Source organism: Macrobrachium rosenbergii, chromosome 16 (genome assembly GCF_040412425.1).
Source record: "Macrobrachium rosenbergii isolate ZJJX-2024 chromosome 16, ASM4041242v1, whole genome shotgun sequence".
Lineage (NCBI taxonomy): Eukaryota > Metazoa > Arthropoda > Malacostraca > Decapoda > Palaemonidae > Macrobrachium > Macrobrachium rosenbergii.
This window is the reverse complement of record NC_089756.1, coordinates 16,742,567-16,814,655: the sequence shown is the minus strand read 5'-3', so window position 1 is coordinate 16,814,655 and position 72,089 is coordinate 16,742,567. Positions and strand designations below refer to the sequence as shown.

The window sequence follows — 72,089 nt, the reverse complement described above, 5'->3', positions numbered from 1 at the left end:
CGGTAATTAGGTAAGCAGTTTTGGTTAATTACCTGGTATGTGTGAAGTCCTTGAACTTTTTTTTTATCAAGTAGTCAGTTGTATGAAATCATTTACCGTTACTGCTTGATAATAGGATGGGAATAGCTCTTCTATTTAGAAACATTTTGTGTTTTATTAAAATATAAAAAGGGACCTTTATCTAGGACTAATATTTCTTTGGGGTCATTATCTTTATGATATTTACAGTCTTTTGTTTGTGTTTTTACGGTAATCCCCAACGGGCTTGTACTATCACGCCACAAAGGTGGATACATACCGGGTTAAAACCCCTGGGGGTCACTATCTAGTAAAGATCCTGTAAAAGCATTGAGATAATTTTGATATAGTCGTTTATAAGAAATTAGCTGTCAGAAAAAAATAAAGGTTTGATCCCACATACAGACGATTCACATAAAACTGGGGAAGTTTTTATTAGTTTCATTCGTTGCCACGGTAACTTATTTTCCACGTGCCTTGTATTCGTGAACTTTGTAAAAAATTAATAAAAAAAATAATTCAAAAACAAATTCAATATGCGATGTGTTTTCAAAAACCACAATTTTTTCGTTAGCATTTAAAAAGCAAATAAACACACACACAGTATCTCTTAGCATACTTATTTTAAAAGAAATCCCGTGAAGCAATCTGAGATATGAAGTGCCAGGGAAAATTTGAAATTTCGGTCGTTTTATTATAGTTCATCCTCCCTATAAATTTGGTGACTTAAAATGCAGCGAACTTTAAGTTTTTTTATACCATTCCAAAAGGAAGGTGCTTTAACTAGGAGAGAGGCAGATTAATTTTCCAAAAATGGCACTTTTGGTGATGCGCCAAGCCTTACCAAAATCAGTCAAATATTTTAGAATGTTATTATGAAATATTGGGCAAGTGATTCAAACATTTCAGTTGGCTTTATTGCTCCACAAAAATAAGCTTACAACATTCCATCTGCATAATAACACTGTATTCGTTAAGTTTGTGATGTACATGACCTATTAAACAATATATTTCTAAATTAGTCTTATAAAGAAGAAACTCGTTGTATAAGAATTATACAATATAGCTCCTGCACTTTCCATCAACTGTAAACTGGCTTTACAACACAATTCATACCTCAGATTTCTATATGAATATCAAGAGACAGATTAGATAATTATAAGAAATAAGGAAAAAAACTTTTTTTCCACCTGATAGTACTTACCACGCACGCGGTAGCATTAGCCATAATTATCGCTGGTGGCGTAGAAGTACTTTATAGAATAACTTCTTTAATTTTGAGCTTCACTGCTTTACCTAAGAAAATGGAATAAGTAGATGCCATTAGCTTGAGGTATTCGTTTCTGTATACTTGATACAAGTAGCAGATTATTACATAGCTTTACGTTAGAATACATAGTGTATATCGCGTAAGCAATCGGCAAGCAGTTGAGTTTTTACAAAGGCAAAAGACATTCTGTTGTAAGAGATTTGGTATGTTTGTGAAAAATAGAAATTATTTGATGATAATTGGTTAGGTCATGGGTGAAGCCTACTTTTATAACGAAAATGGTTTTATTTTTTTACGGTGATTCTTTTCTATAACTGAAATTACGAAAACATCCTTTCACTAGCTTTTGATTCATTAAATTTTCTACGCTATTGACGAATTTTCCGGATTCGCCGTGCTCATTCCAAAAATTTAATTTCTAATAAGAACCAATAGCAATAAAACTTGTCTTTTCAGATCTTCGTTTCTTATACTCGTGTTTTATTTATTTATTTTCCATTTTTTGTCCCAGGTGAAAAAAAATAAACACTGCTTTTCATTTCCAAATTTCTCGCTTTAGCACAGTCTTTGTTGTTTTTAGCCGAACACAACCAACCAGCTGAATATCTGTTCAAAACACTATTTCAAAACACTACAAGTTTTTTTCATTAAGGATCGTTTTAATTGATTTTGTATGTTTTACTCAAATGAAAACTGAAACACCAGAGCCACTGAACACTCTTTAAGGGAACTTATCTACCACTTGCAAGCCGAGAAGCAACACCCATCTGATGGCACTCCCTCGCCCTCTCATCAAATTTGGCCCCTCCCTGAACCTTTTTTTTTCGGCCCACTTCTGCACCTTGACACTTCGTGATCCTAGCTTGTTTAGTGTACTTCTCTCTCTCTCTCTCTCTCTCTCTCTCTCTCTCTCTCTCTCTCTCTCTCTCTCTCTCTCTCTCTCTCTCTCTCTCTCTCTGCTATATCCTTACCAACACACATTGTGTTCAACATGCTTTTGTATTGTGTTTTAGGTGTAAATTGAAGAGGAATCTCTTTTAATGTAATGTGATGTAGAGGTTTTTGTACATTGATTTCATTCATTTGTAATTTTTTCTCTTAGTTAATTGTTTATTTCAAGTTCGTGTTCCGTTTGAGTCTTGCGTGTCATTTCAATGTCATTTTTCATTGCTTTGCATGTATATGTATTTTTTATTATCGTACATTACTTACTTACTTCTCCAGAAAAACATACCATTTTCTGTGGTTTAAATGAATTGAATGAAAATTCATGTACGTCAGTAGTGTAGATTTTCTGCAAATTGCAACCGGAATCAATTCAGCTCGCAAGAGACTAAGAAATAAGATGGAAAGAGTAGCATGGAAAAGGCGAGAATGAGGACCAACACAGCATTCTTTCGGAAACACGACCACGGCGGATAGCCGTCATGAACCTGGGACCCAGCGTGACCACACCCATGTCACCTAATCCTATTATGTCGAGGCATGCAACAGGTCGATGGGGTGGAGGAGGAGGTGATGGTGGAGGAGGCGGGGGAGGAGGTAGTGGTGGAGGAGGCGGGGGAGGAAGTAGTGGTGGAGGAGGAGGAGGTGGTGGTGGAGGAGGAGGGTGAGGTGGTGGAGGAGGAGGAGGAGATGGTGGTGGAGGAGGAATAATGGGGAGTGGGGGAGGGATTGGGTTTGTCGAGGGAAACTGACCCTTATGGACACTTCACATAACGAAGTTTTTCGTCTGGTGCGGAGGTGCCGTAATGTAATGCGGAATCGGCATCCACGCCAACGACCCCAATATTCTCGACTCCGTCTTATTCAGCGTTTCATCCTCAAAGCTCGACTGCCTCGATTTGCTCGCGTTTGCTCCTTTGTTGCCCCAGATGAACGTATTTTGCTCAATTTGGTCAATTCGCCTCATTTGCAAGTACTCGCCAAACCCTTCCCCGGCCCCCCATTCTCCAGCTCTCATCAGAACATGTTCATTACTAAGCGTGTTTTTTATAAAAAAAAATTAATAATTGCAAAATCTTTTACTCAGTCTATGAAGAGTAGAATAAGTCATTTTGGAGGGGGACGGGATGTTACAAACTTTTTTTTTTGGGGGGGGGCCTTTTGACTTTTACTCTAGAACCCATTCTTTATTTGTACCTGAATCTGTTTTATAAATTTTGGTCAGAAAAGACCTTTTAGTAAATTGGCTTACCATTTCTTGTCGTTCATGTTATTGCATGCGTCGATTCAATGAAAAACTGTACGGCCTTTCATTATTTCTGAATGAAGAAAGAAATCAAATACTTCATTTAGCGTTAAAAAAAAAACTCCTTGGTCTTCAGCAGGAAGAACGTGTCCTCCAAAAGATAAAGGAAGAAAGATATCTAAAAATAATTTCTTCCTTCTCTGTGCCTTGACGCGACTCGTTCTTAATTTTTTTCTCGATCGTCTTCTCCGGAGTTCGATTTTAATTAATGTCATTTCTGTCATGAGCCTTCTGTGCCCAGACTTCAAATCAAAGTTCCCGGTATGAGTGAACGAAATGTAGTGCTTCTCGACTCAAAAGCAACATTCTCTCTCTCTCTCTCTCTCTCTCTCTCTCTCTCTCTCTCTCTCTCTCTCTCTCTCTCTCTCTCTCTTCTTCTTCTTCTTCTTCTTCATGCATACAGACTACTCTTACATTCGTTGTATGTTAAAGTCTAGCCCTCTTTGAGTTTTCTGTGTTCCCAAAAGTCTTTATAAGTTTTATATATATATATATATATATATATATATATATATATATATATATATATATATATATATATATATATATATATATCTATATATCTATATATTGAGAGTTAACTTCTTACAATACAGCGTTCAGAACACTCGACGATTCTTAACCCTTTTCTATTTATGTCTGTAAAAGGCTCGAATCTTCATTACAAATACTTTTACTTTTTAAAATTTGTGCAAGGTTAAGGATGAGTTTTCAAGATTGTAACTGGATTATAGCATTTTTGCATTACCTACTAAATATTCTCAAAATATTGGTTATAGTTTATAGAAAAGAACAGTAAAATGTATACGGGTAGAAATAAGTTTACGAAGAATTCAGTTTAGAATTCAGCATATTGACATAAATAGCCAGACTTTATTTCAGTAATTTTATAAGAATAACCTTGTATTCCTACGATACGAGTTGTCTCGGCTGGTTGGTCGAAGTCCAGAGGACCACACCATGCTCCTCGGTCCCTTTTGCACCTCATCGCTTACGAATCGAGGTATAGGGCAGGGGTGAGCGCTCTCATAACGCCAGCTTAATTTAAACCCTACGGGGGTAGTGCCGTCATTGCACCTCATGTGGTGCACTGTAGGCATTACTTAAGGTTCTTTGCAGTGTGCCTTCGTCCCCTAGCTGTAACTCCTTTCGTTCCTTTTACTGTACCTCCTCTCATATTCTCTTCCATCTTACCTTCCACCCTCTCCTATCAGTTGATTCATAGTGCAACTGGAAAGTTTTCCTCCTGTTACACATTTCAAACCTTTTACTGTCAATTTCCGTTCCAGCACTGAATGACCTCATAGGTCCCAGTGCTTGGCCTTTGGCCTATATTCTATATTCAATTCAATTCAATTTGAAGCAAATCCGTTCGACAACAAGAAATCAGTCACCATGAAAAAAAAAAAAAAGACTTGTTGCCGGTATCAGTCGAAATAAAAGAACTCCTACGCTTCACTTTCTCCCCGGCAGCCTTCTCGGGGATGAAATTGTCTCGGGAGGATTCTATAATAATGAGCAGCATTTCAGGCGAACAGTCACGGCGCGGTAATGGGTACCTGGCGTGGTCGAATTTCATTACACTTGGTGTGGTTGATCAACTAACGATGTCACGCACATTTCAAAATTGCGCCTGCGCCATATCTTAGTGTAGTAAGTGCTTAATAATGACTTCAGGTATTTGTAATGATATGTAATGTTGTAAATTGAATCGTGGTCGTTTTGATATCAGAGGCCATTTAACAAATTTCGAAGAGCATGATTTTGTCAGTTTCCCTTCAGTCATGTTTCTTTTAACCCTTCGGAAGACTTTTTTGTATTTAAGTTAATGAAATATTCCTTCCTGCCCTCCTACACCATAAAACCCACGTAGCCACCTCTTCTCTCATATCCAGTCGAGTGGACGCTGGGTGAGGTCATAGGATTACCGACCGCCCCCCCGCCCGCCCCTGGCCTTTGCATTGACCGAAAATACTGTTTCATTTCTTTTCAACAGGAATTTATCTGCTTTTGAATGCTATAGTCGGTATAATGCCCTTGAATATTCGGTTATACCGTAGTAAGAAGCAAATAATTAACTATGATCATTTTCAAAAATCTTTTGTATTATATAAATATTTATAATATATATATTACATATATATTATATATATATTATATATATATATATATATACACACATATATACAATACACATGTGTATAATACATGCAGGTGTATAAATATATGCATATATATACATATATATTATGTGAGGTTGTGTGCTTGTGTGTTCGAGCATGCGCGTGATTCCACATTCTCACGCTTGAACATATATATCGTACGCATCTTCCATTTTTTAACAGTGTTAATCAGTTACTCCTACATTAATGAAAAGCATACATGATTTCACGTGTCGTGAATTGCACAAAGGTGAGATTCCTTTGATCGATTCCAAGTCGAAGAATAATACGTGAATCTCTCTCTCTCTCTCTCTCTCTCTCTCTCTCTCTCTCTCTCTCTCTCTCTCTCTCTCTCTCTCTCTCTCTCTCTCTCTCTCTCTCTCAAGAAAGCCCTTTTCATTTGGGAAATTAATGTCGTAGTTTTATCTGACCTGGAATGTTCTGGGTATGTACCTTTCTCTCAAGGCTTAATGGCTTCCTTTTAATACCTACTCCCGCTATGACGGGTTATAGGTCTTTAATAAGGAAGTTGGTAGGATGGACACTATGCTCTTGTCTAGTCCAGGCTAGAGAAAATAACTAAGGAGGCAAAACGTGGAATGTAACCCTAGGCTATAAACAGGAAATGACAGGAAAAAAAGATCTTGTTTATTGTCTCAGGGCAAGTTTATAATCTAGTACATTTTGCAATGAATATTAACCGAAACTTTAAAGTCTCTTGATCATCATTCTAACAAATCTGATTAGGATGAAATTTCAAAGTCTACGTTTACCACTCCTCTTTGACCGCAGAAGATAATCTAAGACAATGTGGAATTACCTGAGGAGAGAGAGAGAGGGAGAGCGATCCTCTGAACTGCCTTGCATCCATATGTTTCTCTCAAAGTTAACAACAGAGAATAAATATCAAGAGTGGTAAATGAAAATCCACCGTTATTCGTTCTCGATGACGTCAGCAATCTTGCACTTTATAGTGACTGGTATTGACTCCTTTTCATGATGTATCTCGTATATTCAATTCACGTTAGAATGCAAGCATGAGTTTACACTCTGGGGAAACTACCACTAAATACTTTCAGGACTTACCATCATGATAGGAGGTATTTTTTAATGCAAACAGTTTGAATATAATTGAAAATCCTGTAAAAAAAATGGATACCACTAGAAACAAAGGAAAAATTAAAGTGAAATAGATTCTAATAAAGAATTCCTTAAAATTCAAAGGTAATTACCGTCAGATTTGCATCTGAATTCATGAAGTTCATTTTCCGTAATAATGTCCAAATTAAACATATATAAATCAAGTCAAAACTTTGCAGTCATATCTCATTGGGGAGTCCAAATACTTGACAATTCCGCTACCAGAAATCCCATTAAATATGGCAGAGTTAACTATAATACCGGCGAATAATTTGGTTTTGATCATACTGCACTGATGACGTCCAATGTCACAGCCATACGCGGTTCTCGTCGGTATGCAAACATTTAATCAACTGGGTTTTAATTATACACAGGTAACCTTTTCATTTCGTATAATCAGTTGTCATAACACGGCTGATTCGGATTAAATAATAGTTTTTTTTTTTTACGACAAACTCCACAATGATCGCTAAAAATCGTGCTGCCCACGATGCTCAGCCTCAGGTTTGTTGACATCAGGGCTGTGACGTAGGCGTGACGTCACGAAAAGTTAGCTTACCGCTCGATTCTCGATGTCATTAGTATATTGTTAATTGAGAATACGCATACACACACTATGTATATATAATATTCTATATACATACATTATATATATATATATATACATTTGTATATATGTATATATACACACACATATACATATATATATATATATATATATATATATATATATATATATATATATATATATATATATATATATATATATATATATATATATATATATATATATACATATACATACTGTATATATAATATCCGCGTAAAGGAATTCTGAGTTATACCAATATAATAAGGATCTATGCTAACGAGAGTGAAGCAATGAATTTCAAATGAGATGATCTCTACTTACGACCCCGAGTCAAGCGAACGAATTGATAGCTTAAATCCCCCAAGGAAAACAGGATGAGTCTCCCAGGCGTTTTGCTACGGACCGTCGTGGCAGAGCTGAGTTTAAGACTTGGTTCTTGTTATCAAAGAGAACACAAAACTAATATAGTTTAGAACTATCTGGGAAATTTCTTTCTGTTATATGAGAATTAGATGAATCATTAATCACTTGAAGTTTATTTGATGTTTCGTGGTCGAATTCGTATTCAGATATTTATCGCTGCCGTACCTTGTCAGTATGTGTTTCAAATGAAGTTACTGTCAGCATTGGCTGTTGAATTTATTTTTGATAAAATATTCATCGAAAAATTCCCCTAGTCACAATGAGAATAGGTCAACATTCCCACCCACCAAACACGCCCCCTCCCCCCCGCCTCTCTCTCTCTCTCTCTCTTTCTCTCTCTCTCTCTCTCTCTCTCTCTCTCTCTCTCTCTCGGCGCGCTAGCGTGGTTTCAAGAATTAACTTAACACGCAAGGCTGTTAACTCAGATGTTTTTAGTTAAAAGCTTTGCTGAAACAAATTAATTTGTTCTCAGAATATTATTAAGGGAATTTAACCGTAATATTTCCTTTATTCTTAATAGATTAACTTAATTTTCTAACAGAACGGTAATAAGAATCTTTTATTTTCTGTGTTGCTGTGCTTCTTTCATTTATGATTTTTGGTTTAAAAACTGGAATACATTGTATGGACCATTGTTGGGTGGATATATATATATATATATATATATATATATATATATATATATATATATATATATATATATATATACAAGTGTGTGTATATATATATTCATATATATACAAGTGTATATATATATATATATATATATATATATATATATATATATATATATATATATATATATATATGAATTTCTGACTCACATCAGCAAGGCGCTGAAGAGGTAATTCGAATAAAATGCTACCAATTGGGTTACTGGTGGGTCGCGAAGTTGGATAAAACTCGCTACTAGGCGGCAGCCTGCTCCGAAAAAACCCCAGATACAGAAATACTTAGATTCCAACTTTTTTTAAGACTTCTGGGCCAGCTGGAAGCGCCCTTGCCTTTCATTTGAAAGACCTGATTCAATCATAATGTGAGTCAGAAATTCATTTCTGTGAGACATGTGCTTATTTGTTGATTAGTTCCATATATATATATATATATATATATATATATATATATATATATATATATATATATATATATATATATATATATATATATATATATATACACACTGTATATGCATTTTATATAATATGTATTCTCACGTATTTAGAAAATTCATCCCTCCAGCCTCGTTAGCTAGGAAATCAAATTTAATGGTGGCTGGAGAAGACTCCACTAGGGGGATTGAACCCTTGTAGGCCTACCCCCATATCGCCTGATTTTGGGGGGACCATGCCGACCTCTTAGCCCCAGCATCGTATGATTTTGCGGGGGGAGAAAGCCGTTAGGAACAGAAGGGCTAGCCAGGACAGTAATTGGGCTGCTATGCTGACCCTAGTAGCCTTAGCCATAAGACCTATTTCCATTCGACCTTTTGCTGGCTGAAATTGCTTTTCAGATCGACTGATGTAATGGGGCCCCACGCTTGAAACCAAATGGGAGACGCATCGCGCCCTGACTAGAAACAAACTCTCCAAAGGGACCGAGTGCACACATAGTGCGATCCTGCTGCTATAACTTCTGCTGCCAAAATTCATCTTTTGCAAACGAGCTCCATGCACAGATGCAATAAGGTATGTCTGAAGTAGCAATTGACCGCCAGTAATCTTTCTCTTCTCATGAATTTCTCTCCATTTTCAGTATTTCCAACTTTTCATTCTCCTGAAACAAAGCCCCTTTGCTTCCCACAGCCTAGCACGCACATTTGCCCTCATGACTTGTCCCAAGCTCAAACTAGATTAGTTCAGTGATAATCATTTTAGCATTCCCACCATAGTGTTACCATGTGCTAATTAACTCTACTTTATAAATTCCTCCATAGTGCATAAATAATTTCATGTGAGAGAAAGTAATTTGATTTGAATGCTAACCTGGAATTCTCTTCCAGAATCCCGTTATCTGGCTCTTCGAGTGGTCTGCCCCTGCCCTTGTGAACCAAATAGCCTTAGACGTTTAACCCCCATCTTACCACGTGCAAGAGTCTTCTGATTCAGTGGTCCAGGCGGCTGGACACAGTTCCCCCTTTGCAAACATGTTGTGCTAACTACCCAAAATCATTCAACCAGTCTCACAGCAGTAATTTCATTTGCATGTCAAACTATTTCAGGGTTGTAGCCCTTTCAGATTCAGTTTTTGCTATGCATTGTCTCGATTTTATTGCACATTGTATGTGCCTTGCTTGCTGCTCAGTCAGTCCTTTCATATTAATTTCCTAATTGCTCAGTTTGTAAATAAATTCAATTTAAAGTCATTGACTGATCTATTGAAAGGCGACCTCCACTTCTCTGTTTACTTAGATGCGATATTAAGCTAAGTCAGTTTATTCATTACATTTATCGCTTATATTCTGAGCATTAGGGTTTAGCCCGTAAGGCTGTTGACAAAAAAAAAGTCCAGCTTCATTCTTCCAACCGTCCTCAGAATATAACATATATATATATATATATATATATATATATATATATATATATATATATATATATATATATATATATATATATATATATATATATGTATATTGTATATATTATCTGACAGTCTGCTTGTCTTTTGTTTTAACTGTCTATCTATTGACAGGATGTAAATGCCTGTGAATTTCAACTGAGATTTAAAGTGAATAAAATAAAATAAAAGAATTTTTCCATGAAATCCCTGCAAATAATAACCTCAAACAGGTTTCTGCACGTCCTCACCCATAAGCAAAAAAAAAAAACTCCCTTTCTTCACGTACGTGAAATTGAAAAGAGAATCTAATTTCTGTCACCTTTACTGACCTATTTTTGACACCTTGATGAAACCACGCCTCCCCTGTTCCCCACCTACACTAACCATTCTTCCCTTCCTCCGTCATGTATTTCCTTCCATTTCCCTCCTTCACAACTTTTTTTTTCTCTCACTCCCTTTCTTCACTCCCTTGTTTCCTCCCTTGTCTTCGCTTCCACGCGTTTTCTGTTCTTCCATATTTCACTTCCTCACAATTTCATTTCAAATTATTTTCATGAGTGAAGTGCTTAGTCAGATTTGCTTTGGAAATCTTTAAAAAGTAATATAAATTGATTTCATGTTAACACTCTACTTCAAGAACAATGCATTGTGAATTAACTGTATATTATAAACAGACTAGCCAATATCTCTTAACCTCTTCCTTAAACACCTGTCTCTCCCTCATCCCTAGCCTCTCCTCTTCCTACAGTTATCTCCTCAATTCACACAAATATGGAGAAGGAAAAATCGAGAAAATTAATAATCCATATGTATCAACGTTCATGATAAAAACAAGAATGAAATACTGCGTCTGATTGGCTATGTTCGAAACTCAGTTAGCTTTTAATCTTATCACCAAGTCTCGTAAGATTTCAAGACAATGTAGTTATTATATTGCTACAATCGCAAATAGTTTATTAGGCTTCGTAGCTAGGTTATTCTCTGTGTTTTTTATTAATTTTTTTTTCACAATCCTACGTAAATCGAGGGATGCGCAAAATGCATTTTTTCACTATTTTCATTTCCTTGGGAACCTTGAATGGATGGCCAACATTTACAAGTGACGTGGCGTCATTCGCTCAACACAACGTAATCTTTGATACACTTATTTCTTGCTCAGCCCACGCACTCTTTTTTCGGAGAATATGATCTCAGAATTTCCTGTGAGCCTGTAAGTTCGGGCTACTTCAAACTGTCTTGAGATTCCATAATTCAAATCAGTAATTTATTTAAAAAGCTGGGCATTTGTGCTTAGACTTTGCGTACAATTTACCTCTTCTTTCCTTGCTTTAATATTGAAGATTTTTTTCAGCCTCAGTTTCCCTCCTAGATTAAATGAAAGCAATGGAAATTCGTTACTTCGATGACCAAAATCTCTCTCTCTCTCTCTCTCTCGGCCGTGTTGGGCCCATGTTTCAATGGGGTCAAGGAGGGTACGGTGACCATCCTCATCTCAAGCAGCCTCGTAGCGCCCGTCATTCATCCTCTTCCCTCATGTGCTCTATGAAAACAAATGATTCCTTCTACAGCCAGGCCTCGGAATTTTCTTCCTGCTTCAGTTTCCCTTGACAGTTACAAACTATAGTTCGTTATAAGATGGCTCAGTCTCTTCCTTTTGGGTTAAGTTTTGTCTTTTTCCTTCTTACTCCTTTTTTCCGTCTCCGTCTGGACTAGGCTAGATACCAACTCGTAAATAATAGTATTATATAAACATGATCTTAGTTGCAATACTGATATGTCTGCTACAATTCTCTATGAGGTTAACAGGATATCAGTGAAGTATAATTTCTCAGTTATAATTTCATCTATCATTCCAATTAACTGCCGGCTCAAATCCAAATATTCCAAGGAACGATTCACTGAAGTGGAATAATAGATCATTTAACCTTTCTCTCTCTCTCTCTCTCTCTCTCTCTCTAAACATAATATATCAACATATAAATGATAATTTCTGACCATGTAGATGACTAAGCTCAGACCAAGTTACCCCACTCGAATTAGGGAATGCAAAAAGAGAGAGAGAGAGAGAGAGAGAGAGAGAGAGAGAGAGAAGGGTGGGGCAAGGCAAGGCAATGGTAAGTGGGAGGTTGGATGACAAGCCCCCTCCCTCCCCCACACCCACACCCCAGCCCATCACCCCTCACCCCTCGAATCATCTTTGGTGTCCTTTCAGCCTTTCCTACCTTTAATTAAATAAATTAGACAAATTTCATTAGGGTGTCGAACCATCTTTGATCTCGCGCGAGAGATCGACTGTGGCGGTGGGCGAGGAGGGGCGGGGGGCGACTCAGTCGAGTGTAAAACACTCTGACATTCTCAGCACCAAAAAAGGGAATTCCATCAACATGTAAATATGATTATTAAGTAAATTAGGACACTGGAGAGAAGCTGGGGAAACAAATCGCCTGTTGGTGGTACAATATAGTGGGAGAGAACATTAAAACCATTTTTATGGTTTGCAATGTTATGTGGAGCTTCGTGGAATAAGAGACTGTGCAATACACTTTGAAAGGACCCTGAGAAAAAAAAACATTCAAATAAGTGAAATTTGCTAACTGGAAAATGAAAAGTACTTTTCTCATGTGCATTCAGAGCAAGTATGTCTACAATTTTGTGACAATCCTGAAAGCACGTTTGCCGTGTTATTAAGGAAAAGTGGAAGGGAAAATATCCTCCAAGTGTTTAAAGGAAAAGTGGAAGGGAAAATATCCTCCAAGTCATCCACATAATTGTTTTGGAATTTTTAGCCATATTTAAAGCGGTTCCTTTTTGTTGCAATCGTCAGCATTTGAAGACTTTCTTTCCAAAAAAAAAGTCACTAGTGTCTTACAAGTATTTATTCCCATTTTAATGACGCAAGCTAGTTGTTATGTTGATATTCATTTAGTCCATTAAGAACCACTTATGTAATCACTAATGAGGATACCAAGTCCACGTGGAATGCTCAACGAGCAGCATTCTGTGCTGGCACAATGCCAGCTTTACCAAACAACAATAATAGCAATAGATTATCGACAGAAACGAACTCTTCAGAAAATACGCGGAACGCATCCCAGTACCTTCATTTTGAATCCGTCTGAGGTTATATTGTCAAAGGTCACCCCCTCATAGACATTCTAGAGAGAAAAGTATATCACCGGTGGTTTGGGGAGTACTCGCTAAAGTCTATAGCTTCTAGGCACTGAAAGTTGATTGGTTATCATGCTGCCAAACTTTTTAAGCTGGTTTCGGGGATATCTTTTCGATGACGTGATTGGTGGTGGAAAATGGTGGGGTACAAAAAGAAGCGAACTTATAATGATGGCTACGGCATGACTTGAATGATCGACCGATTTATGCATAACCTTATATGCATGTAGATATAAATGTATATGTGTAAATATATATATACATACTGTACATATACAGTATATACAGTATATATATATATATATATATATATATATATATATATATATATATATATATATATAAGTATATATATCTATATCTATATATGTTTTTGTGTAAGTGGGTATGACCTCTGGTGTAATTATGTAAACCTTGTAGCTCAAAGACTTACTGAGAATCAGATGTATAATACTCTCTAAAACCAGCCCTTTTGAGGAAAAGGCATGCACAGTACATATATATAGTAAACAAGGATTTAGAAGTCAGCAAAAAAAAAAGTGGAGAAAGTCATATCAGTATTTCTGAAAACCGAGAACGCAGACGTGAATAAAAAGTCGTCCACACGTCATAATGGTTTCGTTGCAACCAGGTCTCTGTGAGCACTATTGAAAGGATAATATTTTCACTGCCGAAGGTATTTGCAGCAACAGAACCAAATAATTTCCTCGATTAAAAAGTGTAAAAAAAAAAAAAGTGCCTTTTAAAAGCGAAATCAACCGTAACGAACAATTTTCCCATAAAATCTCGTAGATGATTTAATTCAGACTTGAATCAAACAGTAGTTGAATACAGCGCATGCGCGAGACGTTAATCAAACATCAAAATGACTGAGTCTAACCGCTCCGGTACGGTATCCGGATGGATCTTGTTTTCAACCCCAGAACCTAATTAGCTGGGGAAACCTCTCCGAAACCTCTCCCAAGACATGTCTGACGTCACGCCTGGGGTTTTGTTAAGTAACGGCTGAATGGGAGGATTCATTACGATGCAAATTTCGTGTGATTAGGTTTTTGTCAGCCAATCCTATCCATGGCTATTCAATTAACTTCTGGCATAATCTCTTCCTGGACGTAGAATCAGCATTTTCCTATTTTTTCCCGTATTTTTTTATAATAATTTGCTGATACTACTGTAGTAATAGTTAATTAGTTACAGTGGTAATAGTGGTATTGGAAGTAGCAGTATAATTATTAGTTGTTATCAGTATAACTAAAACTTTATCTTATTACTGTGCAGTATCATTCTTGTACACCTAAGAGCTTTCTTTGATTTTTATTGTAAGAACGAGAGAGACACACAAACAGACACACACACACACAGAAAGGCGAATGGGAAGCAGAAGATAAATATAAAAGAGAATCAAATTACAGCCTGCGTCAAATGAAGATCAGATTCATGCAAACTTGGAATCCCAAGACTCACAGTGACGTAAGAACTTGACGTTTTAATTATAGATACTTTTATACACAGGCTTCGATAGACGATAACATTTATTGGGTAACTTTTGTTTGTAATTACCCCTATGTGTAAATGTGTGTATATGTATATATATGAGCAATAACCCTGGACAGAAATGATAAAATAGCGAAAAAGAGAGATAGAGGCATGGCAATATTTTCAGTTTTACAGTAAATAAGATTTTTGTATTTATAGTAAAATATCTGTTTTGAAACGGGCAAAATAAGTCATTTAATTTTATAGGAGTTCGGTTCAGTTAAAACACAACACGAACAACTGAGAAAGAAGCAATAGTCTACGAAGAACAAGACAAACAGAAAGAAACACACCGGTCAAAATAGAGGAATAGGTTGCGGGGAAGAAGGCAACAGAAAGTGAAGAAAACTAAGGAGACAACAGGGAATAGGTGAAGCAAAATCGATTGAGGAAAGGAAGATGGCTTGGTTATTGGAAGACCACAAGTGGGAAGGGATGAGAGAGAGAGATTTAAAAGATAAATGGCATGATGAGAAAACAATGAATATTATTTCATAGTTAGGCAAGGATTTATTCAAGGGTGATCCGCTGCGTTGGTGAGTTTGTGAGAGAGGTGTGAAATAATGAGCAGGAGGACAAGTGCTGCTAGTTTATTGATTGTTGTTTTAGATTTAGCCAGCCTTGTGCCAGCACGGGCTCTTGCTCCTAGAGCAGCCCGTAATAGTTTATTGATGAAGTGATCCGCTTATAAAATGGCGTGCGGACGTCTGCGTACTTCACAGAGACCACGGGTACAAAGATTTACAGGTGACCTGAGGTCAAACTATTTCTCTACAAAAACAGGACAGGTACATACAGAAAACATAATGATTAATAATGTCTGATGTGTTACAAAAATACTCTGTTACATATATATAATGCATGGTCACTTTAACAGACAATAAAATATACAATTCACAATAATGATAATAATATGTGTTTGGTCGACCCCAGGTCGACTGTGAAGGCACCGCAGAAAGTGGGATGTTCATTACATAAAATGCGTTGAGTAGGTATCTGCTGGGGCGTTGGAGGGGGCCCCGCTTTCTCAATGTCAACTGGAGGGGGTGGTCGCCTTCCCCGGCGCCCTCAGGAGCAGTGTGTTGGGGTTCCTCCCTGCCTGGTTTTGGGGTTTTCCGGGGACGCTCCCGATGTTTTCCTGCGCATGGGGCTGGCCAGGTGGTTGCTATATCCTGCGGGAAGCTTTGGGAACCGCCCCCGATGTCCTCCTCCAGGAATGCGGGGTTGAGGTGGTCTACCGATATCCAGTCTTCCCTGGTCCACCGATATCCAGTCTTCCCTTCCGTGGACAGCTACCTGGAATGCCTTTTTGTCCCTTTTGAGCACACGGAAAGGTCCTCTTGTAGGACCTGGTTAAGGGTGGACGCACAGCGTCATCCATGACGAAGACATGGGTGGCGGAGGACAGACCAGGAGGCATGAAGGGGGACGTCCTGTCGGTGTATATCCTCTGGCAGGGGACGAACTTCCAACCCTGTCACGGAGCCACTGCGTTGCTATGTCGTCCCTGTCTTCTGCGACGAGTTCCCCCGGGACTACCAGGGTCTCCCCGTAGACTTTTTCTGCTGAGAAGGGGTCACTGTTGGCTGGGGGCGGTTCTCAATCCGAGGAAGACCCAGGGCAGCTGGTACTTCCAATTCTTGGAGGTGCAACAAGCCATGAGGGACGCCTTCAGGGACCTGTGGAACCTTTCCACCATTCCGTTGGCTGCAGGGTTATAGGCGATGGTGCTGTGATGAGTGGTCCCCAGCAGGCGTGCCAGGGCAGTCCACAGCTCAGATAGGAAAGCAGGACCTCTGTCTTTCGTTATGTGGTCCAGGACACCGAACCGGCTGATCCAGCTGGAGAGGAGGGCTTCTGCACACTCACTGGAGGTGGCTTCTTCCATGGGCGTAGCTTCGGGCCACCTGTTGGAGCGGTCGATGACTGTTAGAAGGTATCTTGCTCCTCCTGATGGGGGAAGAGGACACACCACGTTGATGTGGATGTGCCCGAAGTGTCTCTTCGGCTGGGGAAACTTGCCTACCCCAGACTCGGTATGCTGCCCTACTTTGCTGGCCTGACACTGCATGCATTGCCTTGCCCTGGCCGTCGCGTCCTCGCGTATGCCATACTAGACGATCTTCTCTGTCAGTAACCTGGCTGTCGTCCTTCCGGAGGGGTGGGATAGGCCGTGGATGACGTCGAAGACCAGCTGACGTCTGGAGGCGGGCACCAGGGGGCGGGGGCAGCCAGTGCTCACATCGCTCAGCAGTGTTGACCCTCCAGGGCCGAGGGGCACGTCCTCCCACTTCAGCGACATGACGGCTGTGCGGTAGGCTGGGGTCTCTGGGTCGGCAGCCTGTTCACGGGCGAGGTCCTCATAGTCGATCCCAAGCTGCACTGTGTGGATCTCAATCCTTGAAAGGGCGTCGGCTACTGGGTTCTTCCTCCCGGGGAGGTATTTGATGCTGCAGGTGAACTCTGCGACGGCCGCGAGGTGCCGCTGCTGCCTAGATGACCATGCGTCTCCCAGCTTCATGAAGGCGTGGACCAGCGGCTGGTGGTCAGTCCAAATCATGAAGGGCATCCCCTCCAGGAGGAACTTGCAGTGATGTACCGCCTGGTATACTGCGAAGAGTTCCCAGTCGAAGGTGCTGTAGCGGGACTCGAGCCTCCTGCTGAAGAAGGTGATGGGCTGAGGGGTCCCGCTGATGACTTGTTCCAGGACGGCTCCACAGGTGACGTTGCTGGCATCCGTCATCAGCTGGAGGGGAGCGTTGGGGTCCTGGTGGGCCAAAGATGTTGCCTTGGTGAGGGCGGCCTTTGTCAGGAGGAAGGCCTTCTGCTGGTCGGGGCCCCCACACTAAGGTCTTTGGATGACCCTTGAGGATCTCTGTCAGGCGGGCCATGATGTGTGCGATCCCTGGGATGAATCTCCTGTAGTTGTTGATCATTCCATGGAATTCTTGTACGGCCCCGATGGAAGTAGGTGAGGGGAACTTCTCGACAGCCTCGACCTTCGACGACATTGGGCGGAAGCCCCCTGGCGATATCTCGTGGCCCAGGAATTCCACCTTCTTGACACCGAAGGTGCACTTATAGAACCTGACGATAAGGCCACTCTCCTGCAGGCGCTGCAGGACCTTCCGAATGTACCGCAGATGTTCCTTCTGGGATCTGGAAAAAATTAGGCTATCATCGATGTAGCAGACGCAGAAGTCCAGGTCCCCCAGGATGCTGTCCATCAACCTCTGGAAGGTCGCGCCCGCGTTCCTCAGGCCAAAGATGGAGAAGGTGAAGACATAGGACCCGAAATGCGTGATGATGGCGGTTTTGGGGATGTCTTCTGGAGCTACTGGTACCTGAAAATATGATTTTAAGAGATCTAACTTTGAGAATATTTTGGCCCCATGGAAGAAGGCCATTACGTCCTGCATGTTTGGCAGAGGGTAGTGGTCAGATTCTGTAGCGAGGTTGAGCTGCCTGTAGTCAACGCAGGGCCTCCGGGTGCCATCTGCTTTCTGCATCATATGAAGGGGGGAGGCCCACGGGATGGGAGCCTTTCTGCATATGCCCATCCTTTCCATCTCAGCGAAGGCCTTCTTGGCCTCCTGAAGGTGCTGTGGGGGAAGCCGTCAGATTTTTGTGTGCATTGGGGGCCTTTTGTTTTGATGTGATGATATATCCCATGTTTGGCAGGGGCCCCGGGCACCTGGCGAAGCTTGGGTTTGAAGTCTTCCGGGAATTCCTTCAGGAGGGAACTATACTGGTGGGGCGCAACAGAACAGACAGCGGGCTCCCTGGGGCCCAGCGACAAGGGCAGGGACTGGCAGGACTCAGTGTCCAGCAGGCGTTTGCGGCCAACGTTGATTGCCAGTCCAAAGTGGGCGAGGAAGTCCGCACCCAGGAGTGGTGTCCTAACGTCCGTGACGATGAATTTCCACCTGTACCTCCGGCCAAGGCTGGAGATCGACAGGAGCTTGGTGCCATAGGAGAGGATGGAGGACCCGTTGGCTGCCATCAGGGAGGCTTTCGGGTCCTCTCTTGAAGGCGGGAACATTGACCGCATGGCTCCAGTGTTGATCAACATCACCCTGCCGGACGTAAAAGCCTACTGGTGTGGGGCCCCTGAGTGTTTCAGTTGCTGCTGCCATGGCAGCCTGTGTGGGTGGCCGCCACCTCCCCTGTTTTTTTGGAGGGAAGAAAAGGCAGGGAGCTTCGCATCTCTGGGCAGCTTTCCCGAACCTCTGGTGGTAATAGCAAAGCCCCAGCTTCTCCTTCTTCTGCTGGTGAGATGGCTTCTTCTGGGTGACGACGTTGACGGCCTTCATGGTGGGGTCCTCCGGCTGGAGGCAGTTGATGGGGTGTGCGGGTGTGGACACCTGCTTTGCCACTTTCGTGGAGTCCGTCAGCTGCTGTGCCACCCACCTTGATGAGGTCCTCGACCGGCAGGGTGTATGCCTCTGTGATCTGCCCACGGACCTCCGGCAGTAGCTGCCACAGGAAGATCTCCCTCGACAGGCTGATTTCTTTGCGCCTGCCGCTGCTGTCAGTCTCGGGGAGGAGGAGGAGGTCCTTGAGGGCATGCCATGTTTCCAAGAGATTTTCCTCCTGTCGGGGATTGAGGGCGAGGTCGAGGGCGCGGGCAGCTCTCTCGGAGACCGGCAAGGAGCAGGTCTCAACGAGAGTGGCTTTTAACTCCTGGAAGGTGAGCGGGGCTCGATGTTGTCATTAACCACGGGGTGATCTTCTTGTATATCTCCTCCGGGAGGGCGTTGATGGCGATGTCCACCTTCAACACCTTGTCGGTTAGGCCTGCTACACTGAATTGCCCCTCAACCCTGTAGAACCAGGACGCTGCATTTTGATGGGTGAATGGCAGCAGTCCTACGCTGAGGGCCACCTTTGGTTAGTCCATCAGGGGGGTCATCGCGCAGGGTGCAGGTACCGGCGTGGAGGAGCGCGCGGGAGGGGGTTGAGCGAGGGGGTTGCGCAAGGGAGGCATTTTCCTTCGAGAAGTTCGCGGTAATTTGTATGTGGTTGGGAATGTCTGCGTCCATGCTCATTCCGCGCTCTCACTTGGAGTGTGAGGGAACACTCGCATCAATACATACTTGGGAGCGTGCCGTGTGGGTCCACTAATGACACCAGTGACCTGTCGACGAGGGTCGGTAACGCACGAACGCTTTGTTAGAGTGCTGTAGTTAGTCCGTTAGGGGCGTGGGTTGGTTCATCGGACCAAGACTTAGTCGCCATTTGGGTCCATTAATGGCTTCCGGGAACCACTCCAGTGGTCACCACTGTGAGAGAGGTGCGAAATAATGAACAGGAAGACAAGTACTGCTAGTTTATTGATGAAACGATCCACTTATAAAGTGACGTGCGGACATCTGGTACTTCACAGAGACCACGGGTACAAAGATTTACAGGTGACCTGAGTCAAACTATTTCTCTACAAAAACAGGACAGGTACATACAGAAAACATAATGATCAATAATGTCTGATGTGTTACAAAAATACTCTGTTACATATACATAATGCATGGTCACTTGAACATACAATAAAATATACAATTCACAATAATGATGATAGTGTGTTCGGTCGACCCCAGGTCGAATGTGAAGGCACCGCAGAAAACGGGATGTTCATTACAGAAAACGCGTTGAGCGGGGACTTTACAAGTTTTACATGTAATAATGATAAATAGATCTTTTAGTACCAATAGGATGTTCCAAAATTCGTCGACATCGACAAGAAGCTTACTTAACTCCTGGAAGTATTCACCGGCGCCTATAACTTTGGTTATTCATTAACAAAAATAATAATAATAACTTGTCTATAACAACTTGCAAGTGACGCTCGACAACTGACAACGAACATGTTTACTTCAGGCAACCATAGGTTGAAAGTCAGATTCTATATATATTGAATAAAATACAACAAAACCAGATGGCGGAAAAGATGTCGACTCTTCTTCCTTATTAACCTACATTGTAATAAAGAATAGGAGGTATTAATTAAGTTGCCCGTACTATTGATCTGTGCCGTTTACAAAGTGATGCAGTGTGGAAAAAAGACTTTAATGGGTCATAACAGAAGCCATAGCAAACGCGAGACTTTTTTTCTGTGAAAATTGAAAGGACAGAAGATGCGAAATAAATAGGCTGGGATATAGTTGTTTCTTTATGCACCCATAATATTAAACGGAAAGAAAACAGGGTAATGCGGACATTGCATATTGTATTCTAACTGTGGGTCGGAAGTATGGCACCTACGAATTCTAAGTCTAAAGAATACTGGCTTGGTATTTCCAGAACCGGGTAGGCCTGAAGGTACGGTGATCCTAAGGCAGTTTAAGAATACACACCTTTAAGACAGGTTAAGAACATGCTTTTTTAGAACAGGTCACGTGAATAGCCCTCCTGGGGACATAACAACCCACGCAACTTAAGGGTGGACACTTTGGAACAGGTATGATGGATATGTAAACTTAGGACAGGTCAGAATAAAGTGAACCTCAGGACAAGGGAGAGATTTGGCACCACTGTTTGAGTACCGACATGTCATTAATAGAGCAAAGCACTGCAACCTTAAAGCATTTTAAGAATAAGTCACTCCATACAAACCAAAGGACTGATTGGGGATACTGTATCACAAAGGAAGCATGATAGATGAAGCGCTACACCCGTAGAACATAACGTATTTCTAGTTTATCAGTAATTGTTTTGTATATATAGACAATAAACTAATCTTGATGTGTATTTTTAACGGTAAAAATATATCCTCGTTCAAATGAGGATAAATCGAACTATTTCTGACAGTGATGCAAACTAGTCTTCAATTATAACACAGCCACATAGTGTCATAAGGAAAACATTCTACATCACTTTCCGTAGGGGTAGTGCCATCAGTGCAACTCATACGGCGCACTGCAGGCATTACTAAAAGTTCTTTGCAGCGCCCCTTCGGCCCCTAGATGCATCCCCTTTCATTTGTATTGTTGTACCTCCTTTCTTAATCTATTTCTTCCATCTTACTTTCCACACTCTCCTAACAATTGTTTCAGAATTATTTTCAGCCCTGAGTGACCTCTTAGATCCCAGTGCTTGGCCTTTGGCCTAAATTTTATTTTCCAATGCCAATTCTAAGTAAACATTACTATGCAACTTCAAAAAAATCCCTCTGCGGGAAATCATCACTTTCTCCTCCTGTAGTTCATTTCCAGAAAAAAAATAATTGGAATTCTGGTTGATATTTCCACCTTTACCCGTAGATAGTCAACAAAGTATACCGCATTTCATTTGTGGTGCAGTTTACCAAAAGCTGCATGGTACTTTTCATGATCAATGTGTCAAAGGATATACAATATTCACTTTATTGATCTAAAATCAAGAACCATGATATGTTCGTAAAATATGTGAAGTTACCAACATTTAGTGAGTTTGTTGATGTCTGTTATTGCCGTTTGATCGCTAAGCAGCCCAGTGCTGTCTGTTACGTGCCACTGTTGTACTGTTATATTCCTGAGCATTTTTTTCACTCTGTTTTGTTATCGTTCTCCACTAGTTCTCCTTGGTAAGATTTTACTTTTGTTATTTGTGATATTAATGAAAGTATGGTGATATCCTGTAAAGGGATGATGAGAAATCTGAAAAACCTAGCCTTCGGCAACTCTGGGTCTGTGTTGATTGGGTCACGGGCTACCGTAGAGCAAGAGCCCGTTCCTGCACAAGGTGGGCTAAATATATAGCAACATATGGTAATTGAGAAGTAGGAATAATAGGCAGCTAAATGATAATGCCTAATCCAGCCGAACTTATGGCTGTCTACGTAGGCGTAGACTCTTGAAATCTGGTTTACCCTCACTTGAATTGCTTGCTGTAGAAATTTGTTGGAACTGTGAGCAAGCACCGTAGCTTCATATTAGGCTACTTAATAGGTTGATTCGTCATATTCATTTCTCACCTTTGGAAAAAAATCTTTTAAAGCCCATCAGAATAGCCAGTTCCACAAACAATATTGAGTGGCAATTGTAAATTTGTAGGAGCAGAAGAGATCTTCCTAGCATAACCTAGAGTAAGTGACCTAGCCAGCATGATACCATCTAGATAAAACGTGTGAAAACTAGTAAATACTGTATACAGGTTATGTGAGGTTAGGATGTGTTAGTCAATAAAGACATGACCCTTATACCAGCCTATTTTGGTTTATTTTGGGTTCAAGAGTACAGGGCTAGAGCACTACAAATAGTATGAAAATTATCATAGGGTATGCACATCTGTTATTAAGTTGTTTATATTTATTGTGGTGTACGTATGACTTAATTTCTTGTATGGCAGGGTCTAGCGTGTGGTTGTTCCCAGTGCTGTGTTTTTTTTTTCTTAATTTATGGAAGTATCTTATAAGGGGTTGTGCACCTTACTTGGTGTACTGCAGGTATTATGTACTAAAGGTTGTTTGCAGCATCGCTTCAGGCCCTAACAGTTACCACTTTCCAGCCTTTTACTTTATCTCCATTTTGCATCCTTTCTTCAAGCTTGCTGTTCAACTCCATCTTTTCACTTTCTAAAGCACTGAATGGCTGAAAGTGCCCAGTGCTTGGCTGCTGAATTTTCATAAATCATAGGTATGAGAGTATGGTTTAATTCATGTTTATCCTATACCCAGTCATGTTGTTTCAAAATTGGGTTGAGTTAGATTAGGGGTAGTGTGAAAACCTTTTGTTAGTTGTTTACATCATATTGGAGAGCAATTGCTTACTCCTCTGTATACAAACTTCATATTGAAGAGCAGTTGCTTATTCCTCTGTATTTTTTACAGGTTTAGCTATAAGAGTACTTTTTATCAGGGTTGGGCTTTTTAGGGCTGATGTACTTACAGAAAGCTGTTCTGCATTTGTAGAGAAAATACCCAGAAAGCTTTTAAGAGTTGTAAAATTTTTGTAAGACATATTTTAAATTTCATGCATACCTCAAACTGTATTAGGCCAAGGGAAAGAAGTTTCAAAAGAAATGATTCCCATTAATAAGGGATGTTTCCTCATTTTTAGTTGCTATCATTCCTGTAGGTTTCATTCTTTCAGTTTCTTAGTGTTTCCTACTCTACATCAGACAACTGAATCAAAAGGTTTGAATGCTTTGGTTTATCGTGGTGGCCAGCAAGTACCATATTTAACAGCATGGAAGTCATTGAAAATATAACAATAAATAAAATTCATCATTGTAAGCCATCTTCCAATTTAGATGTGCGTATACCTTGATGAATATCTCATGTGTTGTCTCAGTATCATTGGATTCAATATAGGATGGTGGCTGTAGTTTTCATATTGAGGCCTTTAAAGTTACCCCTAAAATTAAAGATGTTCTGAGCATCTGTGTTTTATTTTCAAAATATAACACGGCTAACACTAATTTCACATAGATTGCTGTATGAATAAGTTGTACTTTAAGCTTAACTTGCAAATTCAGATATTCATCCAAAAATACATCACCTGTGAAAAAGCAGCCTAGCAGGAACAATCATAATAATAAGGTAGCTGTTGAGTACAGAAATCTGGTAAGTTGAGGTGCTATTGTATTGAACTAGGGAATCATTTAACCAGTTGACTATTTTGTCTTTGTCATTTTGCATTTCACTCTGTCTTCTCCACGGCTCAGTCAGAAGCTATCAATAAAAATGCCAAATTCTCCACGACTCAGTCAGAAGCTATCAGTAAAATTGCCAACTAAACTTGAACATCATTTCAGGTTAAATCAGCTTATGTAAGAGGAAATACATTTTAAAAATCAACTGTGGCTTAGTAAAAACCAGCAAATGGCATGATCCATCACAGAGCACAAGACTCTATGCAGTGGCAATGAGAATTTTCAGTTCTTCAAGGACTCCTTTCAAGTTACAACAAAAGGTAGGTTAATGTATATCTGTGATGTATGTAAACAAACATGATAATTGTATACGTTTCTAAAGACACCTCCGAAACTGTTATTTGTTCTTGTATTGACATGGTGTATTTGTGCTAAGGTTTCCTGAACATCCTCCTCTACTTTTAATTGGACACAAGGTTACTCTCCAATCTTTCCAACTGTAGAAAAATTTGCATGTTCCTTCTGTAGTACAGCACTGTAGCAAGACAGACGTTCCTCTACTTACGAATTTTCAAGTTATGAACTCTCAGGGATATGAACAACTGTGATGGTACAAATTTTCAAGTTACGAACTTTCAGGGACACGAACAACTGTGAGAGTAAATTAAAATTTGTTCGGAGAGCTCTGTCCGCCACCTGTAAGTTCAAATTTTGTATTGCACGCCGTGGCTTAGTTACAATTTTTGCTGTTACCCACGCCGGACAGCACTGCAGTTGACGCCAATACGCCAGTACTCTGTCCCAGACTGCTGAGCCTACGCAAGTGGTTAAGGTATCATCTCTTGTGCCCCGATTTATTAGTGTGACTTGATCATGAAATATCGAGACAGTCCTTTATTTAACATGGCTAACGGCAAGCGTAAAGCAAGTGAAGATAGTGACACTGGTAAAAAACAGTAATCTACCTCAATGGAAACAAAAGTGGCGACTATAAAGAAATTAGAAAGTGGTGAAAAAATGGTTGCGGTAGCACGCCATTATAATATGAATCGCTCAAATATTGGTACAATCTTTAAAAACAAAGACCGAATAATGGAACGCGTGAAAAATGCTGTGCCAGTGCAGTCAACAGTTAAAAGTAATAGAAGGGGGAGGGTGGTAAAAGAAATAGAAAAACTTTTGGGCATCTGAATGGAACACCAGAGACAAAGCTCTGAACTGCTTAGCCTCATGCTGATTCAGGAAAAGGCCAAAAGCCTTTTCGATGACTTTGAAGGTTAAGGCTGGTAAAAGGCTGCCGATGAAACATTTGCTGCAAGTCATAGATGGTTTCATCATTTCAAAAAACACGCTAACTTGCATCACGTGTCCGTTAGCGGTGAGTCAGCGAGTGCCGACAAAGCAGCAGCCAAAAAAATTTCCCGAGATACTCAGGGAAATAACTGATAAGGAAGGTTATACCCCACAGCAAGTTTTTAACATTGACAAGACAGGCCTTTTCCTGAAAAAAATGCCAGAAAAAATGTACATCAGCTGTGAAGAGAAGACGATGCCAGGATTTAAGGCAGCAAAGGATAGGCTAACTTTACTGCTGGTTGGCAACGCATCAGGAGACTTGAAGTTAAACCTCTCCTCAGGTAACGCGCCGCAAATCCACGGGCACTGAAAAATATTTCAACGCGTTCTCTACCTGTAGTCCGGATGTCCAATAACAAAGCCAGGGTACTCTTGCTGTTTTTGAAGACTGGTTTTTTCATCACTTTGTTCCCGAAGTCAAGCTGTACTGCCGCAAGAATGGGATTCCTTTCAAGATTACCGTAATCTTGGATAATGCCCTTGGTCACCCACCTTACTTACGTGATTTCCATCCGGATGTGAAAATTGTATATTTACCCCCTAACACTAGTTCACTCGTTCAGCTGATGGATCAAGGTGTAATAGCAAATTTCAAGAAATGTTACTCTCGCCGTACGCACAGACAAGCATTGAAGGAGGTAAATGACCTAGCTGTGACCTTACGTGACTTCTGGAAGGGTTACAACATTTACAATTGTATAAAATATATTGATGCTGCATGGCGTGAGGTGAGTGACATAAACATGAATGGAGCGTGGAGGGCTTTATGCCCACAGTTTGTCAACAATTGTAAAGGATTTAATCAAGAAGAGGAGGCAAAGGGAATCCTTAACAGTCTCGTTGACATTAGTGAAAAGTTACAGCTTGACTTAGAGGAAGAGGACTTTGAAGAGCTGTTTGAGAGTCATTCACAGGAGCTGACGAATGAGGATTTAATGGGACTGGAAGAAATGCAGAGAACGGAAGAACATGAATATGAAGAAGAAAGTGATGCCGATGAAATTCTTGCCGAAGCAATCCTTCCCATAGTAAGTGATGCAGAAGTACGTGATGCCAAAGAAATCCTTCCAGAAGAAGAAATTGACATTGACAACCGCCACCCCTGTAATTCCACACTGTCCCTCTCCTCTCATCATCCATCATATCAAACCTACGACACCACTTTCAAAGGTAAGAAAAACAACTGTACTTGAATGTGTTATTATCATAATTTCCTTAATGTACTGTATTAAGTGTTCATGTATCATTCGTATTAGTAAAGTGCTCTATAAATTGTACTATTATCATCACAACTGAGAACTTAACATATACGTGTGCTGGATTTAAGTTTTATATATTCGTATTAGTAAAGTGTTCTATAAATTGTAATACTGTATTATCATCACAATTTAGTACTGTACAGTATTTAGGTTTTATATATCATTCGTATTATTAATAAAATACTCTGTAAAATACAGTACAATACTAGTATTGTGTTTTAGTATGAACTTTCGAACAAATTCAAGATACAAACAGCCGTTCGGAACGTAACTCGTTCGCAAGTAGAGGAGCGTCTGTATATGGTGCCCTTTGGATTTTTTTTTTCTTTTTTGTATTCAGTGCTAGAGCTTCTTATCACTGCTTAATTAAGATTAATTTCCTCTTTTGCTATCATTAAGCTTAAAGAGCACAATATCTCTAATTCAGATTGTCAGATGGGGAAGAGAGGGAAGTTGAGAATCCTGTTGTGATAGATGGGTAGGTCTTAAAATGGTAGAGGGCACTTTAGACTATGAAGGAAGACTTTTGAAACAGAATAGATGGAACATGGATGAAATAGGGAAAGGTAGCTAGATGAAAACCAGTAGGAAGAAATAAAACAAGGAATCGTGGAGAAAGGTGACAGATGAAGACCTAGCATAGAAAGAGGAGGGTGGAGAGAACTCATTTCACGTTTAACCCAAGGAAGAGGAAAACTGACAAAAATGTGTATGATATTGGACTGACAATAGTGCTGCTTCATTTTCCACAATCTTGTTTCAAATGTATTTTTATTTCTTTCAGTCACTTTTTTCTTGCTTCCAATGTCAATACTATTACTATTAGCGTTAGAAATTTTAAAATGACAGCTATATTTGTTTATGAAATAAACAACCAAGGTTTTAGGGAGCTTCGAACAGGTTTTTAATTTTGCACACACTTTCCTAATTTCCATTCACATTATATTACCCAGTGTTTTCAACCTTTTTATGCCCAACGCCCATTTTTGGCATCCTAAAATACTCATGGCCCATGGCCCACTGTCCTTCAGAATTGTGTAATGATGATAATAAAATTATTATAAAGCATTTTCAGAATACTTTATTAGTTTTATATTTTCATTTATGGAATTATTTTTCAGAACACTTTATTAGTTATACATTTTCATTTATGAAAGAAAGCACTGGCCTGCATTTACTGTAAATGATTTTTCATTTTTTTAAATACTATTTTGAAGATGTCAGTTACATGGACCCTCTCAGAACTCAATAAGTGCCCATGGCCCACCAGCGGGCCATGAACCACTGATATAACTAGTGTACTGAGACACAAATAGAGCCGTGTTGTAATACTTTTTATAACTATTGCAGATTCTTTCTGACACGTTTAGTTACAACTGGAAAGCTTTTATGTATGTCAAAAACATTTATTTATTGTACCATTCAGGTGACATGGCTGTATCTTGAGTATTTTTCATGTTTAATTCCAGTATCCAAGAGATGATATATTATTGTTGACTTATCACTCATAAGAATGTTATGGTAATGAACACATCACATTATTACTCATCTTTATTTTGAAAATACAGTACATCGAAAGAAATTCATAATATGTAAAAAAAAACTAAAACTAATATATGTAGTTGTTCTTCAGCCTATCAGATCTGAACATATCAGTAGTTGTTACTTATCCGGTAATATTATGATAGTTTTTCCTAGGCTACCTTTTTAGAAGTGATGCAGTAAACGCAGCAAATTGAATGAATGGTAAGCATTAAATATGGGTTAGCTTTGGCTGTAAATACAGTATATGAAATTGCTGTTGGCGTAGACACATTAAATGTTCATGTGCGTGATACACATATTTTACAAATATCAGAAGGCCAGACCCCTAAAGCATCTGATAAGCTTAAGAACTACCATTTACTGTACATATTAAAGCACCAATAATTATTTTTTAGAATCCAGCTGTGAAATGCAAAATCACTCAAAGTTATTTGATTGAAAGAGCACATAGCCAACATGAATGTTTTTCAGTGTTAACACTAACATACACAAACTGAATATTTTACAAAAATATATATGTAAAGTTAATATATCTTATACTTTTTATAAATGTTAGACCCTTTTTACACATTTTTTTTTTTCAGTATGCACAAAGGATTGCAATTACAGTACATCCTACTTCATAATATTATCCATTCCTATGTGATAAGAAACAAAAACAACAGTACTTTGAATTTGACTAGCAACATTAAGGGGTGGATAAGAAGAAATCTATACAGTGTCATGGGAATGCTCCCAAAATCATGTCTTCATAGATATATGTCTGCAAAATTTACTTATATGACTTAATGTATATTTTTGCCATTAATTCAGGACCCAGTAATAACAGATATTAGTATTCAAAGGCTGCTGTTGACGCTGGTTGTTCATATCAAAGTTACTGTCCTGTAAGTGGCCAACAGTAAATGACACATCTCTTCATATTCATTAGCTTGTCCAGTTTTTAGATACTGTACATTGTTACTCTATGGTTTTTACTTTTTTAGGATTTTTATCAGTTTTTGCAGGCACATTTTATCCCAGATGTTAATTCGGTAACACTGTTGCAATTTCCCAGTAAAGATCACTGTGATACAGCTTTGTCACTTTCTCTTTTAAGACAGTTTCCTGATATCTTTGCTGCCTTAAGTGTTGCATTGTTTTGCTTTAGTGTATGTGGCTTAACTAAAGTGAACATTATTTGCTTATGGGTAATGGTCTTTTGTCATAATTTTTGGATTTTCTTGCTTTTGTGATTCCACTGAAAGCTAGCTAGATTGCCTAGATTAGCTGACATTTGCACTAAATTGTTCTTTCTTCTCATCACCAAGTCTTATTCTTTCCTTTTAACCTGTATGTTTATCTTTCTTCAACATATATTGTTCTTATTCCTTCCCCATGTGCAGAGGTGGTCAGAGTATACTTAGAGTGTCCGAAACTGACTAAATATATCACCATAATTTGTGTCAGTGCCCTACCATCTTGAACAGGTTACTGTAATATTAAATAAAAATCCGTTCTCTGTTGCATTAACCTTTTTAGGTCAACTCTATATAGGTGGCACTGTTCCTTCTCACTGTTTTTTCTTTAGGGTTCATGCCAATGTTTTGTTGAAGGGAACCACTTTTCCCTCCTTCATGTAATAGCACTGGAATTGTAGATACCATAGTACAGGAAGTGTTCTATGGCAGGTTGGGCTTATGTAAAGAGCTAGTTCATGCATTGCCTGCTTGGTTCAGATTTATTTTATAGTAGAGATGAGAAGATACTACTTTAACAGCTTGGCTAAGCAACTTTTAGTCCTTAATTGAGGAATACTGGCTCAAGCTGTTTGCAAAACTACATCATGGTCTTGAAAGCGGTCCAGTATGATAAGAGTCTGCCCTGTTTTATGATGATTCTGGTAGTGAAGCATTAGCTCAAGAGAATCTACCAGTAAACTCTGTTGAGGAGAAACTCTTGAAAGAAATTTAGATAGCAGTTGCAAATGGACTTTTTGATGCATTCTTTCAGCCTGGTAAAGCCATAGGACTTTTGGTCTGAGTCCCTTCTAACCTGCTTAGGATCATCTGTCACATAATGACCCGTAGAATAGTAGTTAGAATTCTCCTAATTTGTGCAACAGGATATAGAGCCTGAATAAGAGGTGTTGGTAATTTTAACTGGTGAAAAAGTGGCCTTGTGGTTGTTAGGGGTAAAATCTGTAATATGCACTGAATATGATAGATATTGTCAGAAGGGGTGCTAAGGATTATAAATATAATGGAGTAAGTGATTTCCTTCTTCGTGAAATGTTATTTGAGCAAATGGTAAAGAAGAGGCTAGTTGAGAACCCTGTTTTGATAGACTGGCAGGTTTTAGAAGAGGTAGGGCATTTCTGTTATCTGGGGAACTTCCTGGACTGTGAAGGTATTGAGAGAGCAGTAAAGAGCAGCTTCAGTATGGCTGAAATGGGGAGTGAAGTATGACTACTGTACTATCAAGTAAAAATTTCCCATTTTTCTGTGTATACAAGGCCTATACTACTCTGTGCAGCAGAAACATAGATACTGACAAGGACAGTGAAGGAAACTTTGAAAAGGTGTGACCATAGAATGCAAGATTCATGGCCAGAGTACAGTAGGATGATTGCGTTATGAGTTGGCGAAGAGGTGTGGTATCAAGAGGCAGGATAAAGATGGAGATGGTTTGGACATATGATAAGAAGGGATGAGGAATAGTTGGTCACAAAACCTTATACATAAAAAATAGTAAGACAAAAACCTATAGGAAGGTCAAGAAAATCATAAAAAAGGTGGTAGGTAAAGATCTAGATCTGTTTGGATTTCAGGCAGAAAAATCACAGTACAGAAGAGAGTGGAGAGAACTTATTTCATAACTAAACGTAAAAGCAGGATGAAACATTTAGTATGATGATGATAAATACCAAGGAACTGTCGTCTCAAAGAATATGCACCATAATTACCCAATCAAATTTGTATCTTACATTCTATAAAAATTAACCCCCTTACCACATCAGCAATGGTTATTTAATCTAGTGGCTTGTAGCTTCATTAATAATGAATAATATAAATACATGCTAAATGTTTAGGAACTTTAAAGAAATACCCTAAGATAAAAATCTCAAAAAGTAACAAAGTAAAAAATATATATCTAAAAAACTGATTAATCCACAAAGGATTCATATACTGCATATGTAAGGCTGCCTGGGGAAAAATCATTTTCATTTATTGTTATTACTGTATTTTATTTCAGTGTGTTAAATCCCATGTTATAGGGAGATATTATTGTAACTCATATTTTAGGGAAATGCTTAAAGATCCCTCTAATAAATTCTTTCATTAGTGATACATCAACTAAAGTGGGAGTTGGGAAACTGAGTTTTCAGTACAAAGTATTAATTACCTTTTAGGGAAGTAAGCAGCTAGATGCAGGTGTCTACCAAGAGGCTGTTACTGGCACAGTACCATTGATGTAGAAAAAGTTATGGGTTGCAAGCATCAACCTTGCATTTTGATCAGGACTAAACATCCATTCATACACACACATTGTTGAGAAATTAATGCTCCATCAAATGTTAAGTTACCGTAGCTTGATATTGCCCGAGTCTCACTGTTTCATAGCCCAAGGTGTGAGAAGTGTATAGGAATGGAGCACCTGATGGCATTTTTTAATGGGATAGACAGTACTGAATAAAAACCACAATTAATCACACAGTATTGTCAAGGGCGTAAGCAAGGCTAAAATCATTCCGAGGCTTCTCCCCTAATACAGTATATTTTAGTCAGCTCCCTAAGGACAGGCTAACAGACTGTAAACATAGGGTGGAGAAGGAAGAGAAAAATACAAGATCCAATCCAGAACTTATTTTGTAAAGCTAACATCCCAAAGCAGTTGCATGAATATAAAATTACTGGTACTCTGAAATGATTCTGCACGGCCAGTACATGTAATTGGGGCATTGCATGAAGCCATGGCAAGAAATAGCTCTCCCAGAACTACATAAGATTTAGTCTTGATGCTAATGTTCAATGGAAAATCTGTTGTGGTGTGTGCAAATCATTAAGGCAACAAAGAGTTCCTCCATGACAACAGGTTGTTGTCTGGTTGAATTTGCTTTACAAAGGTGAATAGCCATGGAATGTGAAGGCTACCATTTTATAAAGGAGTGAGCCTCAAGGTCCTAGACACTTTTGGGGCTCTTCATTTGGGTCAGAAATGACAAAACTAAGTTATGCCTAAGTCCATGCATGACCCAGGCCAACTTTTGTGGTTTATGAGGTTGTTTGGATTACTTGGGTTGTCTAAACCATGCATAGTGTGTGTGATGGTACACTGGGCAAGAAAACTGATGAAAGAGACAGTGGGGGAGTTTTGATTACTGGTCAAAGTAGGGGAGGATTAAACAAGCTGCTGTATGCTTAGGCTTCCTGCAAGTTACTAGGCCCTAGAAAGGTTGAATCTGCTATTGACAGGACTTATGATGGGTAAAGCATAAGGGAAAATCAGTGATGGGGTAGGGACATTATAGCTACCCTGAGAACAAGGGGTAGCTTGGGCCACCTAAACTATGGCAACAAATAGGCAATATGTGGGTTAGTCTTCCTCAGGAAGGCAAACATAAGTCCTCCTTCCCCTTTTTTCAATGCAAATAAAAGTCCCATTCTGACTGAGAGATCTCAGAGGAGCTAGAGCATCTTGAAAGATAAATTAACCTGTTGCCAGATTCTGGGAGGTCCCCAAACACCATTACCTCTTAATTTACTTGCTGTTCTTTCCCAGTATCATCTGTGGGGTTCGCCCAGTGTAAGGGAATTAGAAGGGATATCATTCACAGTTGTGAAAATGTTCTAGGGCCAACCCTTCCATTGCTGATGAGCTGGAACTTGGGACAGAAGTAGACTCAAGATCAAGTCTACCTCTCTTCATACACAATGTATGCCATTGATAGTGCCAATCTAAGAAAGGATTGCATATCTCTTAGAACCATCCCTATGGCGATCACAAGCCATTTACATTGCTCTTCCAAGCTTCAAATCCCAAAGATGTATTGTGGTTCAAGGTAAGAGGAGCAGCTTACAGTTGGCACCTTTGAGTATACACTACATGCAAGTATCTACTGAAGCCATAAAAGGAACTGGCTGTTGCACACAAAAGAATATAAGTAAAAGCCTCAGAGGCATACTGGCTTATGTATTACAATGGGGAAGACAAACAGTTTTGATGCACCACATACTGGTAACAAAGCAACCAGTAGTAAACATGGTAAAGGCCAATTGTGGGTTAGATGAGTTTGCACTGGGTAAATTCATCACACTCCAAGAGGCTCAGATGCCCCTGGTTATGATGAAGGCTGATAGTTTTATGACATTACAGTAAAGTCTCACTCTATGGTACTTGCATTGAGGGTGTTAGTATTCAGTTGTGCCCTGGAAGCAGGCTGATGAACTGCCAAAACATTTAGACACAATGATGGAGATGCCAACTGATGGTATGCTTGCCGGTGAAGAGATATCTGTTTCTGTCGATCTTTTTTTTATATATATTGTGCATTTCCCATGGCAAAAGGAATATCAGTGGTCTGGATCCAATCTATATTGTTCTTGTATGTGCAAAAGAGATTTAGCCTAGGCCAAAAGAAATACTGGTAGTAGTTTTTAAAATTTCTCACCACCATTTTTAACAGGGCAAAGCATTTTGAACAGGTTATCAATCACCAGTAACAGTAACAGAAGCACAGACATCCCACTTACTTATGGAGGTCTTGATAGTTAGCCCTGGAAATAGGAGGGTCACCTTGTCTTGAAAAATAATTAAAAGACAGCTTTTCAATATCAAAAGATTTTAATTTTTCTTTACTGAGTTAAATTTAATCTTGTATTTGTCAAATAAAAATACAGAAGCCAACAAGGCCAAAATATTTATGAGATAACCTTAAAACATGAGAAAGCCCAAAAATAGCATACTTCTACCATTTTAAATGTACCATATAAAAACAATGAGTTACTTGTGCCCTTCAAGTAAGAAACATATATTAGTACAAGTACAGTAGTTACACTTATTGTTAATGAATTACGAATTACTTATTAGGTGACCATTTTGTCTCCTTGAAGGGTAACATAGGATAACCCTAATCCAACAATGCCTACAGCAACTGCTAACATAACATAAGCGATAGGACATGAAGCAGGTCCACTCCTAATAGTACTTCCATGTTCATGGATCTCTTCCTCACCAGGCACCACATCTTCTATTGTCTCAACTTCTGTGGATAAAAACAAACTTTGCTAAGGACATTACAACTGAAACTTGATGCAATGGAAATTAACTTGCAACAGCTGCATGACAAAACATGTTACATCTCAAATGCTTTTTCCTTACCTTGTTATGTGCACCGCTCTTTATATAGGGAATTTCTGATTATTTGAAAGAGAAAAGTTACTAAAATTTTATAACTATTAGTTTACAAGCAAGATGTTTTGAAAATGTAAAAAATAACTCATCAATGTGACCACTCTGCTACAAGGTGGCAGGTGTTTGGCTACTAGTTTGTACACAGGTTAAAAACTTACTACATTAATGGTGATAATCTCTCTAATATGGTCATTATCCCTTGTTTCCTCAATATATAAAACTCATCACATGGGCAGAGCACCTGGGCAAAGACCAAAGATCACAGACAACTGGGACGAAAGAATATCATCAGAAAATTGATAACAAGCAGTCTGATTTCAGTTACTGTTTGCATGACCAAGGACAGGAAATCTAGGCATTATGTGATTTGACAGTCAACTGGATTCATCAGGCAACAGACTCTTTACATAAACAAACAGCTACTGTATTTAATGACTTTAACAGGACAAATGATGTCAATAAAAGAATTAAATTACTGCAGAGAGTAAGATAGTGGCCTCTTCCTATCCAAGAAAGTGGGTCACTGCTAGCATACACCAATAATGGTCTACTTTCTCATTTTTTACAGATTAAGAGGGTATTTGGGTTTGTCCTTGTAAGACACCTGTGCAATGCTGTAATTACAAATTTAATGCAGATCTCACCGACTTACGTACAGCATTTTCTTGACAATTACATAATTTCTGCAAAATGTTTACTATTTTTATTTTACATTACTATTTAAATCTGAGAGCATAAGCTTAAAAAGAATATTTTAAAAGAAAACTAGAGATTATGTTTACTGCATAATCTTGAATTCAACTACCACTGTACAAACATAAACCATTACCCTTGAATTTTTTTTTTTTTTCATTTGCCTGCTTCATTACAACAAGGAGTAACTATGATCGTTAGATACATCTTACACCGTGGATACAAGGGCTACAATTTAACATTTTAGGACCTGTTATAAAGACCACCTACTATAACACAGTTTAGCCATCCTTAACCAGTATTTTATTGACTAATCAAAAAAATGCTTGGATCCTTACGATGATGACTTCACTCTTATGTGAGTGCAGAATGAAAATAATTATCTACAGTACAGGAAGAGTTGTGCAATATAAAAATCTGCAAAATCCTACATTTAAAATATGAAAATGTCAGTTTTATTTTTGCTAAACAAAAAATTATCCACTTACTTTTCAGTATGGAAAATACTCTGAAAAGATAAATTCCTTGTTATTAAAGATTATTTCCAACTTACCTTTGAATGTTTCAAGTGTGTCATCTACATGCTCATCTCGTACTTTGACTCCCAAGAGCTCTTGAGCTGACTGACATGCATCAGCACTTGTATCACCTGGGAACAAATAGTCACAAAGACTAACTGGTAATCCCCCACCTGCAAGAGTTGAATTACATGTGATTTACTTAAGGACCTCTGAATTCTAAACCATTTAGTTCTTAAATTCATACAAAATAGACTGTACAGTTTAGCACATTTTAATTGTAAGTGCAGTTGCTTTATCTGTAAATTCCTGACAATTTTAAACTCTAATCTTAAGGAAGAAGTGCTTTTAATCATAATCTCACCTTCCAAGAAGACTCTTCTTGGGGGTTCATGTATAATTGGACCAATGAGATGAGATGGAGGTTCTTCAATTAGCGAATCACAGTGCATCTCCCATCTTGATACAACTGAACGTACTAAATCTACAAGGACGGCTGCTCGTGCTTCCCCTACAGTAGCCTGAAAAATGCTTGTGTGTTATGCATAACTTCATCTTTGTCTAAACAACAAACATCAATTTTAATAAAATTCACACCCTGTAAATAACAATCTAAACTGTGATTCCATCAAATATGGAATGTGAAATTTATACTAGTCTTTAACTCTTTCGCTTATGACTCTTATAAATAATTATGTCTGTGGGTAGTGGCAGAGACTCGAGCGGTAAGCATAAAAATGTTTAAACCTTTATTTGTTCAAAGACGGATATCTCCGACAATTTTCAAGGTAGACTGCTCAATTTTGTTTAATTTTGCAGCTGATTACTTATTCTATGCAATGGCACAAAAAATCCACCCAAAATAACTGTTGTAGGTGAAATAATTAGTAATTACAAGATACGAGAAAATTTTGCACTTTTTCCCCCCAAAAAAATTTACCAAAAAAGAAAAAAAACCATTGCGATCAAGACTTCGTTTTTTGTCCATAGCACACCCAGGTATTTTACCTAGTTAATATAATGCAAAAAGCTGTAATTATAGTAAGGAAAATATGAAAAAATGAACAAAAAAGTAGCGTTGTATTTTCCATAAAAGTGCCAGTTGCCCATGTGATATCAGCAAAAAAATGTTTATACCTTTCTTTGCTCAAAGATGCGTAACTCTGACACTTTTCAAGGAAGACTGCTCAATTATGTTTCACTTTGCAGCTGACTGATTGCTCTAAACAATGGTATAAAAATCCCCCCAAAGTAACTTATATCGGTGAAATAATGAGTAGAAATTACGAGATACATGGAAATTTTGCACTTTCCCCAAGAAAAATAACTTCCCCCAAAAAATGTGCGATAAAGTCATTGTTGTAAATTCATCATATACCCAGATAAATTACATAGGCTTTGCAATGCAAAAGTAGTAATTACACCAAGGAATATAAGAAAAAATTAATGACAAAGTAACAAAGTTTTCCATAAAATAAGTGGCATCCAGTCAAGTGCTCTCTCTCTCTCTCTCTCTCTCTCTCTCTCTCTCTCTCTCTCTCTCTCTCTCTCTCTCTCTCTCTCTCTCTCTCTCTCATAGAATAAAAATCTAAAACAATACTAAACAAATAAACATACATTTTACATATGTATAAAAAAATTCTCTCTCTCTCTCTCTCTCTCTCTCTCTCTCTCTCTCTCTCTCTCTCTCTCTCTCTCTCTCTCTCTCTCTCTCTCTCTCTCTCTCTCTCTCTCAATCGTGCACGAGCAAGCACAAAAGAAAGATAAGTAATGTAATAATAGAATTAAAATCTAAAACTATGTAAAACAAATAAATATGTCTGTTACATGTGTATAAAAAATATTCTCTCTCTCTCTCTCTCTCACAGAGAAAAAAAGATAAATGATGCAATTATAGAATAAACACCTAAACCTATACAAAACATATAACCATGCATGTTACACATATATAAAAAATATTAGGAACACTCGCCGAAAATTATCTTCACCTTGTCTGCTGGTTTGTGCAATCTTTTTTGTTTTTACATGCTCTTATTTAACCTGACTTCTGCATCTGTCTGGCTGTATGTTTGGGTCAAAACTTGTAACTCAATTTTCGACCTATTCCCTTCGTCTGATGGACTTGAAATTTTGCACAGTTACTCAATCCCGGTGACAATACAACCTGACAAGATCAGTAGGTCAGCAGTGGTCTCTAGTGACCCTACAGTGGCCTCTCCCAGTATCTAAGGATTTGTATGAAGCTCTTCGGATTTTTCGCACCTTCTTTGACTCAGTAGAATAAATTTCTTCGGATTTTTCATATCTTCTTTGACTCTGTAGAATAGGCTAATAACTCTACAGATATCACTTTCAACTTTTTTTTAGTTACAATCATAATTCGGTTACAATTTCTGTCAAAACTAAAATGTATAAAATAAAAAATGAAGAGATTTCAAAACAAAGAAAGAAATTTTAAAACATACTTTTATTAAATGCACTAAAAAGTAAAAAAATAATTTTTGAGACACCAGGATTTTCTTACAATTAATCATGTCTACAAAAATAAGAGTGTGGTAAAAGTGTGGGCGCCAAACATGGAAGGACATGCTACATGAAGTAAAAAAATATACTTCTTTTCCTGTAGCATTTCCTTCCATGTTTGGCACCCATGCTTTTATTTTTGTAGACATGATTAATTGTAAGAAAATCCTGGTGTGTCTCCAAAAATTATTTTTTTACTTTTATGTGCATTTTAATAAAAGTGTTTTAAAAAAAATTAATTTTTTTATTGACGTCTGGATAACGTTTATATCCATCATTGGTAAGCGAAAGGGTTAACATTGTCACCATGCTGAGATGCATGGTTATAATTAGACACTATTTACCTGGAAAGAGTGTCTTTTTGTAGCTAAAACCTGGATGTCACAGTAAATGATAAAAATGTTTGACCTACACCTAGGGCCAAAGCAACCTACCCCCATTTATTCACAATTTTCTCAAACTTCTCTCTGGCATGGAAAGAATTTTCTTAAGTTACTTTCCAGCCTGATTTTTCAATTCATGTTGGGCTAAAACTAACTGCCAATTGGGCAGACTGAAAGCCAATGCCTTCCAAGAACACATGCCTCTCAAACACAAACCTAAATTAAACGACTGACTCTACAAGTAAAAATATCAAAATCCATTCTGTGCTTCAGCCAATACCTAAATATATGTATAATACAGTATATACAGAAATAAAAAAAATTTCATTAACAACAAAAAAGTTCATCCTAACTTTTGTTGGATTACCCATGTATGCAGCAAAATTATAACTGCTATCAGTACTCCTAGCATTCTTGAAATTAATACAATGTCAACAGTAAAACTAAATACAGTGCTGTTATTATCAATAATTCATAATTTTTTGTAAAATTTTACTGTACTCACGTCATGTTAATTCCACAAATCAGTCATATTTTGCAAATTTGAATAAATTCAACACAAATTATTCTCTTACCTTTGAATGTACGAATGCTAGACCCGCCAATGCTCCAATTAAACGTAAAGACCCTGAGCTTTCTAATTTTCCATCACTGTTGGTCGAAGGTACACAAGAATCTAAGATTTCTACATTAAAAACTTTGGGGGGTGTCAATTCCATAACACCCCTGCCTCCTTTTTTCTTAGTAGGCTTTTCTTCTGCATCTGGATCTAAGAGATCACTGTCGTCTGGTAACTCCGAATCAATAAGAATGAGTGAACTGCTCACACTATCTGCCCATGGCTTAATGTAGGTCTGAAAAGAGTACAATAATAACACTTTTTGTGATCTTCAGATTTTATGAAAGGTCATAGAATATAAAAGGACAAAATGTGACAAGGTAAAATGTTGCTATTAAAGACAGTCACTGGAATGTGTATGAAAGAACCCCTTTTGAAAAAAGGTAACTCTTCACATGGAAGGGCACTGAAAGACATTCCATACTAACACTATTGATGAATGCATTTAAATACAGAAGTTAGCAATTACACTCCAAGCCTGAATTAGAAGCGGGTATTCCAGTAGGAAACCTGAGTTAACAGCTCCATAAAACCAACTCCCAATTATGCCTAAATTCACCCCAGACTCATATCAAGTCCTCTACTGAAACTTGAACTTCTAAATGTTTTTCACAGATTAAACAGTGTATGCCTTGCATGATAGCTCACAGCTGTAGAGCAATGTTAGTAAAGCAAAAATATTAATTCAGACACTTGAGTGTCATAGGCCTGATTACATTTTAAGATCCATACAAACACTATTAATAAAAAAATAATTTTTTGCATTTATTTTTAAAAAGTTCCCAATGAATAAAACTTAATGGACAGTATTGTACTCTATAGTATGAGGAGTAAACTATAATGGGAGAAAAAACTAGTGACAGTTATACAAGAAACAATAATGGTTAACTAAAGTTATGTAAGAGATGATTATGAAGACTGAGAACTAGTGGTTACTGCTACCGAGCAAAACTAATTATTAAAGTCAAGATTAAAATATGATGCTTAACCCTTTAACGCCGAAGCCCTATTTACAAAAACGTCTCCCGTATGCCGGCGGCGTTCGGTGAGTTAGCGCCGAAGCAGAAAAAAAGTTGTTTTCAAAAAATCACAGCACGCTTAGTTTTTAAGATTAAGAGTTCATTTTTGACTCATTTTTTTGTCATTGCCTGAAGTTTAGTATGCAACCATCAGAAATGAAAAAAAATATCATTATCATATATAAATATTGGAATATATGACAGCGAAAAAAAACTCGTATATAATTGTATACAAATCGCGCTGTAAGCAAAACGGTTAAAGCTAATGACTTAATTTTTTTTAGTTGTATTGTACACCAAATTGCGATGATTTTGGTATATAACAAATTTTAAAACGATCAAAGCAACACAGAGAAAATATTATCACAAAATGATGCATGAATTCGTAACGAGCGGACGTAAAAATTTTTTTTTTTCAAAAATTCACCATAAATCGAAATATTGTGCTAGAGACTTCCCGTTTGTTGAAAAATGAAGCTAATTGATTGAATATTACTAGACTGTAAGTGTTTTAGCTTGCAACTGCAGTTTTCGACCATTTCGGTCGAGTTAAAGTTGACCGAAAGTCGAATTTTTTCTATTTATCGTGATTTATATGAAAATATTTCAAAACTGATAAAAGCTACAACCATGAGTTATTTTTTGTTGTATTGTAAATGAAATTGCGCACATTTACATATATAAAACTTTATGTAACGACTAATATAAAATGGTGCAAATATTATGACAACGAGACGAAAGAATTTCTGAGATGTTTGGCCGAGTTACCGCGCAGACGTAAGGAAAATGTTTTTTTAAAAAATTCACCATAAATCGAAATATTGTGCTAAAGACTTCCAATTTATTGCAAAATGAAGGTAAACGATTGAATATTACTAGAATGTAAGAGTTTTAGCTTACAATTGCATTTTTTTACCATTTCGGTCGAGTTAAAGTTGACTGAAGGTTGAAATTTTGGCAGTTATCGTGATTTATGTGAAAATATTTCAAAACTGATAAAAGCTACAACCATGAGCTAATTTCTGTTGTATTCTACATGAAATTGCACACATTTTCACATATAAAAGTTTATGTAACGGCTAATGTAAAACGATGCAAACATTACGACAACATGACGAAAGAATTTCTGAGATGTTCGGCCGAGTTACCACGCGCAGACGTAAGGAAAAATTTTTTTTTTTTTCAGAAATTCACCATAAATCGAAATATTGTGCTAGAGACTTCCAGTTTGTTGCAAAATGAAGGTACATGATTGAATATTACTAAAATGTAAGAGTTTTAGCTTATAATTGCGTTTTTTTACCATTTCGGTCGAGTTAAAGTTGACCGAAGCTTGAAATTTTGGCAGTTATCGTGATTTATATGAAAATATTTCAAAACTGATAAAAGCTACAACCATGAGTTATTTTCTGTTGTATTCTAAATGAAATTGCGCACATTTCCATATATAAAACTTTATGTAACGACTAATATAAAACAGTGCAAACATTACGACAACGTGACGAAAGAATTTCTGGCGCGGACGTAAGGAAAAAGTTTTTTTTAAAAATTCACCATAAATCGAAATATTGTGCTAGAGACTTCCAATTGGTTGCAAAATGAAGGTAAATGATTGAATATTACTAGAATGTAAGAGTTTTAGCTTACAATTGCATTTTTTGACCATTTCGGTCGAGTCAAAGTTGACTGAAGGTTGAAATTTTGGCAGTATCGTGATTTATATGAAAATATTTCAAAACTGATAAAAGCTACAACCATGAGTTATTTTCCGTTGTATTGTACATGAAATTGCGCACATTTTCATATATAAAACTTTATGTAACGGCTAATATAGAACAGTGCAAAAATTACGACAATATGACGAAAGAATTTCTGAAATTTTCGGCCGAGTTACCGCGCAGGCATAAGAAAAAAGTTTTTTTCAAAAATTCACCATAAATCGAAATATTGTGCTAGAGACTTCCAATTTGTTGCAAAATGAAGGTACATGATTGAATATTACTAGAATGTAAGAGTTTTAGCTTACAATTGTGTTTTTCGACCATTTCGGTCGAGTCAAAGTTGACCGAAGGTTGAAATTTTTTGTAGTCGACGTTTGCTACATCCACTCGGCATTCAACAGACAATTTTAGTCGACGTTTGCTACGTCCAACAGGCGTTTAAGGGTTAACTGATAAAATGCTAATAAAAACTAAATTATGGAAGGACACTGAATAAATGAAAAAGAAAACATGGTAGCTATAATCAATGTAATTTCTTGGCTTTAAAAATGAACCCTAATTTATAAGAATCTAACAGTGCAGTTTCAATCTTTCATTTCATAAACAAGTGATTCCTTACCAAAACCATTTTATAGAGAGACTGGGTTGATTTGTCTTTTGGCAACCAAAAGTTGAGATTGATATTGTATTTGTAGCTTAACTGCTGCCATCTAACACCACCTCTTTGAAATTTCAAGTCCACAGTAGACATTATACTTGGAGCTGTAGTGGATACGTCCTGAGACTTGCATACAATTCTGTAAGGAAGGTTAAAATTACTGTACTGTTTTTAATACTGTGTCACATAAGAATTTTCTTGAAGTTATCAGTACTTAAGTTCAGACGATGCCATAAATAAATATGAAATTTATTATTTAATTTAATGTTGCTTCATGTACCTGTTGGTAAATGACAGTATTTAAGATGTACTGTAATATGTTAAGATCTAAATTACTACAAGTTCAGATACTGGTAGTTATCATCTAGAAATGATTGAAGGTTGGTAAGGGCATGTAAAATCATGCAGCAAGTTACTCTTAAATTGAACAAGTTTGCACACACACACTTGTAGATCCAAACCTTGGACAGAAGGGTGAAGGTCCATGATAACAATGAAAAAGGTAACGACAAAGACCTAGACTTAGACCTAATGGGAGTTCAGGCAGAAAGTGCACAGAACAAGGGACAACAGAGAGAACTCATAGCATGTCCAACTCCAAAAGAACAAAGTGGGCATAAAAACATCTGAGATGTATAATTATGATTGTGATTCAGATCATGAGAAAAATGTATTGTATATGTGTTTATAGTTTTAAAAACTAACAAAAACAGTGCATGTCCAAATTACTGAAAGTCTTATTTTGAAGATGAGGTTTGATATTTCTGAGAATACTAACCCTGAAGAGCAAGCAGCACCTGGTTACAAAGAAGTCTGGAAATGAGCACCTGCCCAATCAGGTAGTGTTTTACAAGAAACTGGAACTGTTCACTGAAGAGGGCAGCCATAGTCATAGTGCGACATTCAAGATACCAACCCAAGACACAGATAAAAGAAAAAACTGCTTAAATTGAAAATCCACTTCAAAATATACAATATTATGCAGAATTCTGCTCATAGTGACACTAAAGAAATATGAGCATTCTGTAACATTTGACTCTGCTTTAAAAAATAATTGATGTACTGTCAAAGTGATACATCTAAATTTGCAAACACACTCCCATTTCAAATCTCCAGTCATTCAATCCCAAGTGTTGAACTCTTGCTGTGAAGCTGTCCCTACATATGCATCTTAGGTTGTCATCAAAACCGACTGTGGCTCACATACCATAATTTTGCTCTTGACCATCTACATCATAATCCTATCCAGAACAGTTGCTTAACACTGACCTTGCAACACATTACAATCCTGTCAATGTTAATAAACTTCACATCTGAAATATCATCATCTCGGCCTTGTCTGTGGTGACTACAAAAGATCGTCTTGTCGTCAAACTAGTAGTCATAGAAAGCTGTCTCTTCCCTGTCCATATACTGTCAAGTATGATATTGAAATCGACCAATATTGCTCTGTTCAGTCCTTGTCATTAGCATTAACTCATTCAACAATAATTCTTAATTCTAAAGAATCCATGGACATCCTAGCTTCTGTAGGTATTGTTACTAGGGCAACTGCCAAATGCTGGTAATATTGCAAAAAACAGGGTTTGAGGGCTGTCACGTTTCCCTGAAGCTGTGTCAAACTCCATGGTCAGCTTGTGCTAAGGAGTCTCTGTACAAGGATTCAAAAACATTTATATACTGTACATGTATATGTAATTTTTCGTGATAAAATCATCATATGATATTCTGTAAATGAGGATCTTCTATGTAATAAAACCTGTTCCTGAACAGTGTAACCCATATGTTGCAGTGGGATCAGTTATATATTATATATAAAAAAAAAGTTAGTTCATAACATCTTACCTTTAGGGCAAAAACTTTATGGATCATCCTTGGAAGGAGAGGTTTGGCAAAGGATAATATTAGAACAAACTTAATATCTTTATGACAAACCAAGAGAAATTCATTAATTGGACAAAATATCCTGGCAGCTATAACTGTAAATCTAAAGTGCTTTATTTACTAAAATGCAATTACACCTACAGGCTAAAAATAGCTAACAGCAACAGAAGAACTTTTTAAAATATTAAAAAATAGAGACCAGTTAGAAATTGACTGCCACTTAGCAACATGAAATGAAACTGCACAACAAATTTGCATACATGTTGTTACTATCCAACCTTGTGGTAGTAAGTAAAACTTATCTCTCTCTAATTGAGAGAGTTCCTACTGTTCTAGATAAACCAAGACGGCAAGCAAATTACACATGAATCCACTGAATGTAATACTCTTCAGCACACAACAAAAATCCCTAAACTGCACAATTAATGCCAAAGAATAAAAGCATTATTAGTAGCTGAATTACATACTTGAGAGTTTGTGTGCATACATGAAGTATGCATTTTTCTGCTGTGGACTCCACAGTTCCTAGAAGAATTTTAGAAGCTGTGCGATGAACCGCTCCAAGTATAGACCGAAGCTTGGACTGATTGGCTGAAGAACTGAAGTCAGACTGGGGAGTTACCACATAAATACCAATAATGTCAAGTCCCCCTGGCAACATACGAACAACCTGTGGGAATTTCTGCTTTTGTAAAATCACTCTATAGTATTTTTTTTTTTTTTTTCATATAAGAAGTTTGGTTTTGTTTAGTCTAAACACACGGTTTAAAATACGTAATTACACAATGTTCATTTAAAAAATGTTCTTCATTGAACAATTAAATGTCATAAAATCCAGGAACTCAGTGGTGTTCCTCAATATTTTTATTTTTATTTTTAAATGTTTCTTGTTTTGGGAATACCTGTATTTTTATATAACTACAAAACACTCATACCAACTGAAAAGAACAATTACCAGTATATTACAAATACAGTTAGAATACTATTACTCCACGAACAAACAAATAAAAAAAGGGTAGACAGGAGATGTTGTAGAGCCATATGAGGTACTTCAAAGAATGTAACTTGTGTAAGGCACAAATAATTATAATGTAGTGTACAAAAATATGTACAGCACTCATAAAACAAAGCCACTGAACTGCTGAAAATGCACCTTCCATAAATATACCGAATTTCAGTGGAAAAATAAAAAATTAAAAAGAAACTCATATTTTTCCTAACACATGAACCTAGGCTTATGGAGTAATCCGTGCTTACCTAGCTTCAGCTGATTGTGACTTGTCTCTGAAAAACAAAATCCCAACATTACCTGGGTCACGTCGTGTAACCCAACCCGACCTACCTCGCCCATTATGTGAGACAGCCCGTATGCAGCTCCACTCAACTTCCTAGAAGGGGTGAGACATCAAGACTACATGGGGTAGAACAAGGAGGGTAACTTTACCTATATGAAAGCATAGGTTCGTATGTTAGGAAAAATACAAATTTCTTTTTAATTTGGTATTTGTTCCAACACGCACGCGAACCTACACTTTCACATATGGAGCCTCACCTGAAGGTGGGAGGAAGATCTCTCAGGTAAACATGTAGGAACATTACCTTTGATACCCACAAGGGCATGCAAGGGTGTAAGCTGATGTAATGTAGTCACTTTTCTTCATAATGTAGCTGACGACGCCTTCCCCTCCCAACGGAGCTCCTATAGGGCTCTACGTCATTAAATAACCTGTTGTGCAGCCACTACCAGACGCAAGGTGAAGGTATCTAAGGACTTGTGCGCTACATCCTTGAGGTAGAAAGAGATGAATATCATCTGCCTCTTCCAGACCCCAGGCTGAAGGACCTGACCTACTGAGTGGTTCTTAAACGCCAATGATAGTCCTATTCCTCTGGTGCCGTGAGCCCTGACTCTGGCTGGGGCAGGGTCTTTGCTACCATCCAAACAGTATGCCCTCCCAATTACCTCTTTAAACCAGAAGGAGATAGTGTTCCTTGATATCTCCCTCTTCTCCCAACCCGAACTTAGGAACAGTCTATGACAGACTGGTCTGTGGGGAGCAGTGCGTTTAAGGTAGGCTCTCAAAGCTCTAACTGGGCATAACACAATTTCATCCTGTTCATTCCCTAAGAAGTCCTTAAGTGAAGGAAGGGAAAAACCAATGAACCTTGGGTCATGTGTAGAGGGGTTCTGGGTCTTTGCCAAAAACTCTGGAAGGAAGGTGAGGCCCATCGATATCCATCCATGGGTGTAGGTCATGTCATATAAGAAGACATGAAGTTCGCCCAATCTCTTCGTCAACATTAGTGCCAACAGGAAAACTGATTTCAGGGTCAGGTCCTGGTCTGATGCCTTGGTGACGCTCCATTATGGGGGTTTCAGTTCTCAAGGAGAGCAACTCTTCTCAAAGTTTCTAACCATGTCCGACAGCTCCCATGATGCTGACAGGTCTATGCCTCAAGGTTTGAATACATTTTATATCATCTGTACAGTAAAGATTATTGTCAACATAGAAACTGAATAATTATCAATGATTCTACGTAACTGACCTGCCTTGTGTGTTGAGCTAAAACAGCATCCACTATCTTTGCTATAGAATCAGGTGCCTTGGATCTTATCTGGTCACTTTTTGGTACTGCCTCATCCTCTTCTGAACTCAGATCTCCCTCGTCAATTGTAGGAGTTGGTGCCAGATGAGCAATAAAATCCTTCTCAGGTGAGCACTGAAAGAACAAAAAATGACAGTTACCATCTCTACAGTACTAATAATTTAGCTAAGCAATTTAACTAAAACTGAGCTTTTGGGAAAAATGAGAAAAAGTTTTCACATGTTTGTGACAGAAAATATACTTACGCCATTTTTATATAATAAGATATTTGATCTGTGCTGTACAACCTTTTTCCACAACAAATACAAAATTACATGCCTGAATGACAATAAAAATGCTCATGAGGACTGCACAGCCCACTAGTAATCAAAATAACTATAGCTGATTATTAATATTCAAAAGTAGTAAAAAGTCTATTGAACTCCACAATAACAGTGCACACTATTGTTGTGTTAGATTTCATGATGTAGCTGACTTTAAAAAATTTAGCCCTGAACTTCTATAAACGATGCATCACTGTCATTGTTTGTTCCCAAAATAATGTCTACATTCCAAGACACCTATTATATCATCCACATACTGTACTGTAATTACCCAAAAGCTTAGTGAAGAGGTAATGACCAAACAGAAGCATGTTCATTTCCTGGATCAGAATTATATGTTCTAAAGACATCATTTTGTTCACAATTGAAAATACTTGTCAGCAATGTATTCTGCCATATAAATTATGAAACTAGAAATAAGATCACATATAAAACAGCAAACAACAAATACAGCATTAGTTGTCAAGACATACCACACTGTAAAAAGTAAAAAAAAATAAAGTAAAGAGCACTCCAACAATCATCCATTCAAATCCACTAACACTGGTGATGAAAAGAAAGCCAAAATTTCCTGAATATTAAATAAATCATATGCTAATAATGTAAATTAGGATACCCTACACCATTTAATGGTAAATGCTGTACTCACAACTCTAGTCATAAAAGGAAAAGCACACAAATGTCTGGTAATAAAAGACAAGCACAATGCTCAAAATCCAGACTTTCTAACACCAAATACTAATGAGTGTATTTTGGAAAGCCTTAGGATTTGCTTATTTCATATCACCCTTACATGAATTAAAAGAAACTCCTAGTAAAATGATAAAGTCCAAAGTACTGTACACTGTCAACTTGATTCTTGCTTCAACTATTACTTTGTGGAGATATGCTCCAATATAGTTAAAACTATTAATCACCGTTGGGACAGTTCTTACATCCTCTCTAATCATATTTAAGTAATGCAGTGAACTTGGTATCTCCTATAAAAAAGAGAATAAATGACTGGTAAAGCAAAGTGGATGAGGAAAGATATGAAATATGTGACTGCAGCATAATACAGTATATTAAAAATGAGAATGGAGAAATTAAAATGGAAGACATACAAAATGGAACAATATTAAAAACGAAAATGGAAAAATTAAAATAGGCGAAATTTAAAATGGAACAATGGAAGCAACACTTCACAAATCAACTAAATGAAGATAAGACGAATAAAGTATGTTATTAATATTAACATGAAAACTGGTCATTGAAAAACTGGCTAAAACAAACGGAACCATCATGAAGGAAAATGGACCAGAAAAATGGGTGTCTTACTACATTAATACACAGAGGAAAGTGCAGGGCCATGAAAACTGCCCCATAAGCTATTTGAATAATAGATAAGTACAGAAGTACCATGCAAGAGTAGGAAGTTAGTCATATATTAGTAGATTCTGGGAAGTCATCTGACAATACCAAGACAACCAATTACACAGGCATCAACAGATTCATGGAGTAACTGTATCATAAAGCAATTCCTACGGTAAAGATAGTAGCTGGCATTGAATTTGAGAAAAAAGAGCTCAATTCGTTTATGCTCTATGTCCATGAGAAGGGAGGAGGGAGGGTTCTGATCATGTAATTATTTGGTAAGTATGTATAAAACTTTATTTTATTATAAAAATTTCATTTTTATATAAGTAACTTGCCAAATAATTACATAGCTGAATCCCACATTGACAGGAGGTGGGATACATGGACAAAACTACTCAAAAACACTCAAGAGATGGAGATGAACTTGAAATAGAAAATTTAGCTAGCATCGTGAAATGCTTATTGTAACCTTACCTGGTGAGGGAGCTACGGCAGGTGGGTACTGCCCCTTGTTGGAGCTCCTCTCAACCTGTAGTGGCGTGGCGGTAGAGCCAAGAGTCGCCTATATGTCAGTGGGTGCGTTGCAACGCAGGAGTTAATCACAGGTTGCCAAAGCTAACAATCCAAAAAGACACATCAAAATGTGTGTGTGCCCTTACCCTAGCCGCAGTACAAAATATGACCAGAAAATTAAACCTACACCACAGACTTGTTAAAACTCAAACCAACTGATGGCACTCACAACACAGTACCAATCAGGCTTCCCAAGAAAACACCAATCCTCATTCAAGGAGAATGGATAGAGGAAAAAACCAAGAAAATCCTCCTATTCCTCTTTACCCAACACCATGCCAGCCGTAAAATACGGGCGTAGAGTACTGCAACTTTCGTAAATTGTTTCCACATCACGCAGGTAGAACATTGCAAAAACTGATTTGCACCTCCAATATGTGAATTGCAGGAGAGAAGACAGCGATAGATTACGTTTGAAGGCCAAGGAAATTGCCACTGCCCTAATTTCATGTGCTTTGACCTTGCATAAAGGGAAGACATCTTCCTGGATCTTGGTGTGTGATTCAGAAATCACAGTTCTTAAAAATAATGTTAAGGCATTCTTAAATAATGGACGACTGGGGTTTTTAACGGAACACCACAGATTCGGAGAAGGGCCTCTAACTTCCTTGGTTCTTCGTAAATACTCGTGAAGAGAACAAACTGGGCAGTGAACTCTTTCCTGATCCGCTTGACCTAGAATGTTAGCCAGGCTCTTGACTGGAAAGGAATGTGGCCAGGGACTAGAAGGGTCTTCGTTCTTCGCCATAAAACCTAAGGTCAAGGAGCAGATCGCATCACCTTGAGAAAACCCTACTCTCTTATCAAGGCATGTAGCTTACTAGCACTCTTTGCCGTTGCTAAAACCATTGGAAAAAGCGTCTTTCTTGTCAGATCTCTAAGAGAAGAGGATTCTAGAGGCTCAAAGGGTTAGCCCGAGAGCCATTTGAGGATAATATCCAAATTCCACGGAAGATCCGAACTACTATCTTGCTTACTAGTATTCAGGGACTTTACCAAATCACTTAAGTCCTGGTCTGAGGAAAGGTCTATTCCTCTGTGTTTGAAGACAGAATTCAACATAGCTCTGTATCCCTTGATGGTTGAAGTAGCTAAACCTTTCGAGGATCTGAGGAAAAAGCAAAAAATCTGCAATCTGAGCTATAGTCATCTGAGAAGAGGATATATTTCTGTCTCAAAACCAGCTCCGAAAGACTGTCCACTTCAACTGGTAGACTACAGTAGAAGATTGTCACCTACACGTTGCAATAGCTCCTGCAGCCTTCCTTGAAAACCCTTTCGCTCTGACAAGCTCCCTGACAGTCTGAAGCCAGTCAGAATGAGAGTGGATAAGCCCCGGTGAAAACGAAGAAAATGGGGCTGTCTGAGAAGATTTCTCTTCTGAGGTAGAAGCCTTGGATAGTCTACTAGTTGGCTCAGAAGGTCCAGGAACCACTTCTTGTGTGGCCAAAAGGAAGCCACTAGGGTCACTGAGACGTTGCTGTGGATGCTGAACTTCCTCAACACTTCTCTTAACATGTTGAAGGGAGGAAAGGCGTAGACATTGAGATCTGACCAATCTTGCAACATGGCATCTGTTGCCCAAGCTTGCAGACCTGGAGTCAGGGAACAGTACAGAGGGAGATGATGGTTTCTTGATGTTGCAAACAGGTCTACCAATGGCTTTCCCCACCGCTTCCACAGGCTGGTGCACACCTGTGGATTTAGTGTCCACTCCGTCGGTAGGACCTGTTTGCTGTGATTCAATTCATCTGCAAGAACGTTCATTTTGTCCTGGACAAAGCAGGTCAGAACAGTGGTCCTGTTGCTCTGTGCCTATAGAAGAAAGTCTTTGGCTGCTTCACACAGCGAAAAAGAGTGGGTTCCTCCCTGGTTCCTTATGTAAGCCAGTGCCGTCATGCTGTTTGAATGAACAGCAACTGTCCTTCCAAAGGTCTCTGTTGCAAAAATTTGAATAGCCAGGTGTATAGCCCTCAATTCTTTTACATTTATGTGCAGATATCTTTCAGTTGGGGACCATAAACCTGACACTTCCAAGCTGTTGAGAAGGGCTCCCCAACCCAAATCTGGTGCGTCAGAGTACAACATTAGGTTGGGGTTCACAGGAGACACTGACATAACCTGTTGCAAATCTGTCCTCTGCCAGCCACCAGCGAAGTTCCTCCTTGATTTCGGGGGTGATTTCGAAGATGAACAAATCCGGAAATATCTTCCTCCATCAGTTGGCTCTGAGGTAGAACTGAAGTGGTCTGATGTGTAACCTGCCCAGAGGTACAAACTTCTCAATTGAAGACAGAGTTCCCACAAGGCTCATTCAAGCATTGGCCGAGCAGGGCAGAAGAGAAATGAATTTTCGAACTTTCGAAATGCAGTTGAGAATCCTTTGTTGGGACGTTAAAGCCAAAAATTAAGAGAATCTATCATCATCCCCAAATATAGAATCGACTGTGTGGGGACTAACTGTGATTTCTTGAAGTTTACCAGCAATCCTAAGTCTTGTGCAAATTGAAGGTTCTTCTAAAGGTCCTCCGTGCATTGAGCTTCTGATGGGGAGTGAAGGAGCCAATCGTCCAGGTATAAGGACACGTTGATTCCTATTAGGTGTAGCCACTTTGCTAATGGAGCAAGAACTCGGGTGAAAACTTGGGGGACTGTGGAGAGACCGAAGCACAGGGCCCAAAACTGGAAGACCCTCTCCTGGAACATGAACCTCAGATACTTCCTGGAATCCTGGTGAACTGGAACATGGAAATAAGCGTCCTGCATATCTATAGTCACCATCTAATCTCCCTGATGGATGGCTGACAGGACCGACTGATTCGTTTCCATCTTGAACTTCGTAGTGTGGACAAAGAAGTTCAGAGCACTGACATCCAGGACAGGTCTTCATCCCCCCGATGATTTGTGGACTACAAAGAGGTGATTGTAAAATCCCTCTGTGCTCGTGTCTTTGACTTCCTCCACTGCCTGCTTCTCAAGCAGAGCCGAAACTTCTCGAGACAGGGCTGAAAACCTCTCTGAGTCTACAGAGTAGGCTGTCAATTTGATGGGAGAGGGTACTAAGGGAGGTTTCTCCCTGAAAGGGGTAGCGTAGCCCTCCTTTAATACTTGTAGCACCTAGGGTGTCAATTTGATGGGAGAGGGTACTAAGGGAGGTTTCTCCCTGAAAGGGATAGTGTAGCCCTCCTCTAATACTTGTAGCACCCAAGGATCTACTTTTCTTGACTCCCACTTGTTCCAAAAATGAAGTAGCCTTGCTCCCACCAGAGCACGGAGGACAGGTAGCTCACTTGCGAGAGGGGGTTGTTTGCTGGGTTGCACTGGAGAAAAATTGGCTCTTGGACATGACTGGAAGCGACCTCTACTCCCTCGAAAGGGTTGCTGAGGCAAAAAGAAGTCCTGGTCGAAGGAATGGTAGCACAAGAAGGACATGTCAAGATCCTAGTCCTCTTGGTGGACTGAGCAAGTAGATCTTGGGTGGATTTCTTCAGCAATTCTCCTGCCACCCGTTCTAAAGTCTCTTGAGGAAAAAGCTGTTACTGTGCAAGGGAGCAAACAGAAGGGAAGAACACTGAGAAGGAATGGCCCCTTAGAGGTGGCTAGTTCATGGGCCCCATCCCTCACTGCTCGATCTGCGCAGACCAGAACTCCCAACCAGTCCGAGGCAAAATTCTCTTGAAGTGATGCACAGTCCTCGATCTTCTTCGCTAGCACACCCACGGTCCAATCAAGGAAACTCAGAACCTCAAAAACCTTAAAAATATCTTTCAGCAAATGGTCCAACTCCGATGAGGTAAATAAAATCCTGGCAGACGAGAAGGCTGACCGACGAGTAGTGTCAATGAGACTGGAGAAGCCCGCTTGAGAGGAGGCAGAAATTCCCAAGGATGGAGCTTCCCCAGTAGAATACGACAGGTACTTCTGCCACATAAGACAAGAAGGAGGCTAACAGAACACCGCTTTACCTACGTCCCTCTTCTCTGACAACCATACGTTGATACACGCAAACGCTTTCCTGAAGGAGGAGAACAGAGCCATATGCGGCCACCTAGCCATGCCTATCGGTTGTCACATCATAAATGCGGAACCTGGAGAAGAAGGGGCAGCTGGAGAGAAGTCCAGATAACATACCAGGAAGAACCGCAACAAAGCTGCGAATTCGACATGGGAACGTCATCCTCCACAGGTTCCTCCTCAGAGGAAATTGGAGACATCGGAGGATCCAAGGGAGCCTGAGTCGCTGCAGATGGCTTCTGCAACAGGTTCAACATGTTATCTAAGCATCGCTGAATAGGAACTAAGGAAGGATCCTGAATCGCAAGAGGATCAGCAAAAGACACCGGAAACTGCAAGTCCCACTGTGGCCCTGGACATATGCTGGTAGACAGACAAACATCAACAGTGGCACCTGCTAACATTGGATGCTCGGTCTCTGAACGTCCACTCACTGATCTAATGGACAGATCTGATGTCTGCAACTTGGACACTATGCACTCAAACGGGAAGATGCTCAGGAGCTGGGCGTCCATAAGACGGACACTCGGACACTTGATGTCCAAGAGCAGAACATTCCGACAATACACGATCACTCTCGTAACACACGGACACTGGACGTCCACTTGTTGGAAGCACAGACAACAGATGCTCCAACGAATGTTGCTTGGACACTGATTTCTCGCAATAGGACACTAAACTTTCGAACTCTTGGCGTTTGGACACTGTGTCCATGCGTTGGACTAACTAGCACTTTCTTAGACACTTTTTGGCATTCAGTATCCACTGAAAAGGAGCAAGAAGCTTGAGGAGACTCCCAAAAACTACAGGAGGGAAGAGGGCTATGAGCCCTATCCCACGCTCGTTTACGAGACTGGGGAACGTCTTCGCCCACTGGGGCACCAGACCTTTCCAATGGTCTTGAAACGTTGGCAAATTGCTAACTACGCTTATGAGCATCTGAGTCCGAGTCACTGGAAGTTAAAGCATGCACGCTCAATCGGATGCCTTTCCAACGGCGATCCCCTGAGTCCTGGGATGGGCGGACAACATGCTCGGATGAGGCAACAACTACTCGTGGGCAAACCCCACCGACCTCCCTTGGACTGCCAATTTGCTTCCTCCCAGGTGAGCAAGGGGAGTTGAGCAGGGACCTTGGTCTAGGAGCATCGGTGGGACGAGTAGCCCCCGCCCCCCCTCCACTGACACTGCCCCTGACACTGCACTAACACTGTTGAATCTGCTCAGGAGGACACACACACACAGTTCCTAATCTGGAAAACATTGTTCACTAATAAATCAAATTTCATATCAACATGAACTTCTAAGTTGGCAATGGTGTTGGGATCAGAGGAATGAGAGCCAGGGATCGGAGTCACAGGGAAAGTCGGAGGACTTGAGATAGGGGAAAAAGCAGTCCCAGGTGTTGCAGGAATAGGTAAGTCAGTCACATCAACCCCTGGAGACAAAGCCAGACTAGCGGAAGCTTTCACTTCAGCCCTAGCAGTAGCTTTCCTAAGTCTGTCACACTGTAATTTGTCTAAATATGCATTAAAAGTCTTCCACTTCCCCTTATCCCAGTCTTTACATTCGTCACAGCAAAGTTCAGGAGAGCAAACTTACTCCCTACACAAACTACAAACAGTATGATTGTCATATTTGGCTGAAGTCAACCTATCCTTACAGCCTTTACTACAATACCTGATACTAGAAAGGCTAGAATCTGACATGATAATACCTGATACTAGAAAGGCTAGAATCTGACATGATAATACCTGATACTAGAAAGGCTAGAATCTGACATGATTAATAAGTCAAAATCGGGGAAGTCACTAAAAGAGAGTTCTGAATTAGCTAAGCTAATTAACAGTACCAAAAAGAACAAAGTACTTCACCAAATGAAGAATAATAGCAAACATCAGTTGAAAAAATAACAAAATCAGAGCTGCCAATGACCAAGAGTTCAGTTACTAACCGGCAGAAACGAATTGAGCTCTTTAGCTGTGTTGTAACTGTCCTTCCCTGAAAGTGGGCAGGGCAGTATAACTATACCCAAAACAAAAGAGTGCTACCGTGAATTTTAAATTTTGAGCTGTCGCATAAGTAGAAACAATAGCTATGTAATTATTTGCTAAGTTATGTATATAAAAACTGGTTTTGAATGCAAATGAGAGGGCTAAAAATCAATGTAAGCAAAACAAACATTATAGTCACAGGAATGGAAGCCAAGGAGATGGTACAGCTTGGGAAGTGACCTTATGTAAGGGTGAATAAAATACTGTCTAAATTGTAAGAAATTGTGTCCCAGGAGATGCTCATGATTTTTCTTTCAAGGGATTTCAAGTGCCCACTATGTATAGTAACTGGAACTACCCAAAATAATCAAGATAAGGAGGTTATGGTGAAGAAGCGCATCTTCGAGAAAGTACAACATTCTCTTGTTACTTTGGTGAAATAGTGGATTGAGAAACCAGAATTAAGAATGCAGTAAGAGAATGAGCAGCAAAAGCCTTGGCCAAGTGGAAAGAGATTGGTGAAACTATGAAGTAGGGTATTCCTCAAGCAAACAGCTATAATTTTACAACACATTTGCGTGACATTTGCTTCCTTAGACAAAGGAGATATTTTCAAGAAAATGGAAGTTTATGAAAAGATGTGACAACTAAAAATCCAAGAATCGTGGCTGGATTGTGCAGACTAAATCACATGGAAGGAAGTGACATGGGTAAGACATTCAGGTATCAGAAAATATATTGTGATCACAAATAAGATGCTTCGGGCAGGTGATAAGAAGGGGAGGATAGCAATTACTTAGAGAGGTATTGGCTGTGGAGGGAGAAAGCCCAAAACATGAAGACAAGGTGCTGATGAGACCACATGGAAATTCAGGCAGAAAGTATACAAGACAAAAGAGAACAGAAACAACTCATCAGGTGTCTAACATTGTAAAGTGAAAACCTGATGCATAAATATTATGATGATGAATGACTGATATTTCAAGTAACATTGATGTTTTCAACACAAGCTAAAAAGGTAGGGTTTGGACTTTTTTCAATATTCCCTGTAAAGTTTAATCAAAAGTGCTCAGTGCATAAAAGAATTCTTTCAGCTGTGACATGACATTGCAGTGTGCAGTTTTTAACACAAGCCAAACACATTACACTTGTATGTAAGGAAGTATAAATTCCCTTCAACAGAAAATTCTACTCACCTGACCAATCAGCAATCCAATTTGAAAGGCACCATTTTTGGCTAGACTGGTGAGCTTGTCCTGAAGGCTATCTTCAGCCACAATAGTTTTCACCATTTCTGAAAGAGAGTGATCATATATACTATATACATCAAGCATGTTAGGTATCAGATACAGTATAAATAAAAACAGATGGTGTTTGCCTTGTATTAACAATGCACTATGGTACTCTGTTGATTGTTCTTAAATTGCTCTCTTTACTGTGATTCTATTGCACTTTTACAAATGCTGATCTTGGATTCCATGTGTAGCTGTAATTACTTGAAGACCATAAAGTAATTGTACTGATTAACAATGAAAAAAAAGATGCCCCAGACTCAGTGTAACTACTGGGTGTAATTACAAAAGGTGAAAGATCTTTTTGATGATAGTTCTTTATGAGTACACTTCATGTACAAGTACTGCATTTATTCACAAAGTCGATATAACTCTCAGGAATATGTAGAGAAGGCAAAGGTGGCCACAAGTTGGGAATGGGCACCTCACAGAATTGTAAATACAGGCTGAATTTTCTCTTAGTGGTTTCTGCAGTTCTCTGTGACTTTTCTTGAACAACCTAGTTTTGAGTGAAATCTAACACCTTTAGACTTGTAGACTATGAGTAAAGTTAAAAAATGAAATTGCTTTAACCCTAATAGGTCAAAGACTCTTCTTGCTTGTAATCACCAAAAGTCTTATCATTTACGCTGCTTGCTCTTAAAAACTTGATATAAACTCAGAAAATATAAATATCACAAAATCAAGGTTGGTTTTAAATTTGATATTCTTATTTTTAAGCGAGTCAGCTTAAAAGGAACACATACTTACAGTAATAAAAAATCTGGCTAACTTTCTTTTAAGAGTTTGCATACTAGTCAAGACGAAATGGCAGGTTATGTGATGGCGGCATGCTGAATAAATGGAAAAATAACAGAGTTTGAAGTGATCAAAGGAAGGAATGAATTGCAAGTGTTCTCAATATACATGTCACAAAGAGGGTGATCAGAACAAGAAAATACAGAATTTTGGAGAAGGGATATCATATGTAAACAGAAAGTGCCATGGTCAGAGGAAAAAGCTGATGTAAAAATTTTTATGATATAATGATAATGACAGTTCAAAGAAAGCTACAAAGAAATGAAGGTTACAGAAATTTTTAAAAGATCCAAGAATGAAATGAAGAAGAAAGGATTTAAACAAACACCATGAACAAAACCAAGACTGGAAAGGATGCAAAGAAATGTGACCACTAAAAGTCTTTCATCGCAAACTAGCTGCTGTGGGAGAGAGATGTATGGGTGAAGTCAATGTTATCCACTAAAGCAGGGCCGTCCTACCCCCATGCCCATTGGCTAAAAGTGGCCTGTTTGTTTTTGAAAGTGGCCCACTAAGGAAAAATAAGTAAAAGTATATTTCTCTTTTTTATATCATAATTAGATTTACCACTTATCCTGAATAAAAGAAATATTCCTTGCATTTTCATTCATGACGTTATTAAAGTCAACATTACAATCCTCAATTAGTGACATAAATCTTGAGTCCGAAATAAGATGTGCTCTCACTGATTTTCATCCTGAGTTTTCCAAAATAATAAAACACGCTATTATCAGCACTCCCACTAAATTTACCTTTGTTTGGATTAAGATTTGGCACGTTGATAAACTCATGTTTGCCTTCTTTAAAATATATTTCTTTGAATTCTTTTGAAATAAGTCCTTGTCAATTTCTTATTCCTAAATTCTGAGTAATATATATATACACAAACATACATACATACATATACACACACAGGTGGCCTGCATGACTTTTTTGTTTTTTCAAGAGTGCTCAGACTAAACAACTTGGATGGCCCTTCACTAAAGCAAACAGATATCATAAGAAATCTTTTGGATTGAAAGATTTATATCAAATATGGGATATTGAATGCCAAAAGTAGGCCTCTGTAACAAGGGCTATGGTAACAAGAGGGAGGAAGATGACTAAGTTGCAATGAAAGGGGTAGGCCTCAGAGGAAGTAGATTATGTTTGTTACCCTGGTAATAAGCAGGTGCTAGACTGCTGGTTAATAAAAGCAGAGTAAAAATCTATGATAGACAAGGCCAGTTGTAAAGAACTCAAAGGGGTGTGACTACCTAATACAGTATTGAGGTTTATAACTAGGGAGAGCTGGAAATACAGAATCATTAAAATGAGAGCATTGCTGACAGATGTGTCCACATCCTGAAAAATCAGTGAGATCTCAATGGTTAAGATGCTCTGGGTGTTTGACAAGAAGGGGAGCAGAATGATTTGTCACAAATGTAGAGTATAACAGAAATTTAGAAGATGGGGAAGCTGGCAAACAGGATCAAGAACAGTGCAAAGACCCTTAAAATTGTAGAAAAGGGCATGGATGGAGAATTGGACCATACAGGAATTAAGATGGATAGTGGGGTAGGACTGATGATACTGGAGAAAACAACACAGATCTCACCTTGTAAAGGGAAAACGTGACATAAAAATGTTGGTGACAACGATGATTAAACATAGACTGTTATACCAAACCAAACCTTAACTCATTATCACTTATCTACTGAAGATAACATTAACTTAGTTATGAATTAATGGTGAACTGTGGGCCAGCTTGGAATAAAATTCATTTAGCCTAGACATGAGCTAAACTGACAATATTCATCATGGCTTTTAGTTTTTATTTTCCAGGTAGAACACAGTCACCTTCTACTTTGCTTGGCTACTGTATACTGTCTATGAGCTTCAGCAGAGTAGGACTAGACTGGTATCGTATTGTCACAGCTTTAAGAAGAGACTTCAAGGCCAAACACATCAATAAGGCCTTGGGTACCTACGGTTATAGTTGATCTTGGTTACCATTTCAGACTATACCCAGACTGCAGCTTTAGGATCAATAACAAAGCTGGTGCGAAAATATTATATCAGCTTACGACATTAGCTGATGACCTAGAATGAATATATCACTCTGCCAGCTGGTCAACTCAGGTCCAACCAATACGGTTAACATTGCTGCTGAAGGCTAATTTTCATGGTAGATCACCACGTTGGGCCCATACCTAACGAAGTTATTCGGTTCAAATTAACTCCTGATAATAGTATCGACAGCTGGATAACATAATCCGGCTCGAGATAAGCTTAACCGTATGCTAACCTTAGCTGAATCTGAAAGTCATATATGGTAGCTCTACCCAGTTATCCTAACTGTACCCTTGTCATATTAATCTAGTCGATAATAACTGATCTGCGGGATAAATAAATCTACCCAGTTCCTAAATTAATGAGTAACAAAGAATCTAGCATTGTCTCTTACTTGTTGTTACATATAAGGTCTAATTAGTTGTGAGAATCGTTGTATAGTCAACCAGAAAAACTTGACAATTTATTTTTATTCCACTTTCAAGAGAAGTTTTCAGGTGAAATTAAAATATTGTTTTTAACCTTTACCCACAATTGAAAAAGGAAATTTATCCATAATTGTTAAAAAGTAATACTTCAACCGATTTAAAAGTATTTTTAAAATTAAAATAATATAATGATAGGAGAATTTATATGTAATCTTGCTGACATATCTATTACCTTGAACAATATATTAAGAGGTACTACTTAAATTTTATCCATTATGATTCCTATTTCAAGCTGTGGAATACTGCAGCCATGTCAAAACAATCTACTTCTTCTTCTATACTACATAGCTTACGTGTTAATGAAAGTCTTTACAACGGCTGCTTTTTTAAATGGTTCAAATAAAAGAATACTGGTACTTTTTTCTGTTCATCCGTCTGCCTATTTAAGAAGAAAATCAAAGTAGTGAATACTAATGGAAGATGTGTCAATAGGCTAAGTGCTTACACCTTTGTTTACAATTCATTTTTCTTTTTCTTTAAGACTGAGTTAATCTCTCTCTCTCTCTCTCTCTCTCTCTCTCTCTCTCTCTCTCTCTCTCTCTCTCTCTCTCTCTCTCTCTCTCTCTCTCTCTCTCTTGATGTATTTATGTCATATTTTCATTACTCTAAATTTAGAAAATATATTTGAACATGGAATAATTCAAACTGTAAGGTAATACATGTTATGAAACTTCTTGTGTACTAAAAATTTATAAAACTCTGAGTTTTGTCCAACTGCTGTTAACTTATTCACTAATATGAGGTATAACGACAACTCAGGAAACAAAGTAAAGCAGGAAAACAAAAAGTGAAACTAGTAGGTTAATCAGGTTGTTTGACCCTTGTCAGTTTTAACATTCTATGAGACCTCGGTGGAAGAAAGCCGCTGGAGACTTCTGCTAAAGAGTGAAAAATCAGATTTTGTTCTAAAACAGTTCTTTAAATTTTGAAAGAACATAAAAGATCAGAAATATTTCTGTAATTATGAATACCAGACCGTTTACATATCTCTTCACTTATAATTGTATTCTCAGCAATGCCCAAGTGTCCATGAGGGGTAACATTTAAGGGAATGAGAGCTCTTTCAATACACGTGTTATTTCTATCAAAGCAATTTTATGTAACTCAAACATTTTTAATAAAATCTGTTCCGCGATCCTTTTTTCCAGGCATGCAGAGCTATAGAACTGTAATTGTTTCCCAATCTACTGGATGAAATAGATTTTTACGCTTAACAAAAGGGCAACCACTTTCCCTGTATAACAGGAATCAATCAAAGCATAAACACCATCTTCAGACACTTCCAGGGTTGTTTTAGACGATCTTTATCCCAAAGGTTTTAGGTTACCGAAAGACACTACAGTGTTGTTGTATATTTAGATCTATGCTTTCAAGTTACCATATTGAGATTTTTGTAATGTGGTTGTTTTTCTTTACTTTCTTTCCTGAGTTGTTTGTTATGCCTCATTTTAGTGAACAAGTCCACAGTAGTTGGAAGAGAACTCTAAAGTTTTTGTACTTACATAATTTTAATACATAAGAACATGTATTTCATTGTGGATCGTGCCTTACATCTATGAGAAGTACGACATCGTGCTTTTATTTCATTTCATACTTAACAAGAGTCAAAGAAACAGAGCAGTGGTCAAAGAGGGCATTAGAAATTAAGGACCCTCGCTTTGCGTGCCTCGGACATATAACTACGAATTATTTGGCTGTTTTTAAAACAAGCTAATTTGCATATAATCACTCTCAAACAAGTTTTTAAAACAAACAAACTAATTTGCATATAATCATTCTCAAACAATACAGTGAATGAAATGTAGCTTACTGGTTTCGCAACTTTGTTGATAACGCGTTCGTAGTTTAGTTTTTTCGGAAATTTTGTATGAACGGAAACTAAGACAAACCTTGTTTACAGAAATGAAAAATATGTGTATCATGTGACTCGTAGTTATGTTTTGGAAATTTGATATATACGAAAATCAAGGGAATTCTGTGCTGACAGAGATGTAACGTGTGTGTTATGTGGAAAGTTTGGGTTTTCAAGAAGGAATTATTACAGGATAGTAAAAGAAACATTACTAATGTTAGACGGCACCTCCCCAAATTTCAAGTTGACATCTCGAATGTAAACAAATGCGAAGTGGCATTTGTAACTTAAACCTAATATCTCTCTGCACCTCTCCAGTCATGTCTGCAAATAAAGAAGGTTCGAAGGTAGACGAAATTTTAAAACAAACTGCCGCAGAATATGCAGACTATTTACAAGTAGACACTTCAGCTGAGGTAAGTAAGATTCAAATTATAGTTTAGATCCTTCATTAAAATGTCAGACCGATCAGGAACAAATCTTCCTTAGGTTTTGCCCAGTTGTAGCCCAGCCAGGTTAGGCCAAGGTAAACTTGCCCATGATTGATTGTTTTTTAGAGTGTTCTACTGGGAAGCCTAGGCCTAGGTGGATTGTGGGTAAAGCCATTACTTCTGGCCATAGGCCTAATCTCATAATCCCTTGATCAATTTGGGCAAAGGCTATGCACGTGTTTGTAATTAATCAGGGGTAGTATGCAGAGAAGGCCTAGGGAGACAGAGATATTCAACGTTAATTGGGTCTCTCTCCCCCTCCCTGCCAGGTCAGGGCACGGAAACTTAAGTTAGTTTAGGAAGGTAAGGTCTGGTTAGGTCAGGACACAGCATTCTAGGAAAGGTTAGGATTCCTCACATGTACCCCTGTCTCCCTGCTCTGCATCTGCTCCTTTATCAGTAAAATCATTTCAGTGATGAGTCAGCAGGCTAGAGGTTGCACCACCTATTTGGTAATTGACTGAGGCTGTGTTTTTTGGATGAAACTTAGCCTTTTGCCAGGTGCCTATCGGGCTAGTCTAGCCTGTGCACATGAGGGTAGATCTAAGTAATAGATACACGGCGGGTATTTAGCGAGAAATGGCAGTTTCTTATAGTATTATGGTTGTTTATTTACAATATAACATTATTTTTGGGGTCGAATGTAATTAACCTGTAATTAACCCCCGAAGTCCACCCAACAAGGGGTTTCCATACGTGAACTTCACAAGACAGAGCAAGGCTACATCTGTTTGGAACGGTTCATATCCTGTCTGGCAAGTGCAATAACTTGTTAACCTAGGTGTACCCCCGTGGGCCAGTACTAAACACAGCGAAGGGACATTCCATTTGGCCGACAACAAACAAATGCACCGCCAGTATCAGAAGCCCTAAAAGTGTAGAAAAGACCAGTTTCTAAGGTAAAAACAGGCATGGAGCTAATACTTAGAATTACCCACATGAGTACTGTGGCCAGTTGCCTAAAAGGTAAAATTTTATTTTAAGCCATTACTGTACTGCATTTTGGACATGAAAAGATCATTTTCCAGTTTTAATAATATGTACTATGAAAGTTTCTGATCATTTCATTTGCAAATGACCAATCTAACCTAACCTAGAGTATCTGGTCCTTACCCCAATGCATGAGATTGGTTTGAAAACATTGCACAAACTTGCCATAATCTGAATGTGAACTGTCAGTGGGATTAATGTCCTTGTATTTCACTCATTTTGTGTATTACTCCACCCAAAATCCTTTTTTTCCCAATGTGGTCCCCAGAATTGTAGGATATAAGGTGAGTTTAACTATCACGAAAAGTACGTATTTGCAAACAAAATGATTATCAGAAATATTCAAAACACAGTAAAACCTAGGGAAATATTTTCACATCCAAATGCAGTAATGGTTCAAAGTAAAATATTACCCAAAATAATATTATACTTATGAAAAGGCTTCCCATACTTATGAATAGTAGGTTAACAATACATATAGAGATAAGGAGGATGGCCAGTAGGCTGTGACATATTTATTTCAAATCACACACATGAAACCAATAGTGTAGGCCTATTTTCCACCTGCTAATCTTGTGTTTTTACCATTGTTATTGGTGCTAACCATACATTTTTGCTTCTTGAGCCTTGCATCCAACAATTATGATTAGGCTAGGGGCACAGAAAAGGATTAAAACTTGATGGGCTAAATACAAATTCCAAGGGCTAAAGTAGGCCTAGGCATATGATAGCTGAAAAAAAAAAATCCACTAATAGCAGTGATATTTTAAATACATAAAAAGCACAAGGGAAATAACTGGCAAAAATATAGGTAATTTTTCATGTATTCAAATGGTCTCGGTGATAAGGACAAGATAATATTGCATCTTAACCTTACTTAACCAACCCTAAGATCCTAACTGGTTGGGAGATGATGTTTATATGCCCCTTTCCCACCCACCCCCCACACATGCAGACATGTAACTTTACATGGGCCATTGTAAGAAAGATGCAAGGATGCACTGTAATCGTGGCAGACCTAGGATACTAGGATCTACTTGGGGAGGGTAAAGCTCCCTGACATTGGCTGTAACAATTGCAGGGACACATCCTAACCTACCTGGGGAGGGTAAAGCTCCCTGACATTGGCTGTGACAATTACAAGGATACATCATAACCTAATTTTGCCCTTACAATGATCACATGATTATTACAGTTTGCAGTATTTTTTCTTTATGGACAGTAAGGGGCTATTTATAGTTAAGCGGGATCTTTGCAACATCAGTGTAGATACTCTGTGACCTCTTAAGTGATCCTTCCAAATGTCTTAGACATCAAGTTTGTAAGCCCAGAAAGACTCACTTGCATATTCTGACATTTTCAGGATAATGTTATATGTCCCATTGTGACCAATAAGCGCATAACAAATTTTCAAGGTGAATTTCCTGGGTATTTCTGGGCTCTGTCCAGTTTTCCAACCTTGCTGAACTTTAATTACATATCACTTGTTGTTCCACAAGGTGGTAAAGTTGAAAAAATATATGTTATATACAGTAGTTCTAATCATAATTTTGAGTAGAAATAAAGGTTAAATTACTCTAGTTGAATTTTTAAGAGATATGAAGAAAATTAATCTTGAACAGTTCTAATGAAAGTTGTAAGTATGAACAAAGATTACATTGTTTAATCTTAAAGGCTAAACAATGTAATAAAAGTTTTATGTGGTTAATTGTAATAAGCATAGTTATTAAAATACCTTTGTTCCTACAAAAATACAAACCCTTGGTCCTTTACTTATGTGGGGTTACTTTTGGTGAAAACTGAACTGGCCGCTAAAGACTCAACAAGGTGGTGAGGCAGTATAACTACCGGCCGGGTAGTTGGGTGGTTGCAGTGGGGGACCCACACTACCCCCCACCCGGCGTCATGCATTCACTTTACTTTCTGGCCTTGTCTGATGCAGACGTGTTTTCCTGACTCTCTGCTCGGACCTTCCTGGAAGCTAAAGCTGTGCCTTTTCATGGTGTGTTTGTTCCTGTTTTGTTTTTCTTGAGTATAATTGTGCGTGTTTGTGATGATGGATGAGTTATCGCAAACCCATGACTCTGATAAACCTGTGCACCGGGTATGTCCTGGTAAGGATAAAAAGTGTGGTGCCTTCCGCTGTAGCGCGGACTTGGATCCTTACTCCTTTTGCCTAAAGTGTAGAAAAGGGAGTAAGGACCCTTCTGATTGTACTGTAGACGAACCTTGTGAGGAGTGTAGGCTTTGGTCCCCCGAGCAGTGGGATAGGTATTCTCAGAGGCCCAGATACAAGCATAAAGAGACCAAGGCATCGGAGGTGCTGTCTTTGGCACCTTCGACTCCGTCAGTTGCGAATCCTTCGCAGTCGTATCCAAGCCCCGAAGGCCTTTCCTTGCTGCTGATTCTTAGTTCTGAGCCTGTCTCGCTGTCCCCTGTCTGCATCTGCAGTCACAGAGGAGGCAAGATCGGTGGACCTAGGCTACACTCCTCTTAGTTCTCCCCCTCACCCAGAGTCGCTGATCCCTGGGTTAGGGGGGGGGGGGGCCCTACCCGTCTTTGTTTTCCGCAGGGTTAGCATCTGTGCCTGGTTTGAGTCAGGCGCGGGAATCGCTTTGGATGGTTGGTACGCCTGATCTGCCATCACTCCTTGCACGCATCAGCAGTGCTGCACGAGCAGGAGTACTCCTCCCTCCTCCCACTACCCACACGATCGACGCTCTAACCACCACTGCCGTCACCGCTGTGCTGCCAGGGAGTGTGATGACTACCGTCGGAACGCACCATGCACATGGTGCTGTCCCTACTCCAGCCATCTCCGTGTCGACGGTGGCTAAGCCGGTCTGCTCGGTCACCCCGCCCCTGCCTGGCTACGCTCCCATGCCTCCCACCACGCTTCCACCTTTGCCCGTGCCGGTCATGCAGACGTTCCTTACATCGTTGCCTGCGTCTGCCTCTGTGAGGCCTACTACCACCTTACGGCATGAGTCCAGGCACTCATCGCGCTCTTGTGTCATCTGCTGTTGCTGCCCCCGCCCCCGTCGACCCCTGGTCTGTCTTCAGTAGGTTGGGGGATGTTGTGTTGTCGCTGATCAAGAAGAAGAAGAAGAAGAAGTGTGCACACCAGTCGTCTACATCTTCGTCTTCTACTTCGTCATCGTCGTCCTCGTCTTCGTCTTCTTCTGCCTCTTCACCCGCCTCTTCTACCACCAGTCAGTCTAAGAAGGGGAGGGTGGATCCTCCCCCCTCTAAGAAGACTCGGGGGAAGACCGCTGGATCTCTCGCTGGGAAGGCTACCTCGGTACCCTCCTCAGACGGTTCAGGGGCTTCATCCTCTCGAACTGATTCCGTTTCAGCACCAAGTAAGTGAGCGTCGCCGGAGGCACAGTCGCCTAAGGGAGACCGTGTGGCCTCGAGCCGCTCCTCTCCTGTAGCGAGCTCGGGCACGGAGCAAGAGAAGGGGAAAAGCCTTCAGGCTCCTCCTCCGCCTAAACCGTCATCCTCGTCCAAGTCGGACAAAGGATCGTTGGAGAATGTGTCCATGGACATCTCTGCTGCGAAGGCATCGAAGAAGGCTGGAACACGCCCGGATGCTGGGGACAGCAGTCTCCAATCGGCAGTCCGCGCCCCTGCGTTGGTCTCCTCTACACGCTCCAGTGCAGAGGACCGTCCAGCGTCGGAGTGTGGATCGGCTGTGAGGAGGCCGTCCCCTGGTCGTCAAGACGGTCGCTCTCCCAGACGAGTAAGTCCGTCTAGGCCCTCTTGCGACGCTCCACCGCAGGTTGGAGATCATGAGGGGTCCGTGGCTTCCACTGGCTATACCAGTGGTCGCGACGGTAGTGTTCGCTCTGCCTCTCCCACCCCCTCAACTTCCTCGGGATTCTCCGGGAGAAAACAGGGGCTCGGTAGGATTGCTGGAGTTGAGGCCCTTGTGCAATCAGCGTCAGAGGCGTCCGGTTTGGAGTGAGAGGTCGTACACCTCTGTTGTCAGGGGCAGAGATACGGGGTCTGTCTCCTGCGGGAGGGGCGTTTCTGGAAGACCGTCTCTTTGAAGGTCCTCTTCCAAGGGATCCGGACACTCCAGAAATGCAGAGAGCATTTGTTGAGGTCGTTGCGCTGATTAGTCAGCACAACGGTCTGGAGGAACCACTTCCAACTCCCTTGGAAGAACGGTCGTCCAGGATGGAGGAGTTTTACACTTCCAAGAAGGAACCGAAACCCTCCCTTGGACTACCATGGTCACCCTTGGCGGACAGCATCCTCAAGCAGGTGAACGACTTGGTCTCTGGACCAACGTCTTCGCTTTGCTCGACTTGCTCCACCAAGCTATTACCTCCCCCTCTACCGAGACAGAAGAAATACTACGTGCCTTCGGAGGGAGCACTGCAGTGGAATTGGGCCTAGCTCTTCTAGTTCCTGGTACCACTTCACCTCAGCTAACTGGGGAGCCTGCGCTCCTCACGCAAGCTGAGCTGAATGCCCTGGAGGGGACAGCTCTGTCTGCTCTCCAGGCGATCTCTTGGCTCGACAAATGGGCCTTCGCGTTGTCGAGGATTGCGTCTTCATCTGGCTCTCAGAACGAAGACCTGACCTTCAGGAGTCTTTGCCAGTTGGGTGGAAAGGCCATCTCTTTTATAGCCCACCAGATGGCAAACCTGGTACTGAAGAGACAGGATGCAGTTTTGTCCCAAACTACAGATCAGTGGGCGCCAAAGCTGCAGTCTCCCTGCGCGACGGACCAGTTCTGGACACCACCTCCCTCTTCCCCAGAGGAGAAGTGGATGCTGCGATGGACAAGAGGAAGGCCGACGAACGCGACCGTCTTGTCCACCAGGCAGCGACGAAAGGTGTCGCACAGCCTTCTTGTCCTGCGGCCCAGACCGTGAGCCAGGCTAGCGCCTCAGCCCCGAAGAAGTCTGGTGCTTCGACGGGTGCTCGAGAAAAGTCCAGACCTCTTCTTCTCCCCCATGGAAGGAACCGCAGGGTCCCTTTCGCCGACCTGTCCCTCCCAAGAGGAAAGGTAAGGCAAAGAAGAAGAGGGGAGGAGCTCACTAGGGACAACGAGCCCCCTCAGATGCTGCCATCAGTGGGGGTGTGCCTATCACGCCTCTGGGCAACTTGGCAGCGATATGGAGTGGAGACCTGGGTAGTGAATATCCTTCGGGAGGGATATTCTCTACCCTTCGAGTCGCCGCCTCCCCTCACCAACATACCGGTCCAGTTCCCCTCTTACCTTCAAGACCCCCAGAGGAGAGAGGCCCTACTTTGGGTGGTCGAAACTATGTTGAGCAAGGGAGCCATCGAAGTCGTCGAGGATCGATCTCCGGGCTTCTACAGCAGGATCTTTCTAGTGGAGAAAGCTTCCGGCGGGTGGAGGCCAGTAATCGACCTCTCCCCCCTGAATCATTTCGTTCGCCAGACTCGGTTCAAGATGGAGACGGTGCGCACGGTACTGTCAGCCATCACGGAGGATGGTGGACTTGATGGACGTGTACTTCCAGGTACCGGTTCATCCATCCTCTCGTCGGTACCTTCGCTTTGTCCTCAGAGGAGTGGTCTACCAATTCAGGGTACTCTGTTTTGGGCTGACGACCACTCCACAGGTGTTCATGCGAATGTTCACCCTGGTGTTAGTTTGGGCCCATTTTACATGGGATATGTCTTCTGAGGTATCTCGACAATTGGTTAGTCCTGGCAAGCTCACACTTGCAGTTGCTACAGGACAGAGTTCGCCTCCTCGAGTTGTGTCACAAGCTGGGTATCGTGATCAACTACGGGAAATCGGATCTCATTCCCAAACAGAGGACTCAGTATCTGGGCATGATGATCGACATGGTAGCAGGCAGAGTCTTTCCCTCAAAAGCTTGCATCAGCATGTTCAGGAAGGTGGCAAGGCAGTTCCTGTCAAGGCAGGAACAGCCAGCTCAACAGTGGCAAGTTGTGATCGGTCACCTGTCGTCACTGGAGAAGCTTGTACCGCACGGTCGGCTCTACCTTCGGTCTCTCCAGTGGAGACTGAGGGACTTCTGGGATCAGTCTCAGGAGCCCCAGTCGATTCTCGTACCCATCTCTCAGGGGGTGAGGGATGACCTCGACTGGTGGTTGGATGACAGGAACCACTGCATAGGGACGCACCTGTCCTCTTGACCTCCAGACATGCTGCTCTTCACAGATGCATCAAAGGAGGGCTGGGGTGCACACCTGGAGGAGTTGCTGACTTCAGGCGTGTGGGACCATCACGACAAGCGCCTTCACATCAATGTCCTGGAGACAAAGGCAGCTTTCTTAGCCCTTCAGCATTTCCAGGACCGTTTGATGGGACACTTGGTGGTGTTGATGAGCGACAACACGACCGTAGTGGCATACGTCAGCAAGCAAGGGGGACTTGTCTCCCGAGCTCTCCACATGTTGACGGTGCAGGTGCACGAGTGGGCAGTAGCCCACTCTGTGGAGCTGTCAGCCAGATACATCCCAGGCAAGAGGAACGTTCTGGCTGACACGCTCAGCCGTCGGGATCAGGTGGTGGGATCCGAGTGGTCCCTTCACCAGAGCGTGGCGGACAGGCTCTTCGACCTGGGGGGCCGTCCAGTAGTGGACAGCCTGAAGCTTCCAACTTTTTTCTCCATCATACCGGACCCATGGGCAGCTGCAGAAGACGCCTTCCAACACTCGTGGGACAACCTCGAGGTGTATGCCTTTCTCCCGTTCTGTCTGATTCGTCCAGTTCTCAGTAGAGTCCTGGTGTCGACGAATCTACAAATGTTCCTGGTGGCTCCCAAGCGACCCAAGGCTGCTTGGTATCCGGACCTGCTGGCTCTGCTTTCCGAGACTCCGAGAGAGCTTCCCCTCTGGCACAACCTTCTACGTCGGCTGCATGTAGAACGGTACCACCAGGCCGAGGCTTCTCTGTCACTTCTCTCCTGGAGGTTATCCACCATCTCTTGCGAGCGAGAGGCTTTTCTCGCCGAGCAGCGACAGAGATGGCAGGATACCTCAGGAAGTCTTCTGCAGTGGTTTACCATGGAAAGTGGGCGGTCTTCTGTGGTTGGTGTCATAGACGGGGTTATTCTCCGGTCGGAGCCACTCTTCAGTAGGTGGCGGACTTTCTCGTCTATCTTCGTCGAGAGAAGCTCCTATCAGTTTCAGCAGTAAAGGGATACACAGCTGCTTTAGCACTGGTCCTGAAGTTGAAAGGCATCGATGTCTTGTCCTCCCTGGAGATATCGTTGCTGATGAGGAGCTTCGAATGGTCTTGCCCTCCCAGGGAACCCAGGCCCCCTGAGTGGGATGTCTCTCTCGTTTTATGGAGCCTGACTCGTGCCCCATACGAGCCACTACGAGAAGCCACAGACAGGGATCTTACTCTTAAGACCGTCTTCTTGTTTGCCCTGGCGTCGGCGAAGAGGATTAGTGAACTACAGGGACTTTCTTTTGCAGTGAAACACTCAAGGGGATGGGCGTCTGTGACACTCGAGTTCATCCTGGAGTTCTTAGCGAAGACACAGAATCCAGCGGTCCCTGGCACTCAACTTGAGTCTTTCACGATCCCATCCCTGGGTGACTTCGTTAATGATGACCCTGACAAGATGCTTCTCTGTCCTGTACGGGTGCTACGGCACTATCTGAGGAGAACTCGGCATCTCAGGCTTGAGTGTCGACGACTCTTCGTTAGCACTGGGTTCCCTAAGAAGGAGGTGTCCAAGAACACGATCTCCTTCTAGCTTCGCAAGGTTATCAAGAAGGTGTATGCAGCAGCTGGAGAGGACGGCGCCAGTGCTCTGCATCCACGCACTCATGAAATCAGAGGGATTGCGCCTACTTTAGCATTCAAGAAGAACCTGTCGGTTCAGCAGGTACTAAGGATGGAGGTGTGGTCACGCCAGACCACATTCACCTCTTTTTACCCACGGGACGTTACCCATAGGTCCTTGGATACCTTCTCCTTGGGACCAATGGTGGCTGCTCAACAAGTTATGTAACTTACCCAGCTCCTGTACAGGACAGT

The 72,089-nt window shown here is 39.9% G+C and overlaps 3 protein-coding genes across 8 annotated transcripts in view; 1 reads left to right on the top strand and 2 right to left on the bottom strand.

Moving 5' to 3' along the window:
* LOC136846994 (uncharacterized) overlaps positions 1-1,361 on the bottom strand; it is a 44,609-nt gene extending 43,248 nt beyond the window's left edge. Inside the window, exon 1 of the mRNA XM_067118244.1 lies at positions 1,223-1,361. Within this exon, the coding sequence (XP_066974345.1) occupies positions 1,223-1,246 (24 nt within the window). The 5' untranslated portion in view covers positions 1,247-1,361. The remainder of the gene's footprint in view (positions 1-1,222) is intronic.
* A 33,286-nt stretch (positions 1,362-34,647) lies between these two features.
* Positions 34,648-60,750, bottom strand: LOC136847114 (protein odr-4 homolog). 4 transcript variants are annotated; one of them, XM_067118450.1, is made up of 9 exons: positions 60,658-60,750; positions 57,318-57,415; positions 47,802-47,975; positions 45,722-45,924; positions 43,332-43,509; positions 39,929-40,207; positions 36,812-36,968; positions 36,483-36,620; positions 34,648-35,087 (listed from the first exon to the last, which is right to left on the bottom strand). In XM_067118450.1, the coding sequence occupies exons 2-9, from the start codon at positions 57,411-57,413 to the stop codon at positions 34,909-34,911; spliced, it is 1,404 nt and encodes a 467-aa protein (XP_066974551.1). In that variant the 5' UTR covers positions 57,414-57,415; positions 60,658-60,750; the 3' UTR covers positions 34,648-34,908. The 4 variants fall into 4 exon arrangements, with proteins under 4 accessions (XP_066974551.1, XP_066974553.1, XP_066974550.1 ...); XM_067118452.1 differs by lacking the exon at positions 60,658-60,750 and adding an exon at positions 60,278-60,435; XM_067118449.1 differs by lacking the exon at positions 60,658-60,750 and adding an exon at positions 60,182-60,240.
* Positions 60,751-62,701: 1,951 nt separating this feature from the next.
* Blos4 (biogenesis of lysosome-related organelles complex 1 subunit 4) overlaps positions 62,702-72,089 on the top strand; it is a 66,743-nt gene continuing 57,355 nt past the window's right edge. The window contains exon 1 of one of the 3 annotated variants that reach the window (XM_067118458.1): positions 62,702-63,019. In XM_067118458.1, the coding sequence (XP_066974559.1) occupies positions 62,870-63,019 (150 nt within the window). In that variant the 5' untranslated portion in view covers positions 62,702-62,869. The remainder of the gene's footprint in view (positions 63,020-72,089) is intronic. The other 2 variants (XM_067118456.1, XM_067118457.1) reach the window with 2 other exon arrangements.

Excerpts from the sequence above, each read along its gene's own strand:
- LOC136847114 (XM_067118449.1), bottom strand. The coding sequence starts at position 60,206 with ATGGTAACCAAGATCAACTATAACC. Across the intron at positions 45,925-47,801 it reads TAGCTCAACACACAAGGCAG|GTTGTTCGTATGTTGCCAGG; the intron begins GTCAGTTACGTA and ends AAATTCCCACAG. Across the intron at positions 36,621-36,811 it reads AAGAAGAGTCTTCTTGGAAG|GTGGGGGATTACCAGTTAGT; the intron begins GTGAGATTATGA and ends CAACTCTTGCAG.